This window comes from Trachinotus anak, unplaced genomic scaffold (assembly GCF_046630095.1).
Source record: "Trachinotus anak isolate AG129_WGS33_773 ecotype Australia unplaced genomic scaffold, CSIRO_AGI_Tana_v1 ptg000019l, whole genome shotgun sequence".
NCBI classification, from domain to species: domain Eukaryota; kingdom Metazoa; phylum Chordata; class Actinopteri; order Carangiformes; family Carangidae; genus Trachinotus; species Trachinotus anak.
In genome coordinates this window covers 8,429,563-8,500,967 of record NW_027273870.1, presented here as the reverse complement: position 1 = coordinate 8,500,967, position 71,405 = coordinate 8,429,563, and the positions used below count along the sequence as shown (strand labels likewise).

General features: G+C 41.0%; 4 protein-coding genes and 1 long non-coding RNA gene across 9 annotated transcripts in view; all 5 read right to left on the bottom strand.

The window, feature by feature from the left end:
* Positions 1 to 28,371: 28,371 nt before the first annotated feature.
* LOC139635842 (uncharacterized) lies at positions 28,372 to 33,601 on the bottom strand. The gene is made up of 3 exons (XR_011694297.1): positions 33,354 to 33,601; positions 29,404 to 29,454; positions 28,372 to 28,767 (listed from the first exon to the last, which is right to left on the bottom strand). It is a non-coding gene; the product is annotated as an uncharacterized lncRNA (long non-coding RNA).
* Positions 33,602 to 34,117: 516 nt separating this feature from the next.
* Positions 34,118 to 42,888, bottom strand: cpz (carboxypeptidase Z). Of its 3 annotated transcripts, none has more exons than XM_071503343.1 (13): positions 42,553 to 42,888; positions 42,085 to 42,117; positions 41,511 to 41,562; positions 41,034 to 41,356; positions 40,718 to 40,933; positions 38,484 to 38,680; positions 36,631 to 36,792; positions 36,352 to 36,510; positions 36,091 to 36,226; positions 35,841 to 35,980; positions 35,448 to 35,547; positions 35,084 to 35,229; positions 34,118 to 34,974 (listed from the first exon to the last, which is right to left on the bottom strand). In XM_071503343.1, exons 1-13 carry the CDS (start codon positions 42,752 to 42,754, stop codon positions 34,771 to 34,773), a joined length of 2,070 nt encoding a protein of 689 aa, XP_071359444.1. In that variant the 5' UTR covers positions 42,755 to 42,888; the 3' UTR covers positions 34,118 to 34,770. The 3 variants fall into 3 exon arrangements, with proteins under 3 accessions (XP_071359444.1, XP_071359443.1, XP_071359445.1); XM_071503342.1 differs by having other exon boundaries at positions 38,445 to 38,680; positions 42,553 to 42,887; XM_071503344.1 differs by lacking the exons at positions 42,085 to 42,117; positions 42,553 to 42,888 and adding an exon at positions 41,860 to 41,959 and having other exon boundaries at positions 38,445 to 38,680.
* Positions 42,889 to 43,258: 370 nt separating this feature from the next.
* Positions 43,259 to 46,037, bottom strand: gpr78a (G protein-coupled receptor 78a). Its single transcript, XM_071504789.1, has 3 exons — positions 45,290 to 46,037; positions 44,989 to 45,102; positions 43,259 to 44,234 (listed from the first exon to the last, which is right to left on the bottom strand). The coding sequence occupies exons 1-3, from the start codon at positions 45,961 to 45,963 to the stop codon at positions 43,991 to 43,993; spliced, it is 1,032 nt and encodes a 343-aa protein (XP_071360890.1). The 5' UTR covers positions 45,964 to 46,037; the 3' UTR covers positions 43,259 to 43,990.
* Positions 46,038 to 58,413: 12,376 nt separating this feature from the next.
* htra3a (HtrA serine peptidase 3a) lies at positions 58,414 to 63,703 on the bottom strand. 3 transcript variants are annotated; one of them, XM_071504242.1, is made up of 10 exons: positions 62,983 to 63,703; positions 62,008 to 62,113; positions 61,441 to 61,663; positions 60,728 to 60,922; positions 60,525 to 60,557; positions 59,672 to 59,786; positions 59,475 to 59,525; positions 59,337 to 59,385; positions 59,021 to 59,116; positions 58,414 to 58,783 (listed from the first exon to the last, which is right to left on the bottom strand). In XM_071504242.1, exons 1-10 carry the CDS (start codon positions 63,404 to 63,406, stop codon positions 58,615 to 58,617), a joined length of 1,461 nt encoding a protein of 486 aa, XP_071360343.1. In that variant the 5' UTR covers positions 63,407 to 63,703; the 3' UTR covers positions 58,414 to 58,614. The 3 variants fall into 3 exon arrangements, with proteins under 3 accessions (XP_071360343.1, XP_071360345.1, XP_071360344.1); XM_071504244.1 differs by having other exon boundaries at positions 63,588 to 63,702; XM_071504243.1 differs by having other exon boundaries at positions 62,008 to 62,118; positions 62,983 to 63,120.
* A 2,701-nt stretch (positions 63,704 to 66,404) lies between these two features.
* Positions 66,405 to 71,405, bottom strand: part of pi4k2b (phosphatidylinositol 4-kinase type 2 beta) — a 12,662-nt gene continuing 7,661 nt past the window's right edge. Inside the window, exons 7-11 of the mRNA XM_071504793.1 lie at positions 71,038 to 71,099; positions 70,461 to 70,563; positions 69,349 to 69,482; positions 69,151 to 69,210; positions 66,405 to 67,821 (exon numbers count right to left, since the gene is read on the bottom strand). Coding sequence (XP_071360894.1) covers positions 67,648 to 67,821; positions 69,151 to 69,210; positions 69,349 to 69,482; positions 70,461 to 70,563; positions 71,038 to 71,099 — 533 coding nt within the window. The 3' untranslated portion in view covers positions 66,405 to 67,647. The remainder of the gene's footprint in view (positions 67,822 to 69,150; positions 69,211 to 69,348; positions 69,483 to 70,460; positions 70,564 to 71,037; positions 71,100 to 71,405) is intronic.

The window sequence follows — 71,405 nt, the reverse complement described above, 5'->3', positions numbered from 1 at the left end:
GATACTTGAGAAAAAGATAAATAATAGATAGAATATAATAATATAATAATATATACAACTAGATTTACAAAAACACATTGGCATGTAAACTGAAGACGGTAAATAAGGTAAATATATACCTGCAAAACATTAGCATGTTGGCATATGTAGACTATCTTTTTATATTATCTATTTACGAAATCAATCCATTCATCATCAAGCAAAAGCATGAAAATTACTTTACATTTTAACAGTAAATTTTACATTAGCACAACTGCAGTTAGGTGAGAAATTTAGCCAACAGAAGGGAGCACAAATTTTACTTTTTTGATAATACTGGTGACTGTAAATCCTTAAAACACCAACTACTGTATATATTTTTTGAGAAAAGCTTCAGCAACAGCAGATTAATGAGATCAACTTTTGGCAGCAGATGAAATAATGGTAACCAAGCCCTGGTTTCTGTTTCTTGAATTCTCTCTCTGGCAGTGACATCTCTGACCATCTACTCTGATGCATGTCTTTGTTTTCACAACACAGGAACAGGTCTCTGAGACCCTTTCTCACACTTCCACTCTCCCACGCCCCTGACTTCTGTATTATACACGGCCTTAAGTCCCTCAGCTATTCACGATGTTTCCTTTAGAAAAGCCAGATTAATCATTTATCACTCCATACTTTAACAAAGAACACTAATCTATTTTCAATCCAGGCTCACATCTTTGAGGTGTAATATTCACTTGTTATTAGCACACATATAAAAAAGGAATACAACAAATCACAGAAAATTATAGCAACACTTCCAATTTCTTCCCAGAGAAGTAATCTAACAAGCAGAGCAGACCTGGCTGAATATTGGTCATAGAAAATGGGATACTATGCTGCAAAGCTATATGACAAAACCATACACACACCTGTCTGATAATAGCTGATAATAGTTGACCTCAGACCCATTAATCCTCAATAATCACGACCTAATCTATTTTCAAAGCTACTATGAACAATGAATATTGTACTTAACGCTACTTAAACACTACAACCTTAACTAATGTAGCATGCAGGCTTGCCGAGCACTGAGTGCAACAGAGTGACTGACTCTCACGTTTCCACACGAGAGAGCAGTGAACTGGACTGTATGACCAGAGAGAGAGAAAAAAGGACGAGGGGCGTGGGCCACAGATGCAACAGAGATCAAATGCAGAGAAACCAAGAGACAGGCACAGGAAAAGTAGATGCTGTATTAATAAAGTTTAACACAGTCATCAGTGTGTTACCAGGAAAATTCTCTTCACTCTCACAAGGCACATTAGGATGAAGTCGGTTAGCTTACTGCATTTTATAGAAATATTAATAGACATTATAGATGTTGCACTGGGTTTGTGAGAATATTTCACTGCAAACAAACAGTGCGTGTATTGTGAGCCCTGTGTGCTGTTGTGTGTATCTGTGTGTGTGAGCATGCATGGGCGTGTGTTTTTTTTTATTTATTTTTTTATACTTAATGCAAATTTAATGAGACTTGCCCTGCTAGCCTGAAGAAAAGTGCCGCCAAATCCTCTCTTCCCCTGTGATGGGGCGAGGAGTGACTGAGGAACTATTAAACAGTAATTGCCAAAATGATAGCCTTGTCAGACAAGAAGGCAATCTAGACTGAGGTTATAAGATCATATAGTAAAATAAAGTTAAACAAATACAGGAAAAAATATAGGAAAAATGATAAACACATAAGAGGTGGAGCGATGGAAAGGAGGACATAGTGCTTGACAAACAATAATAAACTCCTTGGAGGGTTAATTTTAGACAACTTAATGAAGATGTGGGTTGAGGTACAATATTTAGTTTTTTCATTTTGTCAGAAAATCCCACGACAAGACTAAAAGGACCAAATCCAACAACGAGTTGATCCTATTAACAAATATTGTCTGTGTAGCCAAAATTGATTCATCTGTCACCAAAACTATTAAACACATGGCTGCACTGGGTGACATGATCCTTCATCATCGTGAATACGCACAAAAAAATAAATAAAAACAAATAAATAAATAAATAAAAAGCCCAAAACAGCATTTTATTTATTTATCTAACACAAACATACAGTTAGAATTTGTGTACCTCACACAGAGTTGTATTTGATAAGTCTGTTGTTATAACGGTGTTATGAAATTAATCATTGATTATCCTTCTGAGTTAAATAATGATGATTGAGATATCACAGCTGATGATGATTTACAGGTACACGTGGCTGATGACTGATGCTTCCGATGAGACACTTGTGTTAAAACTGATGATGGAGCAGGCAGAAGTACTGATGTGCAAACCAGTGATTAAAGACGTATTTACATGGTTTACAGTTCTTTGTCAAGTAAATCTGAATCCATATGATTGAGATTTATAAACCATTAGTACGTACAGTTTATACTGTCTATATATGTCTTTGTGCATACACACAGTTTTAAGCATGAAACAACAGAAGCTGACCGTAGTCTCAAACAAATACACCATTTACTCCCAACCACACTGCCCAGCTGTTTGAAAAAAAAAAAAAAAAAAAAACTGCTCACAAAAATGTAGGCTGTCATTTTACCACATCTTCAGAAGAAGCCAATATGCTTGTGACTGACAGCCACAGACAAGTTAGGGCAGTTTGAAAGTATTGAGAGACAGAGTAAAATGTTGGCTTCGGTGTTTTCATTCAATTTTTTTTAATTGATCAAAGGAAATATACAATAATTCAGGTAAAACAACAGCACATAGAACCTGAACTTAAATGACATAAGTTTACATTAGATTTGTTGACATTAAGAGAAATATAAAATGACACCAACTTTATCCTCCCAGTTTGATTTTTAAATATCTGCCTGACAGCAAACAAGACAAGCAAAATCTCTGGTTGCTTTTCTGTTTCGTAGTCAACAAGTTTGACCACCTAAAAATATCTTGTGTAGGCAGCACTCTCCCCTCTATCCATCTTCACACTAAATTGACTGGCTGAACACAACTCAGTTCAGAGTCTAGGTAGAGTTATATTGATAAATATTAGATGGGATACTTTTATTGCACGGAGCTTGTTGTGTTTGTTGTTTAAGAAGTGCGCTGCCTGTACTTACACAGCAAACCAGAGGGCGAAAGAAAGAGAGAAAAGAAGGAAATTTAAGCTAAAAACACACACACAGACAAACAGAAATAGTACACATGCCACAGAAAGGAGAAAAGGGAACTTAAATAGACTCTGGATTTCACCTGAAGCGCTCAACGAGGTGTTTCCTCCACTTTGGATCTCTTAAAAGCTTTTAAAAAAGTTGCAGCATCTTCTTGATTTAATCAATATTGCAGGCGTGTTGTGGGGATACATAAATAAGTGAATACAACACATTTTGAGGCTGAAACGCTCTTATTGCTGTAGAGTTTTCATGTATGCCCTCTGGCCAAGCAGCATAGGAACATGTGTCCGATTACAGAGTGGAAATACATAGAGGAGACAGACCAGTGCTCTGTGCACAGAAGAAAAATGAAAACATACAGTAGATGTTAGACTGTCGTAGGAGATGGACTTTGTTTCAATTGCAGTGGAGTGTTTTTTGAGCATCTTTCTGTCACTCAGTTTTTTTCCCTTACATATTTCCACTTTGATTCTCTTTGTCTCTGCTCGTCTATCAGGTTACAGACGGGCTGAGAGTGACTTCATCTGCATCTCCCTGTCCTGTGAAACCAATCCACCAGATTTATTGTTATGATTTCATGAGCTCCGTGTGTGTATGTGTGTAATAGAGAGAGAGGGAGTAACAGTGAGAAAGAGCGTGTCTGCGTCTTGATCTATGATGGTGTATTGGTAATCAATATGGTTCTTTTAAGTCATTTAGATGCAGTGATTGATACTTGGAGTGGTCAGCATATGGGCTGGGAACTCGAGCTGTAAGTCTGACCGTTCCCATATGGGTAACACTATCTGCGCTGAAACTAGTGCATTTATTGTTTGTGCTCAAATGAATTAGCTGGAAATGAAAAGGAAAAATTAAAAACCGCTTGTCAAAATCTGTAGCCTTTGTATGCAGGAATTTAAGGACCCTTCTGAAATAAAAAAGCTAAATATTATTCAGCCATGGCGGATGCACATTTGAGGGCCCAAATTTAAAAGGTGGTGGTCATCTCTTTGGGATTGTTCTGTTCCTTGAGTCCCTGAAGCAGTGCGCAGTTTAGTTTAGGGGCTATTTCTTGTCTCTCTTTCATGTGCAGGTTGATTTGACAGGAGGGTTAGATGAAGATAAGAACATACAGAGGCCTCTCTTTGGTCGTCTGTCAGCAAACAGAGACAAGACTCCCTCCGACAGACATACTTTACCTCCGGCCAGGCACGGGAAGAAAGGTAGCTTTTTGATTGAGCTTTGATTAAATGTTGTTAACAAAGCAGAGAACTGGTTTGGCCTTTTCCTACCTTGGCTGGCACATGGGCTGAAGGGCCACGGACAAAGACTACAAAGAGGTACAGCTTGTGCTTTTAGCAACACAAGACAGATAAACTCTCAGAGATGCTGCTGGTGAATTAAACAGCTATAATAAAAGGCTAGTGAAATACTTTTTTTCCCCCAAGATTACCTATCAAATATTCCCTTTTTTATTTGTAAAAGTGCATTGTCTTTTTCCACATACAAATTTGCTATTGATTTGGCTCCGAGACAAGCAGACACAGTCAACACTGGTCTGAGTGTGTTCGTCTAACCTGTGTTAACAGCCTGTGACACTGATCCAAACTATCAGAAAGGAATGTTTCATCCAGGGCGATGAAAGACAACAACTACACTCATCTTATCTGCTGCTGGTGATCAGGATGGATACTCAAAACCCTGCATGGGGGAGCAGAGCCCCACAGACAAACAAAGCCATACATACCTGCAAAAGCTACATTCTCACACACACACACACACACACACACACACACACACACACACACACACACACACACACACACACACATATATATATATATATATATATATATATATATATATATATATATATGAATTACTCTAATTTAAATAATGAGTGAACAACTACTTACGGAGGTCAAAGACATTTGAAATAGCCCTGCTGAGGAATAATCCACCCAACAATGACCCTTTCATTTCAACTTTTAAACCTCTTGAGTTTTGGGTTTTTGAGTGACATTCCAAATAAGTCACTGTTTCTCCTTTTTTTCTGGTTATGTTTCTAAATCTCTATTTACAATTTTGGAAGACTAGTAAAGACATAAATTGTGAAGTTAAACAATTAAAAAAAAAAAAATTGCATAAATCACCCAAGTTTACCCTTATGCTGTATCTGAGTGATGATATTTCGAAAGGAGAAAACGTAGTTTGTGTTTGCCTGCTTAGTATGGATGTGGTATAGTCCATTATAAGAGATAAAACCATATTTAAAAAGTAATAACTTTAGGTCATTTGCACAGAAGCTGACACGCAGAGCCCACAGACTTGCAAATTATTACAATGGCTTGTTTAAACTGTGGCAGCTAAATTATTAGGAACCCCCAAGTAAAATGAATGCAGTCTAATACAAGAGTCCTGCAATAAATACTCCTTTCATGAAGTTTATGTTCAGTTGTTGTTAAAACTGTTAGATTTTTGATTCAATCCAATCAAGTCCACCCCGTATATATATATATATACACACACACGAGGGTAGGATTCATTGCAGGACCATTGTTGGAGCTACAGCGGTTCTAGCTATGTGTACCTAATAAATTGAGGGTACGCAGATAAGTGTTTTCTTTCTCCACAGACAAGTATGTGTTTCTCCTGGGCTACTTGAAAGTGTAAAAATGTTATAAGATTTTGGTAAAATAAAAAAATTTAAAAAAACCCAGTAAGACAACAAAATTAAATCTTCCAAAATAAAGGCAATTGTAGGTCCTGTTGCTGTGTTAGCTGCACTTTATTTCTTATAATAATTAACCCCTCTTGTAGCATAACACAAGAAAAGAGCGTCTTCAATAAACACAACAACTCAGAGCTCACAAACATGTTTCACAACTGCTCTACCAGGTGTCTCATTGATTATTTTGGACTGAAACTGTAACAAAAAGCCATCTGAGCACAACCAGGTACGCACACACACATATCCGATCTCACAGGCCTGTATTTCTTGTCCACCACTGCACTGATTGCAATAGATTTCAGATGAGGATCAACACTTTGAAACCGAGTCTTTGACCTGAGGGCTGAGAAGAAAGGAGGAAGAAAGAGGAAGAGAGTGAGATACAGAGGAAGAGAGGTGGAGAGTCAAAGAAATTGGTTGAGAAAATGGCCAAAAAAAGGGAGTGAAAGACAAAAAAAAAAAGACAAGTAATAAATGTAAATCATAAAAAAAAAAAAAAAAAGGCTTTCAGTAGATCTAAATCTGGGTGCTGGTGTGCATGTTATGTCTATGTTGTAATAGGAGTCATAATAAATAGCCTCAGCACATTCAGGAGTGCTTGTGTTTTCCTGTGTGTGCAATCTAAGAAAGATGTATTCATAACTCGCTGTTCATAATCCAATCTGTGACTGATTTAGCTGTCTGCTGCCCAGGAGCCAGGCTGGCGCTATGGGATACCCCATCCAACACTCCGCTTTCCCACATCAGGACAGCGGGACACTGGGATACCCCCGCGGGGCCGTAGCTGGGTCGGAGCGAGCCGATCACCTTAGTCTAAACTGACGTGTCTGTTTAACACACACACGCACACACACTCCAGGTGGTGTGCATGTCAAGGGTTTGGAAGTGATACTGCGTCAGTAAGGATATGCGCTTTGGCCTGTGGTGTAGAATATCGTCCCTAGAGGGGCTTGGGAGGTGTGTGTATGTGTGTGTGTTTGATCTGATGTATGTATTTCTAAGTTTCTGTGACTATGAGAGATTGAGCATTGCATGTTTTGGCATGTTCGTCTGCATGTAACAGAAACGAAAAGGCTCTTAGAGATATATTTCACTGCATAGTAATGGTATATTTGAAAGACGGTCACAGTCACACAAAGCACACTGAGGAAATACTCACTGGCATTAATCCTCAGGCAATGAACTGAAATTGCTTTTCCCTCAATGTCTGGATAATAATCATCATCATGATTTTCACCACCGTCTTTCAAATGTTGCTGGCTGTTGCCTTTGGCTCTTTTTTGTTTCTAAAACCAAACCTCACTCCGTTATTGGTTTATTGCAGGGATCACAATCTGAAAACTCACCACAGTGATGAATATTTTGAGTAATCTCTCTTCCTGAACCCTATTTGGCTTCTCTGTGAATGCAGGAGGAATACACCCAACCTAACCTAAAAACTGTAATCACTGAATCCTCTTTCAAGGCCTTAGGAGTTAACAACCAAAAACCAACAAAAAAACATCCTGGGTCCAGGGGTCATGGTAACTAGGGGGTATTGTCGTTCCCTGGATCTCTCGCCTCTCGCCCTCCATAATGAATATGAGAGGCCTAATAGACCCTCAGTCTGACCTCCAATAAGTGCTCCACGCTTGGAAACATGAATTGCTGTCTTCAAAGCGCTGCCACTTCCTGAATGTTGCCCTTTCACTGAATGTGTGAAGTGTGTGCACGAGTATGTGTGTGTGTGTGTGTGTGAACAGACGCACACTTGAAACCAATGCGCGGCAGAGGTGACTGCCCCCTCGAGCAGTGAGGAGAACCAGGGGATTCCAGGCTCACACAAATTTCAACAGTCACAATTATTCATAATTGCAGAGAAACATAGAGACTGTGTGTGTGTGTGTGTGTGTGTAGAAAGCTAGCAGAGAGACCCACAAAATGACAAACTCAATAAAAGGCTAAGAGTCTGGCAAACCAACAGGAAAAATAAAGAAAGAGGGAGAAACTGTTTTTTTGGGGCAAGATCTGGCACAGATAGAAGCAAAGTTTTGACACTGATTCCCTGTCAAAAAGCAGAGTGAGTAGGTGGCAACAGCTGTGTTTCCTGAAGAAACCAAAATGATGACATTATATATTAAACTGTCAGTAATTTTTGAAATAGTCCTGATTATAATATTTCCACTCTGACAGAAATCCTGGGAACAGAAACACAACTACTTAGATTTCAACTAATCTGTAAGTAGATAATGACCAAAGTCTCAAAAAGGAAAAAAAATCTTATGTTGTACTTTGTAAATTATTTCAGTTAAATGTGAACTTTCACACGCTTCCTCACACAGGACACAATCAACTGCAATTAATCTGATCAATGGAATGTTAAACGGCGTACAGGATATGCTGCGGCAAGACTAAGTGCCCTCGAGCCCCATCGAGGATATTCGATGTGATGGAGAAAAACCATGTCCCCATCTCCTCAGGGGGCTAAATCTCTCCCATGTTAGATAAATTAGTCTGGGTTAGTACCTGGACTTCCTATAGTCAACTCGCAACCTTTTGATCTCTAACTACGGCAAAATGGATCCAAGCTGATGAATTTGTACGGCCTGGTTATGATTGATTATGTGGGCGCTCAGGACGGAAAGGCCTGCCAAAGTTTATTTTGAGGTTTTTTTGCAGCTAGAAGGAGAGTTGGTTTCTTTCAAAACTGAAGGACTTCAAGAGAAACAGGAACAGCATTAGAGAGAAAAGGCAGAAGATAAAGAAATACAACATTAAAGCACAGAAACGCATACAGAAAAGTGACTGGTGTGTGTGTGTGTCTCTTGTGAGTGGCGTTGTGCTGGACAGAGGGCAGATCTGAAGTTAAATGATGACTCTAATGAATGACGCCGTAATGATCTCGTCTGCAGTGGCTGGTTCCCATACAGACCCAGAGAAAAGGAGAATCAAGCTGGAGTCTCTCTCTCTCTCTCTCTCTCTCTCTCTCACACACACACACACACACACACACACACACACACAAACACAGGATAAAACAGAAACACATGGTGATTGTGTTCATGTGTGTATTTGTGTGTGTTGCTGTATTTAGGACACACAGAGGAACATAAATTTACTTCACACCCAACTCTCACTGTTCTATTGGTTTCTCCTTTCAGGTCTTTACACACAAATTACAAATACCTCTCAAAATAATGCTATTCCATGTGCACCACTATAACCATTTCCTATAATTATCATAAAGGTATAAAGTGATAAAATACAATAATCACAATGGTAGGCTTTACTGCAGGGCTTTTGCACTAAATTGCATAATGTTTTTTTATTTAACACACAAACTGACCAGGATATCACATAGGCTGCTGCATGTTACATATTGCTCAACCCAAATAAATAATGCAAACTGCTGCAATACACGTTCATTCTGAATGCACCCCAGATATCAAGTGGGCTGAGACTTCAAGCTTTGGAAAACAGCAATTTCACCTGGGTGACCACAGTGCCTGACCTCTAACCTATGTGATTCTGATGAGCTCTGAGTTATTAACCTTCCGTCTCTTTTTGCCATTAAAATAGTAAAATTGTGAATGCATGAATTGTGCTGTTAAATCTTAAAACCTTCAAAAAAGTATGTAAATGCAGTCATAAATCAAAAAATGGGAGAAATCTATAATATATATAAATTTGAGACTGTCCTTAACAGAAAAAAGCAGCATTGGATGAACCGTTTAAAATAACCACTTGTTGAATTTTTATCACAAGCAACCTCTTGTGGTCATGCACGTGATGAGTGTTCTCTCCATAAAAATGAGAGCAGTCACTTATTGAAAAGACAAAGAATGTTCACGTTAAGTAGAAAAGGCGGAAGTAGTGACTGCATAAGACTGTAAATAAAGATGGACGTAGCCTCCGTGAGGTCATCCAGAGGTTTCTTATGAGCAGTTTTGAAGCTCAGAGTGGGCAAATAGCTAGTTAACAAGCTAAGCTAGCAAGCCAGGTATGGTGAACACAGAAACACAGAAAAAGGATACCAGATACAGATAACAGATACAACAGAGACAGCACCCTCCTGTCACCCAAAGCAGCCACCATGCCCTCCATTATGCATAACTTTTAGCCTTAATAAAATTGAAATTGCTGATTTACAGAAAAATTCAACCTCCATGTAGTTGTCATCCATCCATCGATTAGCTATACCGCGTATCCTTATAGGGTTGCTGGGGGCTGGAGCCAGTCCCAGCATGGATGGGGTACAGCATACAACCATTCACACTCACATTCAAACCTACAGGCACTTCAGAATCTCCAATTAACCAAACGTCCGTGTCTTTGGACTGTGGGAGGAAGCCAGACTACCTGGAGGGAACCCACACAGACACAGGGAGAACATGCAAACTCCACATCAAAAGGCCCCAGCCACGGGTTCAAACCCTCTTGCTGTGAGGCGACAATGCTCTAAGCCACAGTGCCACGCTATAGTTGTCATGAAGTAGGAAATTAACTGTAGAGACCAAAAGTGTTTTCTGTACCAGGCTGTAAACATGTTTATTTCTGTGCATGGCCATTTAAAGCTGGTGTTCATATCAACACTGGTTTAATTTTACCTGACCTACCTTTACCTGACCTTTCTGAGTTTAAACACAGATTAACCATATGGGTGTTTTTGGAACAGTCTTCTATAATTTACTGACAAGCTATTTTTGTCATTTATGCAAAGGTGCAGCCAAGTGTAGTTGCTCTAGTGCTGTAAAACCAGTGCAATCACAGCTCCTAAATTGTGTCAAGACAATGAAACCTTTGCAAAACTGACATCATTGTGGAGGGTAATGTGCCATCCACTGGAACATAATCTAATAAAAAATGGATTTTAATAAATATGTGATGCCTCACATCATTAACCAGTGTCCTTATACATGCCAGGCTGTGCCTGCTCAAGCATCAGAAAAGCCACATATGATGATTTGATGAGTGCAAAGTGTCACCGACATAAATATTGCATTCAAATCAATTTTCCATATGTGACACTGGCTGCACCCATGACTTTGAGTTTCTACAGAAATGACAGATCATAATTACAAAGTTTTACCAAATAAATAACCAAAAAGTCGGATCTTGTTACATTTGTTCGACATGTTTAAGTCTGCAAGGAGTGGTATGTTTTTGCCCATCAGACTGTCAGTCTGTGTCTACCAGACCGATATCTAAAAATACAAATACATTTCCATTAAATGTGGTTACTAGACACTTGTTTTAATGAAAGTTGGACTATTTACTGTGACATTTTGATATGTCACAACAGCAGAGGTGTAAATAAGACAATTAATGAAGGTTCAATTCCAGTTTGCCTGTTTGACACTCAGGGTCCTATTATTAGTGGCACCAGCGCATTCACTACTTTGACAAGTCAAAAATGTCTATGGTGAGACGGTCTATTAACAGGTCACATTACTGATAAATTGAATATTACACTGATCCATTAAAAAAACAGATTATTAGATGTACACATATGCTTCTGACACTGCCAGAAGATCCAATAAAAGGACATCACAGCTAAAACTCTAAGTCAAACTCTATCTCTCCATCTTTGTTACTGGCAACATAAATCAACAGAGCTTAAGAGCTTAACTGTGCATAACCAGCCCATAATACTTTAAGATGCTCACCACAGTAGCCTACTGATCATTGACCATATATCTGTAGGGTTCATTTTAATTCTGATGATACTGTACTTAGGGCTAAAATATGACTATTGTTTATGCTTCAGTACAGTAAAATCACATTTATAGTTGAAAGGATGTTCTTCCTGCTCTTTATGATTCACCACTGGAATTTAAACAGATTTTTCAATTCTCTCTTTTCTCGTACTGTGTCAAGACACTGAACACCAGTAGGGTTGACACCTTCTATGTGAAAAAATAAGGGCCACCTGCCTAGGTCTTGCAAAGATCTTCTGAGAATTCAAAATGCTGATATACACATGTACTTGTAACCCTAAATAATTAAAATATCAATGGTAACAAAAAACATAGCCTAATACTGACATACAATTAGTATTAAAGGAAAGTCAAAGAGAGAGAAAAAGTGGATAACATGCAGCAAAGAACTGCAGGTTTGGACTCAAACATAGCCTGCAGCAGTTAGGACTAAGCCTTAACAGTATGAGCTCAACCAGGGGAGTCACCAGGATGCTGAACTGCCTTTTTAATCTGTAGAAAGCAACCATACATGTATTCTGTCATGGCACACAGAGCTTGTCAGTCTACTGCTCATTGATAAACTTTGCCAGGCCCCTTGTCGCCGTAACTGGTTTGCTTTTACTTGACATTACATTATTCACAGCCCAGGAAATGGGACAAATTTTATTTTCACAAACAAAACAATCCTGTATTATACGAGATGTTCCCGTAATATACGGGACAGGTGGCGACCCTAAACACCAGTGTCTGCTATACTTGGTTTATTCGCACTGCCTGAGAAACAGCTTTCAGATTGGGCAGGGGAGCCTTAAGTGAAGTCATCAAGCTAAATTTAAAAGTATTTTCCACATATTAAATTGACTAAACTTCCCGAAAGCCTAAAATAAAAACATTTCTTTACCGAGGCCCACCTCTGTATTCTCCCTCTCTGCCATTTGTCTACATAAGAATCAGCTAATACAGGAAAATAAACACATTCTCACAGCAAAGCACATCCTTTCATTCTATTTTATAAATACAAACTTCTGTGAAGAAAGTAGCTCTATTGCTAATGTATATTTTTTATATATGCATCATTTGCACGTCTTGTCTCTGGTATTTTTTGGATCAGCTGCCTGAATAAAATCAAACCATCCATCAAATCTTAACAGAAAAACATTCATCTAGCCATCATGGTTAGGTATTACAGAGTGCATTCTGTGCACAAAACTTCCAGCTTCTCAAACATGAGGATTTGTTGTTTTCTCTGTTTTTACTGTTGTTTGTACATTTTTTTGACATGTTGTTAATTAACTGATAAGTCTATTAATGAAAGTAATCATTAATTGCAGCAGGCCATCCTTGTTTTTTATCCCTTAATACAAATGTTACTGTATGACACAGTGTATTACAGATAAAAGAGTGATGTGACCCATGTGCACTAAATGTACATATAGCTGGAAGGAGGTCGGTGTGCTTGTGTGTGCACAACTGCTGGAGTAGGTGTTGTAGAATCAGAGGTGGTACCAAAGACCAGTTGTCTCCACAGATGCTGTTTGCCTTTTCATTTTATACCCTTTTGACTCAGAATTGTGAGGTCAAAAGTTAATGGATTATTTTGTGTGTGTATGTGTGTCTGTGGGTGTGTGCCACCACTTGTGTTGCCTCTATTCAAAACTACACATGCATCTTAACAGATAAAAATTCAGCAAAGTGGAGGGACCCTGTTCCAAAATATCTCTCCCTGAGGAACTTTTAATATTTTTAATACAGAATAACAATAAAACATTTACACAGAAGAGTCTAGGTAGATGTGAGTCTGAATGTAGGTAGTGCAGAGTGGAGAGGTGGGTGTTCCCATGATGTTTGTGTGTCTCCTAGTCCTTGGCTCTTCACATCAACAAAGTGCTGGTATGACTTACCCCCTGAATAAACTCACTAAATAAAAAATAAATACAATCTGATCTACTTTCAATGATCACACCTTTTCATCCTTCTATCTTCGAGCCCCTCCCTTCCCCCACCAGTGTTACCATGGAGATGACCAAATGCATATCATATGCATGCATGAGTCTGTGTGGCTTATGCGCTCAGGGCTGGGCGGCAGGCAGAGGGGGAGAGCGGGGCGCGACACAGAAATGTGTTCTACTTAAAATGCTAATTTTACATATTTAATGCCATGGAGCAATTTCTATTGGGAGACGAGCAGAGAGGCAGTGAAGCGAAAGGAGAAGGGGGAGAGCACTTATAGCACACATTCGACTGTCCAACAGGAGGGAGGGGGCTGGGGGACAGTGAAAGCACAAATTCCCTTCTCTCCACTTAACTCATTTATTCATCTGTTTGTACCCTCCCCCCCCCTCCCTTTCTCTCTCTCTCTCAGTGTCCCGTGCTTCCTTATATAATTGTTCTGAGTGTGTTGAGACAGAAATTCACTGACAGTGGTCCAAACTGTTTCACTTCAGACAGACAATATCAACCAGAACGGTTCCTTGACATGCTGCCGAAGACACCAGCACATTTGTAATTTGTAATGTGACACAGGACACCGTAGGGAATAGAATAGCACAACATAGAACGGCCATTTGTAGTTAGAAAATATCCATCATGTATTTACTAAACAAGTTGTGTGAAAAGTAAAGTGCTTCAGAGAGGAACAGGAAGATCATAAAAACCAAGCAAGACAAATTGAACTCATCACAATCTAAGATAAATTAAAGCCTCTGTGGTTTGCTCTGTTGTATGCACCAACATGACAGAGCATATATATCAACGCCACAGCCACATAATGTTTGACTATTAGTTCAATGTCCTAGAGTTCTCTCGAGGTCTCTTCCTGTTGTGCTCCCTGACCCCAGCTAGCATGCAGCCATCAGTGGTTTCATGCTTGATTACAGCTGTTCCTGGATTACTCCCATGTTGTTTTTGGGGCTAAAGGTAAAACCAGATTAACTCGACTTTGGATCTGTGAACTCAGCTGGAAGGCCAGAGGGCTGGTTCTCATGGAGAGAGGATGGACACACACATCCAGAGGGCACACACACGCACAAACACACACACATGCACAAACACACACCAAGATATAGGGAGTTGACATGGCACAGCCTGAAGGTGAGGGTGTCTGTGTCCAACAGCACCCCATCTGTGAATCTTTTAGAGCACAGAGATAGTAATTCATCACTTAAGCATACAGTGTGTGCGTAAAGTTCATTACATAAATCATAACTCTTGAGGGGTAATAATAACTGCTATGAGGTCTATATGAGGATAATAGATGAGAAATGTGTGTCCAAACAATGAAAAGTCTCAGCATCTACATTATAACCACAATGCACAAAATGCTAGTTAAGGTTCACCATGACACACTAAGCAACAGTTTTACTGCCGAAAGAAAATGTGTGCAATAACTAATTTTTAGCTTTCAAATGTCATCTTAAAAATAATAACATTGATTACCCTGACTAAATCAAATCTTAATGTGATGGTTTAACTCATGCTCTCAGCCTTTGAAGTGATTGTCAGATCACAGTAATTCTCAGGCCGGCCTCCTTTGTTTACCATGCAATGAAAAAGCGTCCTGTGTGGATTTTTGCATCTAACTTCCAAAAAAGGCACAAAATGAGTTAAGTAAAGGAAACAGTCAAAACTTTTGCAAAATAAGTTAAGTTTTTATAGAAAACACTGTTTCTAGCTCTATTATGTACCTAATTTCATAATAGCGGTATGTTTTAAACACAAATCTAAAACTGGACTGCTGAAGATTTCTGGTTTATTCTGGTGCTATGCTTTCAATTCTAACAATAAACCTAACTGGTTATTAAGATTTAAAGTTGCCTGGTGGGATCCTCTCTATGCTGGCTGATGTCAGTTGCTGTTTAAATATTTGTTGAATCATCAGTAAATGTACCACATTTAACTTTTATGGATGTCTACAGGTCATTTTGAGATCAAACTAAAAATGGCTATGATTCTACAGGCCCGTCTCAGTCGTAGCAGCTTAGTGGCTATCTTTACATCACATCTTGGCTTCACCCTCTCTGCATACCAGTCCAGAGGCCATCAGCAAAGGTCTGTCAGTACAGTACAATGTTTCATAAAGACTTGTTACTCCTGAACCCCTCTGCATCACGCTGACAGGTTGCCTCTGCTGTGGAGCTCAGTGGAGCCAGTGAGTCCTGGGTCTCTCTGATGCCCATGGCTGGCTGGAGATATTGACAGTCCCCTTCACTGACAGCAAAGCAATCTGCCTCCAGAGTCCCTAGCCTCACCGTCTGTGTGTGTGTGTGTGTGTGTGTGTGTGTGTGTGTGTGTGTGTGTGTGTGTGTGTTCATGTGCGTGTGCATTTAACTCAGTCAACTGACTTCCAATTTCCAAAAGCTTTCTGTGTGAAGATGTGGAGTTATTTTAACCCCAAAGCCCTACTCTCTTGGATCTAGGTTCTCATAAAAGGGGTGGTCTGCCTAGACTATAGGCCTGCTTGGAATATCATCCTAGGAACCCATGATGATGGGTCAACGGAAAATGCAGGCAACATAAGTCCCGACTGATTCATTTTCTTCACATACAGTTAAAGTGCAATTCTAAACACAATAAATTGATATAATTTTAATATAATATAATTTTTCCTCTCTTGCTGCTGGAGATTGGCGTAACCTTGCTCCCGATAACAACCTATCTGGCTTTGTAGCAGCGCTGTCATAAGTACAAGATGGCCTTTTGGTCATAGTAGACTCAAGTGAGCGTGCCATCTTGCCAGTCACAGATGTCCTTAACCATTATTTTAATCTGAGCAAAGACAAATAACATAAGATAAAACTGACAGGTTAACCTTTTCAATTATCTTGTAGCCATGAGGAAAAACAAGGCACACTGTTAATGCAATGTGGCACGGAGACAATTGAAATATCATTGCTCTCATATCCTGGGGCCTACACACACTGCAGCTCCATGAGATACTGCACAGAAATGCCCAAACAAAACAGCTGGATTTCTATTCTGGTGCATGTTTGTAAAGTTCAACTCGCTGGTGTCAGTAGAGTCTCCGTGTCGTATGCCTCAATAAAACAATCAGTCAGAAAGAACGCACACACACACACACAAATCTCAGTGAGTGGCCTATGAGACACACACAGTTTCCCCAATCCTCCCACAGGCACCAGTCCAGCCCATGAGGTCATCGCCTGCCGAGACCCAGGATTATAACTCCAAAGGGACCCTTGGAAGCATGTGGTTATACGTTCTGACAGCCCAACGGCCTGATTAAGCCCCCTGTTTGCTAACGCTAATGCTAAGCTAATATTAGCTTTGTTGTCAGTCTAAAGGTGCTTTATTAGAATAGCCCGCCAGGCTAAGCTATGGTAGGTTAAGCTAAAGCTATGCTAATTTCCCCCAGTACACCTCTGTAGTTCCTCTCCAAATGAGTTAACTCAGTGTGAGACTCATCATCATTTAATAAGCTCAATGCACTGAGCTAACAGAGGATCACTTTTGTCTAATACAAGATTAAGGAGGGTCATATGCAGAGGATTTGGCTTTAACTAGTTTGGAGACAGAGGGGAACAACGCTGAAAAGGCTGAAGCGGAGAGACACGATCTTAATGCTGCTGCCTAGCCTTAGGAAAAAACATACTTAACCAATTGAATGAGTGGAATTGTACTGCAGTTGCACATAAATATGTAGTCTTAATCTTCAATAAAATTCAGCATAACCCTTTTACCAGTCTGTATGTTTTGCAATAGTCCCATACAAAGCCCACAGATCAAAATATGAAATATGAACTTATTACCTCAAAAATGTCAGTCTCATTCGTTTGTTAAATTGCAAGATATCTCAAAAACTTTAGAGCTTAAGAGGTGTGACCCTTTTTTTCCATTTTATCTCTTAACTAAAAATCAGGCACATGTATCCTATGATAGTGTTTTTTAATATTTTGTAGTATTGGAATAATTTGGCACCAGTTTTCATACCTTGCTTTTATTCCTGGTGACCCTGTTGTACTTTTTTTTATTATAAAGTAATATGTGATCACAGGTGGCTCATTTTAATGGTTAAAAGTGAATTATGTTTTTCTTTGCAAAAAATGTCCCTTCTGCAGCTGTTTAGCATATTTCTAATCCACTAAAAGTGGCATAACACCTCCCCGAGATGAGTTTACCACAGACTACCGCTGGTAGTGTCACCACATGTGAACAAATGTCATGAAAACACATTTGACTTTCACAACTGATGTAAATGTAGCATACGATTTTCATGTTTACAAAAATATCAATCTTCAACTTTGCTTTGCTTCAGAATGATACTGTAGTGCAGATACAATCACTCTTACTTTTTCCCTCTCTCAATACACGGTGCCCATCAGCGCTTTGCTTGGTGGTTTTAACATCAATTAAAATCCCAGTGCCACTTGCTGAGCTGCACTGTGCACTGTCACATTGTGTTGTGTGATCTTGTGGTGTGATGAGCTGTGACAGAAAGCTCCATACTGTTTCTCTGCAGTGCACACATTCACAGACAGAAAAACACACAGTATCTCCCTCTATCGCTGTATGTAAACATGCAAACATGTGTCTCTAGCATAGGGCCATTATAACAACTGTGCATGTGTACACACATCGAAACCAAAGATTCATGCATGCCTGCACAGGCAAACACAATTACTAGATAATAAGATTTGGCTGAGAAATTAAATAGAAAGTGTCATTAAATACAATGAGAGAATAGAGAGACAAAGAGACTTGTGTAAGAGAAATCAACCATCATCATCTCCATCTGTACAAGCTCTCCACTTAATTTTCCCTGCCCCAACACATCGTCCAGTAAACAGGCTGAGGCCAACGGCTCAACTCAACGTCACCACGTGTTATCCCAGAGTGTCTGCTTACGCCTCTCTGGGTCTAATCAGCTTTGACAAACCAAACATCTCTGGAGAGTTTAAGCCACTTGGGTTGACTTGTTGGTCGACTTCTAACTACGCAGCAGATTGCACGGCTTTGAGGTCAGTTGCTTTTCCAACAGTCACATGATATTGCAGTGAATCATACACTTGTGTTGTTTTTCTCCTTATAGTTACTTAGGGAAAAAACCCATTTAAATAAAAAATAAATAAAAAATGGTTTAACCTGTACCATGACAAATAAACCTGACATCTTATTGGTTTTATGGGTACATTTATAAGAACTCGGCTAAATGGTGCTGTTATTTTGATAAATAGTTGAAATGTTATTTACAGCAGCTCATTTCACCATGATAAGTATCTTGGGCTAAGTCATCATCGTCATCACCATGGCTGTCTCTGTATGTGTGCTCAGTGATGCTGACTGTGTGCGTTCACTGGTGCGTTCACGTACTCTTGCATGACAGCTAAAGTAGCTCCGTCTAACGGCACTGCTGTTCCCTGCCATTTGCCTTCAGGGTTTTTCCTCATTCTCTCTCTTCCTCACTGACTTTTAAAGTGTTCTCCTGTTTTTTTTCTCCCTAAGGAAATATTACCAAAAAGCCTGGCTTTAGAGAGAGCAAGGCCACTGAACTTAGTGTCTGTTTAGTGAGTTATCATGGCCCTGCCAAAGTCCTCTGCCAGTTTACACGTCATTCAGTAAAATACAGGTTGAAGTGAGGGTGGGTAAGATGGGGGTTAAGATGTTGTTCCTTTGATAAAATAATGCAATGTGAGACTACAGATCAGATTTTACTCAATAAAAGGAGAGGTAACTAAACTAGAATTACTGCATGACAGTTGCATGCCTCTGCCAACCAGCCAAGTTGGAGGAAATGTTGTCACAATCTCTACTTCTTGAGTTACAGTAGTGAATAATGGCCAGAGGAGTTTTTATGGAACATAATGATGTCACAGTGAAGTTGATCTTTGACCATTTGGATATTCTTTATAGATATTTGATTGAATTGTGTCATAATTAGGTATGAATTTGTGAGTTACAGAGGTCAGAGTGACCTTTTCCTTTGACCTTTGTCCATCAAAATCTAATCAATTAATCCTTGAGTCCAAGTAAATGTTTGTGCCAAATTGAAAAAAAAAAAATCCCCCAAGGTGTCACTGAGATATCGCGTTCACAAGTCCAAAACTGTGTTTAATGAGGACACTGTGACACCTTGACCACCACAATGTAATCAGTTCATCCTTGAGTGCTAATGTTGTGCCAAATTTGAAGAAGTTCCATCAAGGCGTTACTGAGATAACGTGTTCACAAGAATGGGATGGATGGACAGACAACCCAAAAACATAACACCTCTCTTGCTGTCACTGGCATGTCGGCATAACAAAAAATTGTACTCATGACACACAAACTGAGAAAGCCCCACTTCTATGTAAGAACTAGTTATGGGTTAAACTATGTTCATACTAGACACAAGAGGTTACAGGCAGTCCCTCTGTGAATGCCTAAGGTGTAGGTTTTGGCTTATAATTCAAGGTCTTTCACCTGATCATAGAGCCACAGCAGCACTAGACTCATGTATCGTACAGGGTCCAGCTATATGTCCTTGTTGGATGCGTAATCATGAATTGTAATGCTACGTTCAGAGGTAACATATTTTTTAATGAAGTAAGCTCACAACAATTATAATCAGCAGCAGAGTCGTTGGGAGGTGGTTGAGGTGGACAGCAGGCATATAAAGCTCATAGCTATCACACCGGAGACCTAGGTTTGCATCCAGAGTACCATCTGTGGTTAGGTTTAGGTAACAAAAGCATTTTGGTTAAGGTTAGAGAAAGGTTACGGTTTTGTTAAATTTAAGTAAACTCCTTACATCTGAAGTCAGCATCAATGATTTCTGTATTAAACCAGAGCACAATCTCTCCCTCACCTCAGCCAGGTGCTGTGAGTATCTAAATATTACCATAAAAATGTGTCATACTGCTGTAGTGACCACAAGTGGACGTGACATCGTACTCTTACAAATAGAGCTGTAACTAATAAGTATTTTTTAAATTGATTAATCTATTGATTAGTTTCTCAATTATTCAATTGACCTATCGATTATTCTTATAAAATTAACTTTCGATTGTTTTATGATTTATTGACTAATCCTTTGGTTAACTTATCAATATAAAAGAACCCTAACCTTTACCATCAATCTTTTAACATTGTATTCAAGTATTTTCTCTCATGCTTACTTTACAAATACAAATTTCCCATCATAAATGGCACTATTCATCAAAGGTTTACTTACAGTATATGCGTGTACACCTAATTAGGAAATGCGTTGTTTACTATATCATGCCAACCAACTACTATAGATGGTGTTAAGTATGATTTATTTCAATGACTTGTGCTGATTGTATTTAGAAATGCATTTTAATTATTATTTATCTGTAAGAGATTGCATACACCAACTTACAGCATAATGTTAATAGAAATCTAAGTTGTTTAGTTTTATAGATCTATATGTGCCTAAGCAAACTGCTTGCAACTTGCTAATGACTGAAAGGTGGCGTCATTGTTGACTTCTCATCTAAAACACATGATAAGGACACAAGGACAACTCCCAGGCACTGATAACAACCAATTTTCAGACAATACTCAGTGTAATAAATACTTATGCTGTCATCTTGTCGTTTTGAGATTGGACACCACCAGGATGTTTTCTTTTGAGATGCTCTTTTACAGCAGATGTGCTGCTGTGGTAGGCAACCTCAGGTTAACAAAGCATGCAGAGCAACATTTTATGAGGTATATGTTAATTCATTAAAAAGGTGAAAAGTGTAAAAAAAAAAAATTTGCTCATTAATGATCAGTTCTCTAATGATTTAATTAAAGTTTTCTTTAATTTACAACATGAGCGCATAGGGTGCTTTTTCCTACATTTTTCTTCTTCCCCACTGAGCCCACTTGAGCCTACTATTTGGTAGCCATGTGTAATAATAATATTGCATGGTCTACTTCTCAACATTGCATAAGGAATAGATGGAAGACAGACGTGAGCTGCAGCAGGAAGAGAAAGAACATCAGAGGCCTCGGGACAACAACTACCTAATTGAATTGCATTTTACTTCACTACTTTCCACGGAAACTAAAAGGGCTGGAGGTGGAAGAAACTACGGGAGTGATGAAAATGAACAAAAATGTACCTGAATGGTGCAAAGGCCATGTCAGAGCACTGTCTGTAAGGACAGATATCTCTGGGTTATGCACAGTCAATAGTCTATTATGGTTAAACAAACAAAAAGAAGAAAAATGTTTACTTCAAGTCAGGACATTCATGTTGAATGACATTTCGACTTCGCCATTTGACATCGCCACCCTACTTCAGTAAAGACAGTGAATCTTCTGACTGTCCATCCATGACGACATTTCTGGAAGGATTCTAAAATAAAATAATCCCATTAGCCGAGTAAACAGCTGAACAATTTTACCTCCTTATGCCTTTTTCCCAAATGCCTCTAAAATTTCACCCCGATTTGGTTTTCACTGGAGCACATAATAACGACATTGTCCTTTCACCTTTTATCTTCTCTTCATTAACTTTGCTCACTTCTCCCCTGAATCATAAGGACTAATACTAAAAATACAGCTTTCCATAAGTTTGCATTCTTCGCTTTTATACTTGTTTCACTGGGCATGTAGCTTTAGGGCATTTTACTGCTGGAGAAAACAGCTAGGGCCAGAACAATTTAAAAAAACTAATTGTGTATGTATGTTCATACACTGTTTGTTTGTGGCAGTGTAAGTCCGCACACATATGTTGTGTGTCTGTGTGTCTTAGCCCACTATTCTAGGGCAGTTAAGGTAATGGTACTTATATTTGTCCTGAACCATTCAGATGAGGACACTGGATTCGGTGCAAGACTTGGTTTAGTGCAGCCTATTAAAGAGGCTATTTGTAAGTTTTCTCTGCTGCTGAATGTGGTTTCTTGCCGGGAGCAGGTGGTGGTGATTGTCGCTTGACAAGTGCTTCGGCTATCACTGGTGTTTGACATGATAGAGACAAGAGATAACATTGGCATTGCTTTCCACTGCTGGAGACAGTAAAGGAAAAGAATTAAGTTTGATGTTGAACTCTTCTTGGCTGTTAAGTAAATCATTGTTAATGCTATCAATGGCTATGTAGCAATAGCAAAACTTACAAATAACTCCTTAAAATCAACATTAAATCAACATTTTCATATTATCAATGGATGAGATGACTTCTTGTTCAAAGATACAGAAATTTGTCACAAGCTTAGAAACATGACTCCAATGGAGTGATAATGTTTCAATCTGTTTGCTGGAAATATTCACTTAAAACTGAACATACTACATATTTAGTTTTGGGAACATATCAGTTTGTCTCATTATCCCAACTCATACAGTTAAAATTATCGGTGTGACAAACACAAAAAGAACGATGTAACTCCTGTATCATTTAGATGTCCCATTTTAGGAGTAAATTATACCAACACTGGACAAATATTATTGTGATGATGATGTTGTTGGCTGGACCTGAACAGAAGGGCCAGCCCGATAATGGCGAATGTCACTGACTGATTGACTGATATTTCCACCACTGGTCAGCCGAATGTCATGCGACTGAATCAGGGTTTCCCCATTGGCCATTTCTCTTTCAAAAGAGATAGTATGCTTATTGCAGCACAGCAATTTACGAAATATGAAATATATTTTTAATCTGAAACGATAACAGGAAGTGTTGAGATACTATTAACAAATAATGCAGTAACTTTAACACAACAGACAGGAGTAACTCACAACACTTTTACCCTTCATACCAACATGACCATTTATACATATCAAACAGAGGGAATTAGAAATAAAGATTTGCCTCAAATAAAAGTCTGCCTCCAATAAAGAGCCGTGATTAAATAAAGGCCCCAGTCGCTTTTTGTGGAAAAACAGTAGTTTAAAACTGTTGTGGATCCCAGACAGAGGCTGTGCTCTGTGTGAGAGACAAAATAAGAAAGATATTCCGCAGCTTCTAACTTTCTCTCTGACCCATCATTTTTCAAGTAAATATAGCCTAAAACACAGCAGTCTTTCTCTTTAACTTATGTATTTGGTGATTTTCTCAGACAATGTCGCATTAATACATTTTTTTTTTAAAAATCAGAATTTTAGCAACAGAGCAGCAGCTTGGAAATAGTTTGGTAGTTAACAGTAACTATTTCATATTTGTTCTGTTGTCTGACAAATATGTAAATACAGCTTTTTGGGAATCCAACTGAATTAAAATACTATATATGTGAGCACAAAGGAGAGAACTGGACAGAATAATGTAATCAGTTGTTGATGGCAGTTCCACAACAGTTTTGAACTACATCTTCAATTTTGTCCAGTGTATTCTCGGTTTTGATCTAGTCTTGTTGAGCTCAAGTCAGGTTACATTTTGTCAGGAAATGGCAGCATAAAACACTCAAACTGATTCCACTAGAGTGTGTCTGCCACTGAGTGTGCTTACCAGTGGTAGGCAGACTGAGGTAAAGTCATTCTTCCCACAGTGTTCAAGCACTTATTAAAAGTATGACTAACATCACAGACATCATAGTGTACTCACTCAGACTCAAGAGAATTTGGCATTTAAGCATAATATGTGGCTGAGCCTCACTGTGTTCATTCATGTGTCACTTTGGGCCAATACAGACATACATGCCTTTTTAGTTTAGAATACTTACTCATCATAACCAAAGTTTTATTACCTTTATTTTTGCAGCATGAAAAAGCTCAGCAGAAAAATAATTGTAAATTCTGTGTTAAAATTACAGTCCCACTAATATCTTCTAATCTCTGCAAGCCTTATGTAGTGTCTTTTTAAACGTATCGAGTCACAAACCAGCACATCAGCCTTTCCTCATGTCAGAGATTCACACATTGTGCTGCTATCTGTGAGAAGGTGTCGACAAAAGGTGCCCCAGGAAATCAACACATTTATACACAAATGGTACAGAGCTGCGTCCAATTTCACACACATTGTTGCTGCTTACAGCTACTCTGCCCTGACCTCTGACCCTGCAAGCAACCAGACACTACCTGTTGTGGTACAATTCTATGGCAACAACAGTCCAACTAAATCAAAAGCAGATTATGTCTTCAAGCAAATCATAAGGAATGAAATTCAAGTTTGTGAGAAACACAAATGAGCTATTTACAAGCGAACCAAGGCTCTAAATTTAAGAATTGATCACACAATACTGGTGTTATGACAGTCATGCATTGAAATTGTAGTATCTTGTAAATGCTTCAAATTATTTGACTTGGGGGAAAAAAAACACTAATAAAGCTAAAGACTCAATCATGAACTTACCAAAAGCAAGCCTGAGGGAACATGAGAAGTATGTGTGAAAATAAGCAAAGGGAAAAGTCCCTTTTTTAAAATTATCTGAGCTGCCTGCACAAAAAAGAAAAAGAAAATCAAAACAAATAAAGGGAGAGCAGAACGGGGTGTAAACAAACTGAGCACTGGTGAAACTGCCACTTGTTAAAAGAGCTTAAGCTGGCAAATTAGTTTTGGGGTCAGACCCTGACTATGTTCTATTGTCTGCCATGACACCAGTTCGTCATGCCTCTGTAGAGAAAATCAAATAAAACAATAGCAGCGTAACAGGAAAGATCAGTCGATGTTTTATTAAATCCTCGTGATGGCCATTGTAGGAGTCATGGATGGGTAGCCATGAGAGTGTTTAGTAAAGGAAGTAACTCAGAGAGATGTCCAACTGTGCTCCTCACACAAGGTCTTAGTTATCACACTTAGTTGAACAGTTAAAAAAAAAAAAAAAAACAACACACTTCATAAAAACAGAGGCTTTAACTTGAAGAAAATAGATAGATTAATAGTTTTTTTTTTTTTTAAAGTCTTTAGATGTTTTTGTTTTGCTTTCTTGTTTATAATGTCATCTCAAGTAATCAAGAAACTGAACTGGAAAAAGAAAAACAAAAAAAACAGGAATATGGAACACCAAAAATCATGGAATATTGAGACATTTAACAGAAGATAAGTTATCATGTTCTGATCATTTACTCCAGTCATTTACTGAGTGCGCTAGTTGCAGATGAAAGCCCTTACTGTATCAAAGTTTGGGATAATTCTTGTTCAGTGTTGTGGCTGATTGCCCAAGTGAGAATGTCTGTTCTGTTCTTAAAAATCAAGCTTAGCCACAAGTCTGCATTTACTCTTTCCAGTATTTATTCATTCTCTCTCTCTCTCACACTCTCTCTCTCTCACTCACTCACTCACATTCACCTCTTTCAGTTACAAACACACCCCTTAACCTACCGCCCACACACACACGTACACAAAGTCTACTGTTCCCCTGCCCTTACTGTGCGAATGCCCAGCAGTGGCAGGCCAGAGTCTGTAATTGCTGCCTCTGTGGCATGGACAGACAGGCGGACTGGGGATTGGAGATGACACGCACCCATTATTAGTGGACCAAGTGCTGTTTTTGCAATTACCAAGGGTTTGGCTGAGCACACTGAATCAGACTCTGGGATTCTCTATTCAGGAGCCATTACAAATCCATCTGGCTGCACAGCTTCTGTTGGCCCCGGCCTAAACAGCACCAGGCCTGGCCTCTTTGTGAGCCTGAAAATCGGTTCTGCTGGGGTTTGGAAAGGATAGGTGAATCAGGACTTTTTGAAATGTCTTTAACAAAAGTCCTGCAAACTAAATTTTTTTTTTCTTTTGCACAGACAGCACCCAGGTGGCTGAGGCAGGCAGGAGGAACAAAGTAGTAAAAAAAGACTGCCTGGCTGTTGTACGTATGAGTTTAGAGAGCCTGGAGGAGGCAAAGCAAAAAAAAAAAGGAGAAGGTTAAACTGAGTTGCACCTTTAAAGAGACATGATGGATGGTGGAAGTTCAGAGTGCTCCAGTATCATTGCTACAGAGATTTAACAGCCATCACAGTACTCAAATAAAACTGCGGTTTTATCTGGGTGTAAAACTATGAAGTTTATCAATACACTACATGGTAACAGTTTGGGACTTAGACTCGCACACTCGCTGATTCCTGATCCAGTATTTTAAGCAGTATCAGAGACATTTCCAATACTAGCTAATGCTACTTGAAGGCTAATTTGAAGATGTCACACCCGGAAGTTTACATACTGGCTTATATTTTTGCGGAAGTGCTTCATAACGTTCCGTGCATATAGCGAATTACAAGCATCATCTCTAAATACACTTAAAATGACAAAAATTCTCTCAAGGCATCATAAAAATTGTTCAAGCCATGGAGCAGCACATTACAGAAGAACAGCCTATCAGTATAAAACAATCAGCACACATACTGTCCAGCTGTGTATTCTCAGGTAGAGGAGTTCCCAGGAAGTCTAGACATACATATTAGTTCTGCCCAGCAGCTCAGTAAGAGAGGGGGGCTCAATCGGAGCCAGCCAGCCGTTCAGGCATGAGGAGGGTTTGAACTTAGCTGAGTCTATACGGCCAGTGCTGGGCCTGAGGTTGTGGTTGTTGTGCCGGCAGCCAGTGGCTGCTGCATACCTGCAATCTCCCTGATGATAATGCAACATGGCAGCCCCGAGGGCAGAACCCATACAACTTTCTCAGCCCTCTCTGAGTAATTGGTGACCCCTGAACCTGCCCTTCACATAAATGGAGGGAGGGGAGTGGAGAGAAGAGGAGGAGGGGGAGACAGGACAAGGGATAGTCAACAGAGACACTGGAAAAGGGGAGACAGGGTCATAAAGAGGAACGAAGACAGAAGTCAGGAGAAAAATAAAGGCGACATGAGCTGGGAGGAAAAGGTTAATCTCTTTTACTCTGGATAGTTTGAAAGTTCAACAGAGACAGTAAAAGTCTGTAGCCCTGTTGTGTCCATCACACACTGGGGGCAAATGGGGAGACCCTTCACCTCCAGTCAATCCTCTAACTACATATTCTGCTGGCTCAATTTGAAAATATAAACTATTACAGAAATTGCATTAGTGTATCAGTACAATATGAAGAATTATTATTTTATAGTAAGACTAGAAAACATGATAAAACCAACCCTGTCTCCTGAAGTTTACATGTTTTTACATGCTTTTGCCAAATACATGTTAGAGACCATATCATTGCTGCCTGAATTATGTTCACTGCCAACAGTTTTTCCAGTTTTTACCATGTAACCACAAAAAAGCTGTATGGTGGCGGTTTGGATGGATGCTGTGCACAGAAAAAAAATACTTGGATACCAGAGACCAGGATTTGTGTCGTGCATCTCACATGTCCTTAAGTATGGGAAACTGAAAAACTTGGTTGGTAGTTTTGGATAAATAACAGTAAAAAGTAAGCACTATTGTGCCTCAACTCAGCATTTAATTTTATTAAAGTATTTGTATTTAACTAAGACTTAACTTTCCCTAACCTTAAGTAAGGGATTTGAAATGCCTAATGCTGCCTTCAAGTCATATTTGAGTTACCACAATAACCAGTTTCCTTGTAAAATACTTCTTTCATTACAAGTTATTAGACCAAAGTGTAATGAATGCAGCGCATTGTCAATGCGCAGTATTTTAACCCTCAAGTGACAAACTGTAATTATACAACCATCATGAGTTGTTCTACTAATGAGAACACTCACATGTCTTAAACAATGGAATCTGACCCATCTCTACCATATGACATGAACAGAGCGGAAAACACAACCATGAATAAAACATGTTTTAGTTTCCACAAGTGGATACTGTTTGGAAAACGAACAAAACTATTGTCAGTAAAGCAGGTATTGACACTCTGGCGATATTGCCCAACCCCAAGGGAAAATATCCACGAACCAAAAAAGAACATAATAAAATAAATAATCATGATTTTAATAGATTTTTAATTTTTAAGCAAAATGCAGCTAGATTGAAACATGGTGGAAACATATTTTTCAGCATAGGAAGAGCAGCACAGCCTTTAATGTTACCTGTACCACATTGCATTGTGGTACAGGTAACATTAATTAGATCAACAGAATGTCAAAGTGGCCCACATTATGTAGGGAATTAAGCATCAATACAGACTGTCACTTAAAAACATTAACTTGCTCTTTAAAACTCCAGTTATAACACCATTGTATTTCAAAATGCAGCACAGTGCTGAGGTTTTTATAAGGCTATTTATTATTACGCGGGGTGCTCCATGTTCCCCATCTCTATCTTTATCTTTGGGCAGTACATATTAGTCTGTTCCACTGCATTCATCGCTCCGGCCCTGTCTGTGTGGGTTTTTCTATGCAGTATGAATCCATTTGTCTCCACTGACGGAAAATAATTGCAAAGCAAACAAATCATCTCTGCCACATTGAGCAGGCCTCTACTCCTGGGGCATGGCAGCTAGGAATGAAAGACAGACCGACAGAGAGTAAAAGAGAGAGAGAGGAGAGAGAGGAAAAGAGAAAGAGGAAATTTAGAGCAAAGTGGTTTGGCATTTGCATTATATATGCAGAGTGTTAAAAAGTGTTATGTTAGAAACTGATGCAGTCATATTGAAAGTGACTACATGGTGCATTGGGGGGGGGGGGGGACAGAGAGAGAGAGAGAGAGCGAGAGAGAGAGAGAGACAGAGAGAGAGAGAGAGCTCAGTGGAAGTCTGCCAGATGGAAACTCACTCCAGGAACATAAGGAGGAGACATCTGGGAACACACTGCCTTGGAAAGAAGATAATTATAGCATGATTCAAAAATTGCCTTTTCTAAAAGAAAATCTACGAATACATCATAACTTGTTCCCACTAAAATATTAGCCGGAGATGGGGTTCACTGATGAGGCAAGAATAATTCTTTCGAAACTAGAAAATATATGAAAGTCTCTTTAACTTTAAGCTACATTTTATTTATTTGGGTAGCCTCATCAAGATCAGTCATGAGTATACAGGAAGTAGCCGCCCCATTCAGGGATTTGGGTTGGGTGAAGGCTACAAACAAGAGCATGCCAAACAATGGATGCTCCTGAGAAATAAGTGATACTTGCCTTGTTACAGAATGAGGAAGGCAGGTTCTTCCTTTTTCTCTTGTGTTAGAACTGTGATTGTAAAAAAAAAAAGTTAGAATCCACTGTTGTACTTGCAAAACATTTAGTAGCTGCTTCTGTCTGTTATGGGAATGTTTTCTAAAACACAGGTATCAGCTCAGAAACATAATGCTGCACTGACAAACAGAACAAAATGTTTTCAGTGAGATGACTGATCAATCTCTTTAGATAACTTTACATTACAACAACCACTGCAGGTTTATCCAAACTATTCTGTTCTATTCTATACTATTTTGTCTGAATGGAAGGAAACATTTCACTTCCCTGGCAAAAGGCTTTGCCTGAAGCTGAATATTCTGAGGGACAGCTGGAGGAGAATAGAGGGAAGACTGGAGTAGAAATACAACCAAAGATACACAGAAAATAAAGAGATGTAGAGAAGTAGCTGGAAAGGTGAGGGAGTGATACAGGCAGTGAGGAATCAATTACAATCTTGGAAAGTTCAACTTATAGGTACTGTTCCTTCACATAACAGTCAGCTTGCAGATAGAACTACCTCGAATGGACATCATTTGAATGTTGTACAGGTACTATTAGCTAGTGCTAGCATTTAAAGCCCCTAAAAACTTGAGTCCCTCACTTTATTTGTCATCTGAACACAGGCTACTGTGCAACACAAAAACAAGAAACATAACTGGAATAGTGAGTATGATCTGCACACCAACATCTGACTTCAACTCCTCTAGACTATCGCCCACTCCCAAACTAGCAAGTACATCAACCCTCATCCTCCTCACTCTCTGCCAATCAGTTATGCTATCTAACACAAATCACTGTCATAGGTATCTGCGAACACTGATAGACTTCACTTAGCACACCACACATTCACTGAGAACCTGGCAAACTCAATAAGCAGTCATTTTTACTTTAGGTGAACATATCAGTCTTCACACAGTAACACTAAAACTTAACAGTTAATGCCAACAGGTCACCCAGTTTTTTACAACATGTATGATTAAATTAACAACTTAATTATTATCTATTACTTATTAAATTTTACCATTTAAAATCTGCTATTCTGCTTCAACAGAAATCTGTGGCTATATCCAAAGTCACTCCTTCAGTCACTGATTCACTACTATATAATAAATTCAATAGTTCACTCAAGAGTGAGCAGTAAATTGAGATTTATAACACTAATCATTGTTATTTCCCAACAGAGTTGTTGTGTAAAATGTGGAGCACTGAATTGTGGCATTGTTAACAGAAAGTATGCCATGAACAACACCTTTTTCAAGGCACTATGTGGTGGATAAATAAATGTACACACTCAGGTGGACAGTAAATCTCTATATAGGCATATAGCTATACAGAAAACAGGGAGCAATTTAAGACACAGTCTGTGAGTGTGATGCAATCAGATTTGATTGACAGTTGCTTGGCAATATCAGCATACAGCGACCAATCATCAGATTCTGATTCAAATGTTGCTCAGTCATGAGTAGCACATGGAGGTAAGTGACATCATATTTTCCTTAGCTTCACAAAGCAGGCACCTCTCAAGTTAAATACCCCAAACTGTTTGAACTTCAGCAGAAACTTTGTTTGTTTGTTCATGTGGGACCCCATCACTCATAGTAAGATGTTTCAGCCATTAAACCATTGTCACCTAATGTACTTCAGATGAAAAAAAGACCAAAGCCATTTCACAGAGCATCGCACTGCCAAAATAAAATCCTCCATTAATTCAGTAACCACCGTGTTTTCACACCTTATCATTAAAAACAATATGTTAAGAGATGAACAGAAAATATGTATACTGAATTGTGTGTGTATGTGATACTTTGTTCTGGAGTTTATCAGGTGAACAGGTAACACACATATCCATAACTGCATGTTCTGTTTGTGCCTCCAGACTCCCACCCATACAAAAAGGGAGAAGGCTTTCAAAGGGACTTTACCATGTATGAATTCTGAGGTTTCATTTTAAAACATCTATGATTTACATCCAGTTTTGTGGGACATATGAGGAACATTATGATCTCCAACATAATACTTTTAACACTAATGAAATGTCTAACAGTTATTGCTGTTGTATTATTCTTGCAGGATTCAATTTAGTTCACTGATGGTTTTACAACAAGGATGTTTCTCAACCTACTGCAGACATGCCTTAAGATCATCATAGTAAAACCTGCTATGAGCTTAAATGACCAGTCTAAGAGGTCAATATCTACTTTAGCTTCCTTGTTAACTGCATAAATATAATGCAGACTATATGCAGTCTATATACCATGCAGGGTTCCATCTGATGTAGCTAATTACAGGATAGATTATGGATGTGCTCTGGCTTAATACACTCACATACATTAGTTCAAGTACAGGTCAGTGTGCTTTAGAAACAGATAGTAAATGGCCTGTGAGGTTAGGAGAGGTTGCACGCGATCCGGTCCCCAGCAGATATTATTGATAGACTGCTGTGCATCTCTGCTCCAGCTGTGACAATTGGGTAAGCTGCAGGATGCAGGTGGCGCAGATGGATTACGTTTAGTAGACCTAGATAAACAGACACTGCAGACTATAGTGCAAGCATGGATTAAGATTATGCCTGTCGTCATTATTATTATGCAAGCATGGACATTTATTTTATTCATTCTGTAAGTGTTGGTTCACAGTGTACCTAAGGCCATACATGCATGGATTCACTCAGGTAGCACTAATTAGCTGGTTAGTCCAGGTACTGTCGGCCTGGAGGATTCTGGGAAACAATGTGGCAAAAGAATTCTGACTTGATCTCTTGAATTACCACAAGCACAGGGGATTAAGCAGGTTAAATTCATTCAAATTACAAAAAGGCTTTTTTTTTTTCCATTTACCTCCAGTGGTATCCAATCATGCAAACAATTTAGATTTTATTTGCCCAGGTCTCTGAGATTTCCATCACTACTTAAACACAATGGAGGTGAATAAAGCTCTATCCATGGTGTTCACAGCATAAAAAAAAGGCACTGAAAAAATGTATCAACATCTCTTCTCAAAAAAAGTTTCCCCTTTTTATTTCTCAGGAAAAAGTCCCAATGAAAGTATTTACAACCATTTTCGATTTTTCTGTGTGTAATTTGGGAGAATTTCATGATAGATTTCAGCATTCTCTCATCTTCTCAGTTTGGGTCATCAGTACCATTCTGATGGCCAGAGGGATCTTGAGTTTCTAAACATTAAATAATCTTTGTAACTTAGTACAACTTTTCAGCTAGCGTTGACTGAAATATTATGTATTGCAGTGGCACTCCACAAACTCAAAGTTGCCACAAAAATGTGCACAAATGTAAGGTATTGAAACTGTGCCTGAAGGTGTTGTCTGTTTAGCATGATCTCATGCAAAACTAGTAGGCTACTCATTTAAAGGAAATGTCAGTCTCAAAGAAAAATCCCTCGCATTTCCCCCCTGGACACAACCAAAGCAGCTTATGCTAAAGTAAGTAAAACCATCTCAATAACTTTTACCAAAATAAGACACCCTAAACTTGACAAAACTAAATTCAAAGCTCAAAAAATGTGTGGTGGCATCTTAAGTCAGGGTCATTCCTTTATAGTGCAGGATTTTCGTGAGAACAAGTTGGCCTGTTACAAGGAGCACTGCCATCAAACTGACCCTAACATATCCTCAATAGGTCCTTTTCCATCAGCACACACAGGTATAACTAATACCATTAACAGGGATTGCATAATATTCAGCTGTGCAAGTTGCACAGCGCAGATATTTTGACTTATTGTCATGGCTGACTGGTAAACTATACCTAAATGGAACTCAGCCATGGTTAATGTCACCTTGCTTTTCCCGCTTTCAAGTCAAAATAGTTGCTAATTACATTAACCAGTAAAACAGAGAATTAAAAGAAGCTGCTCTTAATAAAACAGGCACACTAAATTTTAACTGACTGTCCTACCTTAGAGTTGACTGCTGAAGGGAAGACATGCTAGTTGTACCTGTCTCAGAGAAGCCTAACATGGTTCGTTTGGCCCCTCTCACTCAAAAACTATACAAATAGCTACTGTCGGTCCATTTTCTCCCGCTCTAATGCGTCAGCCAGATACCGACATTCATTTTATAATAACTTTTTCCTTCGGAGTCTGTGAACAAAACAGCTCGACTTGTTAAAAAAAACAAAACCCGGTGACAATCAAAACAAGGCAAACACACCTGTTACCCCGTGGAGGCGCACGGATACAGCAGGCGCCCGGGCACTAGCACAATATAATTAAAGGAAAAGTATTCCTCCGCAAGATAAATTCGTAAGTGTAAAAAATAAAAACGAGGCTAGCAAAAGCAGCAGCAACTTGACTCTGATGACTTTTGAGAACTACTTATAGCTTTGACTTGAGATTTAAATTCTGCATAAAATATAAAATCAACATTTGTAACCAAAACCCAATTTTCAATGGTGGTGTGTGTTTTTTTTTTTTTTTTAAAGACAACATAAGTTCGTTAATAAAGGAAGAGCACAAATACCTATGACCAACTCTTATTAGTCTTCTCACCTTTGACTTTAATGAAGTTGGCATACAAACTGTCATTACATTGTCTCTGGCGCCCCCTGGTGATCAAAGGCTACAAGGCCAGAGCTGAAAGGTGTAGCAGCTACATGGCCTATTTTAAACTCTAATAACATATTACTTCATCACTTTTGCATTTAAAAAATGGAAGAAAATATGCCAGAAATATTCAGTATTTATTATTGGTGCTTGTGGCAAACAAACAAAGCAAGAACTTATACTGTTCACAATTGGCACAGTATTACTGCTAACCCAAGCATAAATGTGCTGCTCAATGTCAGATGCTGTTAGTGGTCCAGAACATTTTCTCTGCATCACCTAGGCCTGGTATAATGCACAAAAACATAGAGGAATTTGGAATGTGATCTCAACATTGTCAAATCTGAATGAATTTTTTTACTCAACTCATTTTATACAGCTGCCATACCATGCGAAATTGTAATCTATAATCACAATATTCAAATAAGTGCATACAAATATTCATTCATAATATACCAATATTTCTTTAATAGGCGGACCATTGAGCAAAACTCATTCAATTTTTACTTTAAACAATTCAATTGCAGCTGCAAAGCAATATTGGCCAAAATTCCACATACAGACCAGAATTAAATGTGTTGCCTGGTGGAAAAAGCCTATTCACATCCTTCCAGGAAGCACTGAAATCTATTTAGGTAATGCTGATTTCAGTGTCACAGCTCCTGCTACATAGATGGCTCTGAGAGCACCAGTGGGACTGAATGTGGGACCGTCTATCACCAGTCTCTGTCTGCAGTCACACAGTGGGATCTTCATTGTCCCAAAATGTGTCTAGACAGTTCGCAGCAGCCAGTTGGGAGGTGAGATGCCAGACTGGGAGAAATAGTTCCACCACCAGGGCTTCTCCTGCCGCTCTATCCCTCCTTCACCTACGTCTGGCTCGCTGTAGCGCTCAAACTGGTTGTAGGGGTCAAATCGATCCCACGTGTCTATTGTAGGGAAGAGGTGGTCGTCGATATCAGGCTCAACAGGAACCTGAATGCAGGATGGGGGAAGATGGAGAAAAGAGGTGATGAATGAATCACAATGTATGTACATCAGAATAGCATTCCCTGAACACGAAAATGAGGTCAAAGATCAAAACCTTCTCCAAGACAAAGTCAACACGTCCAGCCTTGTTCATGTTGTAAGGCAGATAAACCCTCTTGGTGACCCTGGAATAACCCTTGGCTTTTGCTGTCAGGATGTGAGTGCCAGGGTTCAGCAGTCGCCAGTAGTCTCCATCTTCAGCTGGAGGGAAGGGTAGAGATAGAACAAGACGGCAAAGAAAACAAGCCGGGCGGGCAGTGTAACAGATCAGAGGAAGGATAGTAATGAACACGGCAAGAGGAGAAAATACACAAAACATCAATTATCCAAAATAAATTTTGCAAACCATGCTTAAAAGCTATGTTACACTTTTCTAAACATTAAGAAAAATATATGTATCCATATGTCATAACATTTACCTGTGGTGACATCTTTCCTTATCCCCCTGACAGAGATAGTAGCACCTTTTATCCCATTGCCGTCAACATCCTTAACCACTCCCTTGATCCCTCGATGGACCTGTTCAGGGACAGGTAGCAAAGTGGACACCCATATATTAAAGTTCTGTAGTTTTGTCATGGACAGAGTAATTATCCATAATACAGTGGCTACAGTTGCTACAATAGGTGCCTAGTTGATATTAATATCATTTTTATCATTTTAGACCTTTCTCTTCTTGGAAACCTTCTTGGACCTAACAAATGGCTACTACTTCACACCTTCATTGTCAATCAGTTGTCAACAGTTCAAACAAATAATATATTGTAATAAAAATAGTCTCCGGTTATGCAGCTTTTCTAACAGTCACTTACAGACTCAAGAAAACTGAGCAGAGCTTCCTTATTTCTCTTCCACTCTGGGTAAAGCTCAGCCTCTGAGGGGAATTTGTCACAGCCAAGCTCCACAGTGATCTCCAGACAATTAGTGTGCAAGTAGTTGAAGTCTGACATGCCTGCATGACATGTACAATGTACATAATGAGTTTCTCACAGGCAATATGAGGGGTAGAAAAAGCAATTTATAAATGATTCTCTCTGTAGTTTGAAATATGTTGTATCTCACCACCAGCAAAACTGTACCACAGTGCCCCATTGATGATGCCCCTTGTTCGGTAAAAGGAGGCTCCACATCTCTCTGTGTCATTATTTGACATAGTGGCATGGGCGTCCGCATAGGTACGAGCCAGCTGCTTGAAGACCTGAGCATGGGGACATCATTAAGATGGGTGGATGGTGATACAGCAAATATTACAATCCAGCTGCAATGTCTTTTTCAGCAATATGTCTGTCAATCAATTTACTAAAATCTATCTTATCTCCCTACCTGCTCATCTGGAGTGGGTGAGAACATCCTCTCCTCATGAGGGTGTCTAGAGAAGTCGAAGGGATAGGAGACCACCAGCTCCCCTCCATGGAGGCTGGCAGACTGAACGAAGGGTAGTGACCTGATCCACTTCATCACTGCATAGGTCTCTGGTGCCACCTATAGTCCAAAGGTAGAATGGGATCGTTTTGGTATCCAGCCTGAAATATCCAATGCAGATACTTCCATACTTCCACAGAATCCATAAATTCTGATGAATGAAAACTAATGCTATCTTACCTTTCCAGACCAGTAGGCATCAGGGATTGGAATGTGGTCAATACGGTAGAATCTACTGCGGCGATTCCGGTAGAAGACAGAGGTGAGGTCTGGAAAATTGCGGTTCAGGTCGATGTTCTGGGCATTTGTCCGACCATTTGTCCAACCATTCAACAAGTGACCCTGAAACATTTAGGTTCAAACAGCTAGGAGCATTAGAAAGTGTCAGAAAGTGTTAAACTGAAACTGATGATGATCAAGATGATGATGATATGTAGACATTAGTAGGAGTGTTGATTATATGAAGATAATATTGAGTAAATGATATGAAAATTAGTCAGGAATACAAAGAGAAACATGTTAGACTATCTTTGTTAATTCTATTGTTAACATGTAGACAAGACCATATATCCGTCATGGGAATAAGCAGAAAATGGAGGGATAAAAGGAAACCATTATTTAAAATATGACTTATCTATGTAAACTGTTACATATCATGAACATATATGTCCATGTTGCCATGTACAGTACAAATATACAGTTTGAGGCATTAATTTGCTCTTTGATCTGATCGTGAATCACTCATGCAGGTGAAATCAGACTATAACCCATGCATATGAAATATCTCTCTTGAGTGTAGCTGCATGTCCCCATTAAGAAATTCAGACACAAACTACTGTTTAGATTGCATATTACATACACAGACTGTGATGATCTTCATTGTGGACCACACAATGTGACCTGCACGTCCCCATAGATTTAACAATCCTTTCTGAAATGACTGATGCTCACATTTGAACAAACACATGATCAGTCTACAGCATATATGCATGCAGAGCCTGTTAGAGTCTCAGTGACAAGGCCTGAGGCATCTCTGAATTAATGCATAACATTTTGACCAAAAGCTGTATTGCATTAAAGGCTGAAGAGATGACTCTATCAAAGTCCAGCTTTCTCAGGCTTGTCTCATGTAATATACAGCAAGATAAACAGAGCTGAGAAACTTCTACAGTTGCTACGCAAGCTAGTGAAGTTATGATTAGTGCTGTGTTTTCTGTTTAGTAAAAATAGGATGCATTCAGCATGCAGTTCTCCCACTGCCAGCTTTGGTATAAAAACTTTTTTCTGAATTTTACCAGATTCAAATTAGAAATGTTTACCTGTGTTCCATTATTTAAATTTTATTTCTGCTTATGATGAGATCACTGACTGGCTGATAACTTTGTCTGGTAGCGGGAGGACTTGTTCTAGATGAGTAAGACTATGCAGGTAGACAGACAGATTGACAGACGAGAAGGAGGTAGAGGGCTTGAGTACTGAATTGTCATCCAATCTGAGAATTGAGGCAGGACTGATACATAGCAATAGATAATGATTCAGCAGCTTTTTTTATCTTCTGATTACTATTCTTGGGTTAATTGTTATCTTAATACCAAAATCATTAGATTACCAATTTATCATTTACACCATGTTAAAAGAGTACCACCAGTCTTGATCAGTCATTAAGAACATGGAGTACAGCCTTAGAGCAGAGCAAAGGCTGGCCCTTATCCTTCAGCGTAGTATAGTGTTCTTTTACTAGATATTTGAGAATCAGCGGCCTCTTTGTTCAGAAAACTCACAACTGACAACACTGACATAAGGTTGCCCCCTGGTGTCCCATTTCACAACCCACAACCAACATTGTAAAAACCCTCTGCATTAAGAACCCCCAAATTCCCTCAGCACAGTACCTCAGTCCTCCACCTCCATATAGCAAGCTCAACAGAGTGAACAGACAGTGAATTGACAACGGATAATGGGGGTTTGCCTTTTTGACTGTTAACAATATTTACTTCCTGGTGGCTGAGCTCCGGGTCATTGTTATCCTCTACCTCTGAGGCGGCCAGTTCATAGCCATCGGGGTTCATGGAGGCCAGAATATGGATGCGGGTTGTGTTGATGATGGTCTGAATTCGTTCGTTCCCCAGAATATATTCTGAACACAGGTACTGGGCCAGGTAGATCAGCAGCTGGCGGCCCAGCACCTCGTTGCCATGCATGTTGCCCACCACTTTGACCTCTGGCTCCACTACAGTTCACAGACAAAACCAAATATGATTTAAGCTGCTCATTGATTTTGGCCATTTTGAGGCAAAGGAACAAGCTATAAACACAATATTGACAATTATCCCTTTAGAAAGTTGTTGTGGCTGATGTGCTAGCAAATAGTTGCCTATTTACAAATCTAGCAGACATATAACAAGACATTTGCTTTCATTTGGAGGCATGTTACTTGCACCCTTTGGAGACTGCATTTGAAGACCGTTTGCATCATAGCAGCTATCCCATTTTGAAGGCTCCTTCAAATGCAGCTGAGAATTGCGGCCATCTTTTCCTGGGTAACAAAGGCTGGGTGGAAGGATCCTTCGTGGCCCAACCTATCTGCAGATTCTTTGCTCGACGATAATGAAAATTATATGGCAGCAAACAACATCGATAGAGGGCCCCAGGATTACTCTTTTAAATGTAAGTATTGGGTTTCAGCCCAGGTGAACAGCTAATGGTACAACTATAAAACAAAAAAACAAACAAACAAAAAAAACAAAGGCCTTAAAACTTCAAGTCTTTGTACAAAAGTGAGGCAATGGGAGCACCACTTTGTGACACAATGGAAAAGGAGGGCTAGGTTACGCAAAGTGGAAATCCTCCTTAGGCCAAACCATCTCATTTTGCCCCTGAATTGGGACACAGCTACAGTGTACACTGAGTTTAAATCAAACCAAATCAATACAATGAGCTGGTTCAGTCTTATTGCTATCATTAATGATATTTTCAGCACAGACTAAATTCATCAGACAAATTGACTGTACTTGTTTAGCATCAAAGGTAGCAACCAGCCAAGTCACCAGAAGCACAACTCCAAATAAATACTTATGTTGCTCTGTATTTGCTGGATGTGTACAATGCAATCAATGACAGAGTGGCCATAGGGAGAACCAAGACTTTTCCTGATGGGCTGCCACACAAGTTGGCTCAATGTGAAAAAAATAAAACATCAGAGGGATAGAGAAAGATGTGGCTGTGTTGTGGTGACCAGTCCTGTGGTGCAGGCTACGTACCCACTCTGATGCTATGTGGCTATCACCTCCCTCATGTCTGTCTCCCTCCCTAGTTAACTATGTTCTGTTAAACTGAACAGCTCTGCCCACACACTTGCTGTCTATGTGTTGGCACCTCTGACTGAAAGGCTCAGAAAAAGAAGTTAAAATCCATAAAATTCATCACAAAATCCAAAGGAGGAGCAGAGCAGCATAGTGAGGTCATGACCACAGCTCCCAGTAAGCCCAGTATAAACACCTGTCAAGTTTTACAGCATAAATGATAGAAGACAAGAGGAAGCTTGTCTGAGTTTATTTAGCAGGATGATGTTGTATAAATTTGTTTTCTGTCCTGGTTTCATGAGAAATTCTAATAATAGCGCTAAAATAAGTGCTGAAAATCTGTGTGATCAGCGCAGATTTACAGATGTATAAAATATGTCTACTGCCATATTTACTGCTGTACTGGCCAATTTGAATTCTTTCATTCTCTGTTCTAACCTGTAGTTTTAGTTTCATGGTCATTTTGAGACTGTCGCTACTTTGGTCTTGGAGTTGTGGACTTATGATATGAAACGGTTATTCTCATGAAGTTTTTCTTCAGAAAGTACAATAATTAAATCCTCACTGAATCTGTAATTGAATCATGTAAATAACAAAGACTGTAATTTTTCAAATTGAATAAATATAATTTATGTGCAGGTGTCACTATTTTATGTATTGCTCTACAAATCATCATCAGTTAATTTAACCACTGTTTACGACATGGTTCTTGGAAAGTGTAACATGGGCTGTATGTGATGGTGTGACTCCACATGGTCTGAGTCTGAGTCAAAAGTCAAAAGTCAAACTCCTACTTTGAATGCATTAATATGTCAATGTTGTGTTCACATCTCATTTCCAAAGAAGCAGATGTAAAAATGGGGCAACACATTTTGCATAGGATATGAATTAAACAACAGGGGGAGGTGAATGGAGAGTTATAAGAATACCGTCATCAGAAGGCTACACTGCAGTTTCTTACTCACATAGCTCATGTTGTCCAGGGTTGTTGGAGAACTCAATAACCAGCAGATCCCTGCCCTCATTGCTGCGTCCGATGCTGTAGACATGAGAGATATGGGAACACTTGGCTGCTGTTCTCTTCAGTAAGCTGTACATCTGGGCATTGGAGGTGTAGGTAAACTGGATGATGGTGCTGGGTTCTTCAGGAGAGAGGCTAGACATTGCTAGCTCTTGCCTGGCTGCAAAAGGGATACCAGGATTTAGGGAAGGAGAGAAGAGATGAGAAGTGCAGTAGATGTGCATTGGTCCAAACTGTACAAAAAACAGTGAAACATTTACCTTTCATCCCTGCCAGTGGGTCAAAGCAGCCCTCTTGGTCGCTGGCAAAAAAGCGGTCACAGTCGAGAAAGTAGGGCCAGGCCATTTCAATGGCCTCAAAGGCATGGATACAGTCCTTCCTCAGTGCCTCACATGTGCTGCGACATGGTTTAATCATCTTGTCATTCTGGCAGGGCGAGGCGAGTACCGAGCAGCCTACAAGACGTATCTCAGGGGAGCACTCCCCATTGAGTAGGCCGTGGATGACACTCAGAAGGAGGTACTCTGCCCCTGATTCAGCCTCAAAACGACTCCGGTGGCCAAGGATGTTTGGGAATATGGTTCTAGAGCAGCAAGCTCACAGTCAGATGTCAAGTCACTCATAAAGAAAACTGACATCAAAGGAATAACAGGAATGCTTTAAAATGTATGTATGTTTACTGTTTTTAGCTGGTGCTGATCTTGTCACGCACATTAGTACCAAGCTCTAAGACCTACCTAGAGTATTCCATATCATTACAGTAGCCCAGGTTCAGCTCTGTACAGGTAGCTGTGGGGAGAGAGAAGGAGTGGGTGTTTACTTAGTTTGTGGTTTACTCAGTAAAACGGAGGGTGCTGCTGGATCTAGGACAGTTTTTAAAAATAGCTGAATGTCTTTAGGGCTTGTGCTTAAAATGTGTATCTGTCACATCTGTAGGAGTAGTGGTAGAATCACTGTCGTCTATTACAAACCTACTAGACCTGAGTGATGTAGCACCTGGTGTTTCAAAATTGAAAAAAACCCAACATGAGATGTTTGAAGATCTATAAACTCTGCTGCTCTGCAGATTGAGCTCAAGGGCTGCACCTGTGTTTCCCCTCAGACTGGCTATCTGGAGAGGAGACCTGTTTCATCTTGCAGCAGCACTTGGTATTCCAAACACTTTCCAGCCCTGAAGGTCAGGTTGTGGCCTGCAAATTCAACTAAGGATCAATTTTAAGTGGACAGCAAAGCCCTGATGTAACATTTCAGACAGCTACTGGTTTATCACAGGCAATCAAAACTGCGTAAGGGTCAAATTAATCCACCTACGTTTTTCTTCATGTACGGTGTTGCTGCATTTTCCTGTGAAAGGGAACAAGACAAACAGAAAACTTGATGAAATCATGAAAACATCAGTGGGGTACAAATAAAACGCTAGGAGGCGACAACTTCAAAAAGCAACACACATCCCAGAGCCACCGGGACTCTGCTGACTGTAATCACCGTTTATGACAAAGGCTGATGTGGTTCGGAAAAACAGCAGGTGACGGCGTGTCCGCAACATGAAGTAGACGAGCCTTCTAGACGCTAGGCCCCAGTCACGGGTCTGCATAGCTGCTCTGTCAACTGTTTATAGTTAATAGTAACCGGAAGTGTCCCCCTTTTATAGTCTAATATTTCCACATTACCCTTTTAGATACCTCCGTACAAGTTTTGTTTGCGCTTCAGCCAGCGTGCTTTGGCTTTGCACAGTGCCATGTTTGTATGACTCGGTGGGTAAAGCTGAGGTGATCTTACCTAACAACTCGTCCCCCGGCGCACAGCTCTGCTGCGGGGCGCACCAACAACTTTTCGTCAAGGAAAGAAACAACACCAAAAGTCCTAAATGCATGTTGCACTGCAGTGAGCCGCTGGACAACGGCGGCGTGTGATGTGGCAGTGTGTGTTTGAAGCTGCGACTTTTCCGCTCTCTCGGCTGGATGATAATTACCACCCGCATCACGAAAACCTCCTTCCTTTGTCTGCGCGGAGCATCCCTGACCCGAGAGGAGTGCGGCGCGCCAGGATTTTAGCTCACCGCTGTGCGTTACGAGCGAGCGCCGATCATATTTCACTGCGCAGTGTGTGTGTGAGTGTGTGTGTGTGTGTGTGTGTGTGTGTGTGTGTGTGGGAACACGAGGAAGAAACGTGGCTTGTGGGGGTGGGAGTGAGAGTGGTTCATGCCTGTACTGTTTGACACAATAAGGCTGCAGAGCCTTTTCACCAGTTATATGCAAGAATAGATTCCTGCACCATTAGCGTGTCTCTGAAACCTCACCAACCTTGATTGCCTCACTTCTGTATTCCTATAATATTCCTCTATTATTAGGCTTTTACAGAGATTATGTCTATAGCAGTGTTGCCCAACGTAGGGGTTAGAACCTCACAGAAAGTCCGAAGGTAAATTTGAGGGGTCAACGGATGATTTAAGGAATAGTAAAGAAAATAAATCTACTTCAGAAAATTGTTATTTTCTTTTTTTTTTAATTTCACCTCTTACAGCCTCTACAATATAAGTCCTACTTCAAATGATTTGTTTGACCTGCTCACAGCTTATACACATTAAGATCATAACATGTGATCAGGTGTCACAAAGCAAACCATTTGGGAACCACTGCTATAACACACAAACATCCAATGGTATCACAACATTCCCCAACATCTGATGATGTTTTACTCATATAGTGGACTCACCATGTGTCTGTGGCAGTGGAGTTTATTATTTAATCAGTGTTTTTGCTATGATATAACATCTTCACACACAGTACGTGTTAAAAATGGCACTCTTTAACAAAAACATTAACATTTTTCCAGTTTAGCACTGAAACATGAAGACCACTTCCTGATAAACTCAAGACTGCTTCAAACATACAATTACATCTATGATAATAATAGTGTTGTGGTTTTCATGTGATGTATCCTCGGCAATGCCTCAGCAGGCAGAGTGATGGGCCCTGTGGAAACAGCAGTCTGCAGAGTCTGAAAGGGCCTTTGGCACACATCATAGGCCAGTGAGATCTTACTTAGTGTATAATTCTCCCAACCCACAGTGGCTTAAACAGTCACTTGGTCCAGCCCTCTGTTAAAGTGTCCTTGAGCAAGGCACTGACTCCTTTCCATCTGCCGGCCCTTGACCTCTGACCTTCTTGCAGAAGGGACGCAGGTGTTGAATCATTTAAAAAGCAGCACATCAAGCTCAGGTAATCCTGGCAATGCCGTTGTCATCCGTGGTATCCAGTGTGCTGCTTATGCTGTGGGCAGACAGCGAGTACTGATCCTTTCCCAGAACCCGGTTGATAACACTGACCAGCACCTTCCTGTACTGCTGCCGTAGCAGACAGTAGACAAATGGGTCACTGGAAGCCTTGGCATAGGACAGACATTTGGTAGCAATGCCCAAATACCGAGGAATGTGCACGGAGGGCAACAACTCCACCAATCTGCAGGAGGAATGCAAGCAGAAGACATTAATCCTGTTGGCTCTGATGTGCTGTACTATAGAAATCCACTTCTCTCAAGCCATCAACAAAAAGCACCACATACGTATCCCACAGTTATGATTCATCACTTCACAATTTTAACATTGCACATCATAATTTTTCATGATTATGGAAATACACTTGGGGAGAGACTGAATGTGGACATTTTTTCAAGAGGTGCAATGGGCCTCCCTAGTGGAACGGATCTCTCATGAAGAACCCCAACATCAATCATTTCAGCAAGGGCCCAAAAATGATCTGTGACATAGCCCTCTGGACTTTAACACAGGAGAATGCAATCAATTTTGTATTTAAAACTGACAGTAAATATCATTATTATATTGAAATTTTGTGTTGAAGAAGAGTTGATTCAACTTTAGTTATAGTTATTAGGAATAATTTACACCATTACAAACTCTCACCTGCTTGAGACACGAATTCCACTGAAACAAGATGGTATTAAGCATTACAGAGCTCTTGTACTGAATGACATGCTGGTCTTCATGATGATTGTGTCTTTGCCAGGCGTTATCCCACAAAAAACACGGTCATTATAAAGCTATTATCATATTATAAACCCATCAGATGCACAGGAAGTGTTTATAACTTGATTTTCCTTAGGGCCATTATTGTAAAAGCATCCGATGACAGACAAGTCTCACAGGAAGTTAACCAACATATAAAACTAACAGTGAGCCACAGGGCAGGGTGTTACCTTGTTATAACATAGGGTGAAAAGCAGAGGATGAAGGAGCCGATGAAGATGCAAATCTTTTTAGTGGCGCGTTGCCTCCTCTTCTTCTGTTCTGCTAGACATCTCTCCTTCACACTGACAGACACAGAGAAAGATCAGCTCATGTCTGCTGAACCCACAGTGGAGATATTAATAATGTAGTTCATTAGTGTTACAAAATCTTAAGTTATCTTAAAAACAAGCTAAAATGTTGTCCACCGAAACGAGTCAAACTTGACTGGAAACAGAAACATGACACCTCTTCGCCTCCAGTTTGCCTTACCTAGGGTGGATATCAACCAGCAGAAGCAGGGTCTGCACTGTGATGACATCTATCCTCTTGCAGTGCGACCTGGCCACTCTCAGAACTTTCATGTAGGCGAAGCACAGGACGAGGAGGCAGAGCGCAAAGGTGCTGAGGTGGAACAACACCGTGAAGGTCGCGTAGACGGGCAGCTGCGACCTCTCCTTCCTGTCCAGGTGAACGGTGCAGGAGGCGTAAGTGTGGCTGTACCCCCCCCAGTCCATCAGCAGCTGGGTCAGAGAAAAGCTTAGAGAGTGCAGCCACGAGTACGCCACGATCAGAGACGCGTCTCTGTGGCGCATCTTGCTGGAGTAACTCAGGGGAAACACCACCGCTATCCACCTGTCCATGCTCAGCGCGGCCATGCTCAACATGGCATTAGTGGTGAGGAAAGTCTCAGCGAAACTGACGCCTTGACAGATGGAGTCCGCGAAGGGCTTTGCGCTTTTGGCCACCCCTAGAAAAGTGGAGGGCATGTTGATGACAGCGAGGAGGATGTTGGAGAAGGAGAGGTTTAGGATGAAGAGTCCGGGCACATGGGATCTTAACTCGGCGCTCTGGGTGAAACATAGCAGCACTGACACATTTGTCAACAACGACACAACGGCTATCACCACAATGGACATTTCCAGTAGGAACTCCGGTATGCTCATCTCTCGAGGTTAGGAGCAGCTGTGGGGAGGATGCTGTGGAGAGTCCGCCATGCTCTCTGCCTCCTGCCCCCCCCGACCCCCCCGCACCCCCTCCACACCCCCCCACCAGCTGTGGAAGACGCTTATTCTCCGGGCGCACACGCCAGAAGCGCACTTGTGAGCAGCAGACAGGCGGAGAGAGCTGTCCGGTGCTGAAATGCCCAAACACACCTTCCCGTCAGTGGCAGGGGCCAGCCTTTAAACCCAGCTGATGCTGCCTGATCTACCCTGCACCTCAACCACTGCGCTCCTTTTCTTTGTCCCCTTCCATAGGTAATTACTGTTGTTTAGCCCAAAGTGATGGGTGCGCTCCCTCCCTCTCTTTACTCTCGATCATGCGCACTAGCCAGCGCCTCCTCTCTCGCGCCGGCAGTGCCGTGCGCCCCGCACGTGCAGGTCGGTATCTGGATCATGTGACTCTTGAGCAACATTCACGCGAGCGGTTCATATCAAACATGGGCACGTCACAGCGCTGGCACACCAATTCCACTGTCCCCTTTTAGAATAGGAGGTGTGCTGCCGCGCAGGTGACCAGTGTCACGGCCGGGAAAATGAGACATTCCGTGGCAAAGAGGGGCAAATGTGATGGATCTGTGGTGTGCATGTGCATTTGTGTTACAGCTTGTGTCCTATATCTGTGTCCTGTGCAACATGGGTAATGCAGTATATTTCCTTAAAGTAGATTTCTTTTAAACACCTTCCAGAGGACCACCCTTTAAGCACATAGCCAGAGTTAAGCTTTGATCACAGGGACAGACCCCCCCCCCCCCCCAAACATCAGGTGAAGCACGCGCACGCACGCGGAACCACTTGTCTCCATAGCAACACCAAATCTCTCGTGGCTTCATCACGCTTTGATTCGAACTTGTCTTCTTTGGTACTGATTTGTGTTGATCTCCCCTCAAATGCCTGTAAAAAAAAAAAAAAAAAAAAAAAAAACATCATTCCAATGCATGTGAAAATATCAGCGTTAGGCACAAGCTGCTGTTATCACAAATGCAGGAGTGAAGAGAGGGAGGGACGGAAAGTATGAGAGGAGAGATGGAACCCTGGAAGAAAAAGATGGATTACGGGGGAGGAAGGACATGTGCAGGAGGGACAGATGGGGGAAAAGAATGATGGTGTTAACCTACACCTTACTTTTCCAGAATGTCTTACATGCAGCTACAGTCAGGAGTCAAATTATTTCTTTGCATCTATCAGGTTTTAATCATAACATTAGAAACAAAACTCTTAACTAGTTCACACGTTGGTGAAAACAATCTTGCAGTAATTTTTTCTGCATCTGTGGATGTGTTTTCTACGGAACATTTAAAACACCTGAATAAAGACAAATCCAACAAAGAAATAACATGAATAATTCAATGAAAAACATATGTCAAAAGGTCAGTTTTTTAGCTTTTTGCCTTCAGCTGTTTGCCTTCGTGAACTGAATTTTTCATTGTGACAAGCATCTGTGATTGGGCGGTTGACTGTTTTGTTATTTTGGCATTGGCAAAGTGTTGTCATTTCAAAAGGGAAAAAGCTTGCTCACACCTCCTCATGAAGACGAATGACAGTAACATTGCATTTAATAGAGACTGTACTGTAAAAAAAAATAAACGAGCCAAGAGGTCATTTGTGCAGCAGGTTATTATGACTAATAGTTATATTTTCTTGTTAGGCAACATCTAGTGGCCACAGTATATGACAGGAGCAAAGGGAAAAGTGTGGTGACGTAGTATACAGAGGGACAAAGTTCACCTCAGGAGGAGGTTGGGGTGGATAAAAAGGAAATACATTTAACGAAAAAGTCCTCCAAATTAAAGGACAAAATACAGTATGTTGCTTGTTCCTGCCCTCTGGAAAGACAAATAGAGAATTTTTTGATCTGACACCCTTATTGGCAGAATGTCCAATGTTATTTGTCTGTGGCATCCAAAACCATCATGTCGCCGCTGAAAAATAAATCAGTTTTATGATGTGGCAGCGCTGTGGTTGAGGTTTTGCTGAGTTTAGTTATGAAAACAACTTGGTTAGATTTGGGGAAACATCAGGGTTTGGGTTAGAATTACGACTAGTTTCTAGGTCACTAGATGATATTGTCACTTGAATGTAAACAAACAAACATACTCATGCTGTTGTTTAATTTTTTTTTTTTTTTTTTAAATATTTCACCATTTTAAATCTTCCACAGTTTCCACCTCTTCAAACATGTAAGCATGAATGTTTGGGCAGCTTTTCCCCCAGTGTGTACATGTTATACATGTTTGTCTATGGGCATGAAAGTGGGCTTGTCTTCCTGAGCTCCGCAGATGTTGTTTATCTCTGCCATCTTCAAAGACTCTGCTTATATTCAATCATCAGCGGGGTTCTTAGAAGATATATATGCAGTGATACACCCAATATTCTGTGACATTTTTTTTGTAATCCTGCTATCCTCAGTGGAACTGCTGTGCTTGAGCATCTTAACTCAATGGCTCTATTGCTGTGAAGGAAAAAAGAGAGAGAAAGAGAAAAGGAGAGAGAAAAAGAGGAGGAGAGGGAATGAGAAATCACCCCTCAGCCAGAAGGAACCCTCTTAGTGGTCACGTGTTTCTTCTGGGTTCCCTGGCTAGAGAGGCTATTATGCAAGCAACAGAATGCTGATGGCAGAAGCACTTAAGAAGTCCTGTTAGCAGGCAAAGGGTCCATCCGACTTCCCCCTAAGTCACTGCCTCTGGCTCTATGACTCTGTGTATATGCTTTGGGTGTATGTGCCATTACATAACATTGCAGTTCCCACAGTCGGCAACACAATATGGAGCTCTCTCGTCACCTTAAGTTCGCCTTTATTCCTCTCCCTTTGAGCTAGAAAATGATGTTACTCTGCCCAGCAGTCCGTGCAACCATCTGTCCTTCCATCTCTTCATCCCCACTGCTGCACGCAAGTCAGCCTCAGCCCTCAGTTCCCTGCAGGTGAATTTTGTCTATTTTAAACATAAAGCCACATTTAAGCACATGATTATTCCAACAGTCTACACCCCTGGGATGCAGCTCTCGAGTAAAACTAAAGGCTCTTGGTGACTGAGGGAGGAGAATTACACCTTTTTGGCATCAGTGACCCTGATCTGTCTGCTCTTTTCAGTTCAGTCCTACACTTGAAAGACCTAAGGGGCAAGGCATTTTGTTGAGGTGACGGTAGCACGGCTCTGCAGCGTGAAACATGTTCGGTGATGACGGTGATATGATGAGAAGAGGATAAAAGATGTGATGAAAGACATGAGAAGATGATGTGAGGAAGAGAAAGAATGGAAACAAATGTCGTGGGTGAGAGTTTCTGGAGCGTGGGAGTGCAAGTGTATAAATAGGTCTCCGCACAGAAACACTAACTCACACAGACACTCACATGTCCGGACACACACATAGACTCACTTTCATCCATGCTCGCTTTCCCTGCCTGCCTCTCTCTCCAGCTTTATCTCACTCTCAGTCACGTGCTAATAATATGGGAACCTGACTGGGGAATGAGTGTGTGCAAGTGTACGATGCTTATAAAAGTGGCAGGCACACTTTTGATTGAGCTATAAACAATATCTCTCTAACTACTTCAAAAAGCATTAAGAAGGGAACATGGCTGATGATGGGCTCACAGGCTGTCACACGGATCAGACCAAATCTATGGCCAGTTTTTCACTCTTAGCATGCACACCTCAATAGAAGAACCTCATTCATCTTTGCTATTTAGATCAGTCTTTAATATGAGTTTCATTTGTTGTGGCTCTGAATGAATAAATTATTATTAACCGCTTACATTATAGACTGTATGCAGAACATCTGCAGTTGGTTTTAATAGTGAGGTTTGAAGTTATTTATCTTGTGCTACTGGTAATCTGAGTGGTGTAAGATAAGTGGTGTTCAGTCTGGCTTGTTTTCAAGAGACTTTTTTACTTTATAATCAGATGTTTAAGAATGGGCTTTCCAAGGATTTTTCTATTGTACTCACGATGCTGCTTTATGAGAGATGAGCTCCTTGTCAACAAGCTTCGGTGATAGGAAAATATGAATATGAATCCTAATGGAGTACTCGTAAGTTTGGTGTTTATGTAGGAGTCATTGTAACCTGAGTGAGTGAACAAAAGACTGAGTGACCCAATGTTCCAACAGTCATTCATACTCAATCTTCCAGACCTATAAATATTTGGGAACTGTGTATGACAGATTGAAATTTATTGAAAATACAGATGTCTCAACTGCGTCTCTACTGCCTAAGCATACAAAACCCCTTTAGACAACATTTTATTCTTCTTCTAATGAAAGTATTTTAACTTTGATTTGGTTTAAATGCCTTTGTGAACAGGACAAGAATCGACTGCAAGGTGTTGTTAAAGTCCATCCATCCATCTGTTTTCTTGGCTGCTTATCCAAAACCGGGTCACAGGGGGCTGGAGCCAATCCCAGCTGACATTGGGCGAGGTTGTCTTAGTCGCTCCTAAAATTATTTTGCAATTATTTAAAGTTATAAAATGTAACTTTTTCATATCAAAATGTCAAAAAATTATATTCCAAATTATTCCAAATGTTTCCAGTGATTCTTAAACCAAGAGTATTTCTCTTTGATTTCTCTTTGATGTGATTTTTAAAAGTCTGTTTTATTTGCTCCCAGGCTAGCCCCTCTGAGGTGTCTGCTGGACAACATAGGCGAATCACGGCTTTCTTCTGTGTTTCCACCAGTTATAATCACCAGGTCTGTTTGTTTATGGAGAGGAGGAGACCTGCAGATAATTAGGCTCCTGGTAAGAACCTCCTGAGCGACTGACACTGAAGGAATTCAAACCGGGAGAAGCAGACAGCAGTGGTAATGAAGACAACAACTCCCATGATCCCATGCTACTTCACGATTTATTTGGTTATTTGCATTAAAACAAACAGATTACAAGTCTGAAGCTGCCAGACTTGTGAACACCCACAGTGTGAGAAGTGGCCTGTTCACCTCGTGTAGCTGTAGCTTGATAAACAGACTTGCAAAGTGACACTTCTTCACATAATGCTCCTTTGTGGTGTTTATTCAGCTATGGCCTGGCCACTGCAATCAATTTGAAATTAATTTAATGGAACTGATCTTGTTTCACTCCACTACTGCAATCTGATCAGTATTTGTACTGGTATCTTATTCTGCACCAAACTGTTAACATGAAATCCCCAGACAGGAACACAGACTGATGGACCAACCGACAAGAGACAAAAAGAACTTCATTGGCATTAAGTCAAAAAAAACAGTTGATCTTGTTTTTGCAAAATTCTAATAGTCACATCGAAGCCAAATGTCTATTCCAGATGTCTGCTTTTAAAATGTGAAAAGGAGATTTCAGATACTGTATCTGAAATGTTTTTTATTACATGCAGAACAGAATTATGACCAACTGCCGCTGCGAGACATGATCCATGATGCACAAAGTGTCGGGGTAACCAATCAAATAAGGACCTAACTGACAAAAAGCTGAACAATCGAAACAAAAGGAACCTTTTCCAACTGTAGTAAAACTCTGGTTTTAATGTGTGTGCCAGCATTACCCACAGAAAGCCTGCCAGCGTGGGCACAGCAGGCATTATTCTCATTAAGAGACTAAGCCAGCTATACAGCTACAGTGCGAGGCAATTACTGTTTCTTCAAACACTAAATAAACTGCAGAGGCAGGAGGGATGATTAAGACTGGTTACACACCCACACACAATCCACAAACTTAACCAACACATATACACACACACAATAATATCGCCTGTGCAAGCACACACATACGCACACACACACACACAGAGGTCACAAGATGAGGAAATGCAACTGAATTATTCAAAATCCCAAGAAATGCCTGTGCAAGACAAGGAAGAGGCTGCAGACTCGATTTGTAAAGAAAGAGAGACATAGAGGCAGAGGGAGGGGGGGGGGTAGAGAGAGAGAGAGAGAGAGAGAGAGAGAAAGAGAGAGAGAGAGGAGTAGAAAGCATGAGTCAGCCTGCCAGAAAGAGGGAGTTGAGACAGAGGAAAGACTCACAGGATTTCGCTATCACTGGAGCCCTGACAGAAGAATTTCTGGGCTCGGTTCACTGTGTGACTGTGTGTGTATCTGTGTGTGTGTCTGTCTCATTTCCTCGGCAGTGTGTGTCTGTGAGGCCATCCAGTTCAGCTCGGAATTTGTATAAAACCATAAAACCACAGCAAAGCCCTGGCTTCTATCTGGCTTGAAAGAGTTTTGCTCAACAGATTTGCTCAGGGCATGACGGAAAAATCTCAAAGGAGCAGTTTAACATTTTGGGAAACACACTGACTCACTCCCTTGCAAAGAGTTAGATAAGAAGATTAATAGGCTGCCACTCTCATGGCTATGCGTCTGCTGGCTTGCAGATTGTTAGCCTAGCCTAGCATTAAAAACTGGCAACAAGGTGGACAGCTATGCTACCTCTGCCCAAGGTTTTAAAATAAATCTACCTACAAACACCTTTTAAATTTAATCTGTTCACAAACAGAAATCTAAAAATGATTAGTTGTGGTTTTACAGGAAGTTAAATTCTGCTACTGTTTCTTCACATCCAGTGACATCCGTGTGTCTCCGCTCTTGGACAAGAACCTCGCATCATGACGAGACCGTAGCTGAAATTGTCACAGCATGTGGCGCTTGATTAAAACGGCTGTAAACAATAAAATGTGTCAAACGACAACGTGAGTGTGACAATGTGAGAGGGGTTGCTGGTCGTAATGAAGCGACAGAAAATTGTTGCCTGAATCTTGTTTCACGGAGAAAAAAAAAGTTACCAGTATCTCAGGTTTAAACGACGGAGACACCAGATACATCACGTTAAGACTGAGCTTCATGTGCTGGTAGATGAATTTTTGAACTTCAGACAAAGCTGGGCCAGCTGCTTCGAGTTGTGCTGAGTTAAGCTAAGTCTCTTACCTATGCAGGAGGTAAATATACAGATGTGAGAGTGGTATCTATCTTTTTATCTTGCTAATGGGAAGAAAGTAGATAAGCGTATTTCCCAAAACTGTTCATTTAAACCTGTAATAACAGATTTCTTCTGGTCTCTGGTTAGACAACAGCTGCTGTCTTACAGATCCAGCAGTGACAGAGCAGCATCATCATGCATCTGGATTCATGTTTGTTTCCTCCTGATGAATGTAACATGTAATGTAGCATGTACTGTATTCACCTTTCACCTTTGGTTTGCTCCACTGTGTCTGTCTGTTGTTTGCTGCTGGGCAGGTTGCATTTTGTGAGTCTTTTAGAGCTTTTTAGCTGAAAACACCTGGAAGTGATACTTGAGTGAACCAAAACACTGACGCTGAGAGCTGGAAACCAAAACAATGAGCTGACGCTCTCTGTAGACATTAAGAGAACTGCAGAGTCAGGTGATAATTATCTGTGAGTCATCACTAGGAGTGACTCCTTTCGCAGAGTTATAACCCGTCTAGGGGTGACCAAGGCTTAACCTGAGAGTATGACATGATGCCGCCCCAAGCAGCCACCAATACGTTGTGCTGGTTTTTAGTCACTTCCGTATTTATTTACATGTGCCTTTCAAAGAACAGTGTGTGAGATTCTGTCTTCAGGGTGGACACAGGCCAAACAAACAAACATATATCTGTAAATGAAACAGAAGGGTAACCTATCCAAATATAAACTAAACCAGATTACAATAACTAACCCCCTTACCTGACATTAAAAGGCGAAAAATGGAATCAAAGGAAAAAGGACACATGGCATCAGTCAGAATGAAGCATAGCATTGTGTGGCTGTTTGGGACAGGAGGGAGAGGAGCATTTCCCTTTTAATCACAGCTGCACCATACCAGATGTTCATCCAAAAGGAGCCAATCAGGTGCAGGATCGAATGTCCACCAATCACTTCCTACATCTGTTTGCGTGGACACACACACTCCAATGCACTTCATGTCAACTTTCAGACCAAAAAAAGAGGAAGAAACAGTGAACCGTAAAAAAAACAATAGGACCACAGTGTAACAGCAGTCATGTGATGCACTGGATGTATAGAAATGTTGATTATAGATGTTTAAAATACAGCTACAATAATAAAAGGCCACTATCACACCAGCCTAAAAGCTCAGATGTCTAATGCTACAACTCCTCTTCTCTCAGGACAGCTCAGAGAGTATTTAGGAAAACTGCAATATTAAAATAGTCCCTTATCCAGGGATATCAAACATATTGACACCTGGAAATAATAAATACATAACAAGAAGAAGAATCTAAGCACTTGAGAGACAGAGACCACAAAAAGAGACACTGGAGACTCATTTTACTTTTGAGGAAAAAGGCAGAATGTGCAGGTGTGAACGAGAGACAGACAAGGAGCGGAAGAAAAACAGACAAAGAAAGATGAGATAGATGGAAAGAGGGGCTGAAAAAGTGAGGAAGAAAAACCTTCAGCTCCTGTGTTGGCATGTAGTGTATCCTGGAAAAACACTGTTTTAAAATCTTTTGTACAATAACCTCTTTCTCTCTTTTGTTGGCAGGAATGTGTTAGGATGGACTACAAGGATAAAGAGAAAGACAAAACAGGAGAGGAGTCACCTACTGTCTCACTTCAGTCCGATAAAATCTTTGAAATGACTTTGGAGTGACAAAGTATTTCCAGAGAAAAACTCAGATCATGATTCACCTTGAATGCCTGGAATTTCAGCACCTAGAAGAGGCCTTCAAATCAGAAATATTTATACAGAAATAAACAGTGTCCTAAAATAGCGGGAATAAGTTGACGCATAAACAACTCACAGCTTTGCACCTGAGTGTAACATAAACTAATTTATTACAGTTGCAGAGGCAGAGCACAGATTCCAGGCAACAACACATGGAACTACTTAGAATTTTTCAGGTTTAATTATCCAGTTGTGGAGACGTTGCCTTTATTATACTGTAAGGCTCTGTGTGTGTGTGTGTGTGTGTGTGTGTTTGTGTGTGTGTGTGTGTGTGTGTAGTAGTAGTAGGTTAAAAGACATCTAATTTGCTCTTTCTCCTCTCCTCATACATTCAGTTGCTCACAGTAGTTCTGGTCAGTAAGGCGGTGAGTCACACAGTGAGAGTTGGATGCCAGACAGATGGAAGTAGTTTTTTTTTGTTTGTTTGTTTTTTTTTATTGAGTCCAATCTGTCTACAGTTCTGCTGCCATGCCAGATGCCCCAGTCTGCAGTCAGTGATTACAAACTCTCTCCAGCTCACAACTTTACTCTGAACTTTGTCTCTCTGATTTGCCTGAGATTTGATTGTAACCTCTTTTTGTTTTCCTGGTTCTTATTGGACCCGCTCTTAGTGACTCACTGCTTTGACCATATGAGAACACACACACACACACGCACACACACACGCGCGCACACACACAGCCACTGAAATTAACCTAGAGTGGAAGCATCTGCTATTAGAGGATTGAATTATTGAGATGGTGATGTGTAAAATAAAGACGGCCTTCCTAATGTTGTACACATGTGTTCCTGTGTGTGCGTGTGTGTGTGTGTACTTGTACTTGCTACATAGTAAGGACCAAAAAAAGTATTTTACTAACAGAGTGAGGACATTTTGGGAAAGTGAGGACATTTTGGCCGGTCCTCACTTTTTGAGACACCTTAAAATCACATTTTGAGGGTTAGGACTTGGTTTTAGAGTTATGGTTAGAATTAGGTTTAGGTTAAGGTTTGGGTCAGGGTTAGGGTTAGACACTCAGTTGTGATGGTTAAGGTTAGGGTAAGGGACTAGGGAATGCATTATGTCAATGAGTGTCCTCACAAAGATGGAAGTACAAGTATGTGTGTGTGTGTGTGTGTGTGTGCGTGTGTGTGTGTGTTTGTTTTCAAGCATCAGAAAGATGATGCAGATTAGCATCCATGAAGCGCTGCGGATGGCACTCAGAATGTCATCGGTCGCTGAGGTCAGTGCTGACTCACAGTTTGACATTATACAATGCACGATGATTGTGCCTTCCCATAAATGTCTGTCATTCTTCATCTCTCACTCTCTGAATGATAAACAAAACAGCAAGAGCATCATCACTGTTTACTCTGGGAGCTGTGACTCAACCAAAGGTCCATTATTCCCTAAAGTTGTCTCTCCCTGAGCTCTAAGGTCCCTGGACCCTAACCTGGGTGCCACTCGGCCTCAGAGGGCTGGCAGGTGGGGGCCAGAGCGTGGGTTGATACTTTCAGTGTTATCAGAATTAAAGATATGAATGAAAGACAAGTACTGGGGAAATTAGAGGAGGTTAGGAGAGGATGAGGTGAGAAATTGATTTGAAAGACTCATAAAGGCCAAATGAAAAACAAAGGAAAAGACGAGGTTGTCAACCCACCGAAATCTCATGTGACACATGTGCCCTGCAGCTTCTGCACTCTTTCCTTTAGCACTGTTTTTTCTGCACATGGTAAACCCTTTGGGGTCAGGGGGTGTTATCTTTTATCATGAGTGGTGATTTTTTTGTTGTCCACATAGATGTGTGTCAAACAAAGTCGTAGAAATACTGCAAAATAAAATTTTTGAAGTTGACAAATCTCTGTGCGGAAAACCTCTTCTTTTCCTTTGCATGCTCTCTTTTGTCCTGCACTTTTACCCAGTTGGAGTTAGACATGCACAAGAAAGAAAACAATGAAGAACATCTGACTGAGGACACATTTGACAGGAGATGACCCCAAAAAAATGATCTAATTATAACCAAAGCACTTCAAGGAGAATTTCAACAAACAAAACCACAAACCCTAGTGGTAAAACGTGCGCACAACATATTACAACAATATTTTATTTAGCAGCAGTACAGCTTTGGGTAGAGACACACTACATATTCGTGACTGCAGTCTCCATGATAATCTTGGATGCAGGTCCAGATGTTTAACTATGCCCTCTACTTTAACTTCAAAATGATCCCGTCAGAAACCACAGCTCTATTTTTAGACTGCGTCACGTACACAGTCTTGCTTATAATGTGAACCTGAGCAGTTGCCATGTCAGGAGGAAATTCTTATTCCCAACACACCATCTACTGGCCTGTTCGGGAATCTTAACTCATGTTTAATTTAAACCAGACTTGACACCGTTCTGCCTCTAGATGGTGATACAGTCACTGGCCCATTGACTTGAACAGAGGCTCAACTCATCCACAGTGTAAACATGAAGGCCTTCTGGGAGGTGAACTGTATATGCTGCACTTCAGATGTGTCTTTAATTTCTGCATAAATCTGAATGTAGATTAATATTTTTAGCCAAAGTGAAGGTTGTTTTGATCCAGTGTGAGTTCAGTGACACAGTTATGTCTGTATAAGGACAAACAGCTGTGTCCTCTGCCTGCTCTGCTCAAGTCGTCTGGTGCTCTGCCATGACAATATGTCTTGGCAAGACTAGAAAACACCACATGCACTCAAAAAAACTGGGTCAGCAACACATGCACACACACGCACACACACACACACACACACACACACATTCATTGCAGCTGAGACCCAGAAGAGCATGTTAAAGGAAGCCTGTGAGATGACTGCAATTTGTTCACTGTGGTGGTCGCTCATTATTCTATCGGCACATTTTTCCTTTCTGATTCATGTCCCGTCAGCTTCACTTCCCTTTTTTCTTCCTTTCCTTTGTGTCTGTCTCCAAGTGTCACAGCCAGCATGCAACATGGCACAGTGGTTTTGTTCACATAAGCAGAAAGGATCGTCTGTCTGTGTCCAGTTTATGAGCCGTGCCCAGGCGAGGATACAGGTTTTTCTCAAGGTAATGTCATCATGGGTGGGGATAACTTTCTGTACAAATCAAGGCGGCATCATGTCAGGCCGCAAAGAACAAGACAACAACAAGACAACAAGAGTTTGTTCTACCGTATGTACTATGCATAATAGAATTTTATTTTACTTCAAACGCTGGCAAACTGAGTTTTGTCATTCATCTCAGACTGAGTCTGGATTATTTAAAAACACCAGCACAGCAGCCCCATGAGGATTTTCTGTCCTCAACTTCAAGGTTCAGAAAATGTTATGCATGAGGATTTCCATTACCAAAAGAGGAGAGGATAAAAGTGTCTTTTCCAGTAACAGGACTGCTTGGTGTGTGTGTGTGTGTGTGTACTCTGTGTAGGTACTCTGTGTGTGTACTAGGTGTCGACTTGGGTTTGTTTAAATGAAGAGAATGTCTTTCCAAGGCGGAGAGGTGGGAGGTGAGATGAGAAGACATAAACAAAGGAGCCGAAACGGCCTTCTGTACAGAGCAGCTGCTGAACGCCCTGGACAGACATATACACACAGGTCCTTCTTTGGAGGCTCTTATTCTGAAACTCTATAAACCTCCGTCAGTATACAGTGCAATACACTTTCTTATGCAGTATTTTGAGTACTGCTGAGTACTACTACCTACACCACACAAAGTCTGTAATTAGTCAGCCAAACAAAATATGCATCAGACAGGTAGGAGTTGGCAGGAAATGCTCTATTTTCTTGTTTATTTAGAAATCAGAACTGAAAATATTTCACATCAGGTCATATTCAGTATATAGCTTATTTGTTATTCCTTGCAGCACATTGCCCGCGGCCAGATGAAATCTTGATGCTGCTGTACTGTGTTGCCCAACATTTGTTCAAATTTAGAACAAATGAACTTTGTCATTGTTCAGTGTGCTATAACCTGTGGGTGGATGTTGAACAGTAAGTCGTCATTGCCTCTGCGAATCTCCAGCAGGAGAGGCAGGTCCACCTGCAGCGCTTCATGAATGTCGTCAGTGGTCTCGACTGGCCGTCCGTTAAGCTTCACGATAACATCATTTTCTTTAATACCTCCTCTAAAACACAGAGAAAAGAAAACAGGTTCGGGGGCGTCTGAAGTGCGATATCCACAAATCATAAATGAGATTATGCACATGGACGTTATAGCAGCTGCACCAAAGTTTGGCTGATGAATGCTACTTTCAGGAACTTTGATCTGGGTCCAAGGTTTCTTCATTGCTGCACGTGTGTGTGTGTGTGTGTGTGTGTGTGTGTGTGTGTACTTGGGTTTTTGCATGTGTTTGTGAACATACTTCTCTGCTGTAGTGTTGGGTAGAACCTGTTGCACCAACACTCCACTGCTGACATCGGGGAAGTCTGGGTTATGACGTTTTAACTCTGCTATAAGGCTGAAAAACACAAAAATACAACAATACTAATGCTGATGTCAATGTTAATACAGATAATACCAATACAAATAGCATTTTCTTCTCTTCAGATGTTACCAAAACTACATGCACTAAAGGAAAATGGGCAGCGAGACCATCAACATTGAACAAATAGCTGAATTGTATCTGTGCTGAAAATGCGTTGTGAGCTAATGTGTGAAAGTTTGTTGTTTTAACTCACTGGTCGGTGATTGTGAGCATCCTGATGCCTAAAAAACGTCTCTTCACTTCTGAAAATGGCACAGAAGAAAAACCTTACTCTTGGAATGAAGCAGCAGAAGTCCATTATGACCAACACTTGAGCACCTGCAGCTCTTACCTGCATCAGACTGCGGCTCCTCTGTAAGTCTTCTCTGCAGTCTGGTCTTTTCTGTCACAACAACAACAACTATATTGGGATTTACTCAGAAATTCACGGGAAGTACTTTTACAGATGGGAGGGTCTCACACAGTAAAATCTGGATTCTACTTGCTATCTGTCTTCAACTTTGTACTGTTAAAGCTTTGACCCCTGACCTTTGCTGTGTTTGGTCTGTGACTCTGAGAGGAAGCGGCTGATCCTGTCCGAGGGTATGGCGAAGGCGATCCCTGCCGTCACTTTCAGAGTGTTGATGCCGATCACCTCCCCATCCTGAAAAAAAAAAATATTAAGAATTTGAGGAATTCTGTTAAATCCACTCAGTATTTAGAGATTGAAACCTAATTTTAATTAGTACAAATATTATTTAAAGGAAAATAAATTGAGCGTAATTTAACACAATGCATACAATATTGCTTTCTACATTGTAAAGCCACAGCAACAAGAGTTACCCCAAACATCAGCCTGAATGGCCACTTTGCTTTTACTGAATTCATTCATTTGAACAGCTGAGCACATGAGGGACCAGGCTGCTGTGAGCTGTGACTCAGCTGCAGGTATCGGGACACAGATCAGTATCAGATCCGCTTGTAGAGCTTTTCTTCTTTTTTTTTGGTTTTTTGATTCATGATATTTTGATGCAAATTACTAAAAATAAACAGCATGCGTTTGTTGTAGCAACATTGAACATGTCATAAAACCACAATACACTACAGATAGCACAGTAATAATATGATGTATTATTCAGTGGGGTGTGGATATTTCTAAGACTGGTTAGAAATAAGACTTCTTTAGATTTGTTTGTATTATTACTATGACTATGTTTGAACTACAGTATATCACCATAATATATAGAACATTTGTAGTTTCCTCTGTGCTACTGAAAATAGATTTAAATGAAGCTCCATATTCGCTGGGTCAAGAGCAGGTGGAGGCTTTTTTAGATGCTACAACAACGACGACCTTTGACAGTTTTATTGACAGTCACCTCACAGTCACAACACTACTCACCAAGTTAACTAGAGGTCCTCCAGAATTGCCGTACTTCACACCGATGAGAGACAGAAACAGATCAGTAACATCAATGATTCTGACACATAAACAAAAGCAATGTGACAACATCTGCATGTACATCTGTCCTGAACAAAAGAAATAATGAGGCCATACACAGTGTGTCTATGCATGAAGGTGTGTGTGTGTGTGTGTGAGCTCACATTTATAATAGCATCAGTCTGGATATAGTCTATGTCTGAGTCTTTGATGCCCAGCTCCTTGCCGTCTCTCTGTGCCGTGCTGACGATGCCGGTGGTGACGGTGTTCTGCAGAGCGAAGGGGCTGCCGATGGCAACCACAAACTCTCCTGGCCTCAGATCAGCTGAACGACCCAGAGACAGCACAGGAAGCCTCTTCTGCTCACACACACCAGCATGCATGAGGAAACATGTCAGTAGATTGATGTGTCAGGTGGAGAGACACATGAGGTAAGTTGTACAGAGAGAAAAATACATGTTAGGAATTACTCTGGAAAAGAGAGAGAGAGAGACAGACAGAAAGACAGACAGACAGAAAGGAGAAAGAATTTAAAGCTTACAAAACTGTCCAAGTATTTGAGATATGGGTGTGAGAATACACACATCAGCGCTGTGTCTGTGAGTCATAGAGCTGGTGTTTATGAAAGTATTCCCACTGGCTTATGAATGTCTAGCAGAAAACTGTCAGTGCTTGGCACAGAAACGTGTGCGGATGTGGGCTCTTGTGCAACAGCATAGAAAGCTTTTTGTACATTAGAGCATGTAAGGGTAAGGGACGAAGAAAAACTGCATTTGCTCACATCACTTTAATCTGGAAAAAAGATGAAAGGGGTGAAAAATGATTGAATGACAGATAAAAAAAACAAACATAAAGGAACCTGTGTGTGCCCTCTCACCTGAGGATTGACCTTGATTGTGGCGATGTCTGCCTTCCTGTCTACATCTCTGACCATGGCCTCGTACGCGTCGCCATCGTGCAGCTGGACGCGCAGCTGCGGCCTCTCTGTCACTGTGGCGGCTGTGGTTACCACATGAGCGTTGGTCACAATCACACCTGAGTGGGTCACAATAAACCCAGAGCCACTGGAGAGACGCATATGGCGACCAAACAGAGGATGTCTGGAGAGGAAAGGAAGACAGACACTGTTGCTCTCAGTCATTTCACTGTCTGGTGGCAGCAAGCGCTTTAAATGTGAAGTCAGTCATGTAACCAGGCAGCTTTGAATGCTTCAGCCTCATTTTATGCTGGGATAGCAAGTTTGCATCCATAACTTAGTGAGCACCTGATTTTCCACGACAGAATAAACCATAAGAATAAAGAATTCATTCTTTCTTCTTCTTTTCTTTGTCTTTTTTCCATTCTTCCGACTGGAGTCTTTCACACAACACTCACTCCAAGTGGAACATCAGTAGTAGATAAGGATAAAAGAAATAGCTCTGTCTACACACACACACACACACACCTTACAAACAGCTCAATGTGGACCACAGCAGGGGCTATTTTCTCCACAACGTCAGCAATGAAGTTGAACTTGTAGCGAGGGCTGCCAGGGTGCACCATGGAAACACCTATACTGACATGAAGAACCCACTGCGTTAATACAGACACACACACACACACACACACACACACACACACATACTTGTACTTCCATCTTTGTGAGGACACTCATTGACACAATGCATTCCCTAGCCCCTTACCCTAACCTTAACCATCACACCTGAGTGTCTAACCCTAACCCTGACCCAAACCTTAACCTAAACCTAATTGTAACCATAACTCTAAAACCAAGTCTTAACCCTCAAAATGTGATTTGAAGTTGTCTCAAAAAGTGAGGACCGGCCAAAATGTCCTCACTTTCCCAAAATGTCCTCACTCTGTTAGTAAAATACTTTTTTTGGTCCTTACTATGTAGCAAGTACAAGTACACACACACACACACACACACATACACACACCTGTTGATGACATGAAATGCTATTTTGAGGTTTGTATAGAAATGTAAAACAATTTCGAAAAAAAAATTTAACATCTATCTATCTATCTATCTATCTATCTATCTATCTATCTACATATTTACAGTTATATATATATATAGACCCATATTCAGAATACAAAGTAAGCCGGTGTTAAATAAGCAATTCCAGATATGAAATACAATAAAACTGAGGCGTGGATTTAGATTGATATGATACAATCATTACAGTAAAGCTACAGATGCAGCTATTTAGCTTTGGTCCTGCTGTGAATAGATGGTTGCAACTTTTATGCGCAAAATTAAACCAACTACTGCGCCGTAAACATATTTAATGATGCTTGTTGGATTCACATGGTCATAAACGCCGACCCAGACTTCACCCTTCTCTACAGAGATCGAGGACAGGCTCTTGTCTTCCACGCACCACTGTGGTCCGCCGCCCAGCCAAAGCAGCCCTACCTGCGTCTGAGGGTGAACAGGCTCCTTTGTGCGCTTGGCTAACTTCTGGTCTTCCCTTCAGCTGAGCTTTACGGCTGGCTGCCCTCATCTCGCACACATTACTGTACGTTTTCCCGTCGCTTCCACACACTTCGTGCTCCATCTTACACCGGCAGACCCCCCTGGAGCCTCGCCGCTTCCCCGCAGCGTGCGGCTTGCACTCCAGGCCATCCCCGCAGGGCAGGTCGTTCTTGCGGCCGCAGGGGTCTCCCTGGCGCGGTGAACACACCAGGCAGCAGTTACACGGGTCCGGGACGTACCCGCCGGGACAGCTGGGGCTCGGACACGAACTCACGTCGCACCGGGAGGCGCACTTGTCGGGGCGCACGGCTGCGGTGAAGTCGTGCGTAAAGAGAAACGCAGCTGCAAGTAAAAGTAGCCGCATGGTGGTGGAAATGGACAAAGGCGGAGAGCTCAGATAAAGCGGATTTATTCCTTATATCGTCATGTTAAATGTTTTCTCTCCAAACATCCAGCAGCCGGGTTGTTTCTTTGTGTTTGTGACCTGAAACTAAAAAAAAAACAAAACAACCCAAACACAGTAAACAGCCTGCACCACTTCACACCTCAGAGCTGTGATGCTGTTTGGAAAGTAATTACATCTACATGAAACTCCTTTTCTGAGCTCTGTGCAGATTGAACTTGCCGAGTCATCAGTGCCTGCGGACTTTCACAGCCCTGTGACTGCACATCACTTAGTTTTCGCTTTGGGAAGCGACTCATGAAGCCGCTGTGATGATGCGCGCCACCCAGTGGAGGGAGCAGCCTGTCAGTGCAGAGGAAAGGCCGGCCTTAAATTGGGACTTAAAGGAAGCAACAGATGTGCACTGGCACAGACCCAAGGGGAAAGCATTCCAGAGGTTAGGGCCAGCTACACTAAAGGCTCTGTCACCCATGGTGTGCAGTCTGGAGGGGGGGGGGGGGGGGGGGGGGGGGGAGTAGCTGGGCATCAGAGGAACATAGTGGAGCACAGATGGAGAAGATTGGAAAGGTGGGCAGGCACCAAGCCATGGAGAGATTTGTAGACGAGGTGTAGTATTTGAAAATGAAGGCTGTATTTAACTGCCTTCATTTTAAAATAGTAATGAAGTCACAATAAAAAAACCCACTCAGTCACATGTAGCAGGCCGCAGGTCATCGACAGGCAGTGTGAGTGTCACATGCTCCAGTTGTATAAAGGTACATTTTTTAACAGCTGGTGTTTTTTTTGTGTGTGTTTGTTCTCACTGTATATTCCACAGTATAAAGCAAGTAGAAAAAGCTCAGGTGTAAATAATCACATAAGGATGGCTGAGTTCCATTTAGCTGCCTCAGTTCCAGGGTCCTGCCAGCTCACTGTCACACTGTCGCGACTTGCAGGGACCCTTGACTACAGCAGAGATATTGTTCATGTTATTAGTTCTATCTGTGCTTTCTGACTAAGCCGAGTCACAGTGGCAGCTGTGGAGAAGGCCTATTGTTCACCTCCTGCTTGTGGAGAGGAGAGGGTGTGAGCTGAATGAGCAGCGCTCAGAGGAGGAAGACAGGTCACAGATCTCAGTCCACGGGTGGTTGAGTCCAGGTGAAACCCGGAGAGAAAGGCTGTTTCTTTAATCCCTTTTCCTGGACACAAGTAATTCTCCTGTCTTCCTCTTACTCTGTACCCTTCCTTTCTCCGAAGCACCTATAAACCAGCAATCACTGCTGTGTGATCATAAATGTTTGAGTCATTATTAGAGACTGAGATACGGGTGAAAAATCGACATTTGAAGTGTTTCTAAATCAGTTCTAATTTAACCTACAGGTGTGTTTCACTTGGGTTTTTACAATGACTGATGTAAAAGCATCAGACACATTAACCTCTGTCGGGTTGTTGTACACTGGTCGTCACTGACTTTAAAGACCTGGTGGCCAGTTTGTGAAGCCTGCAGGGTCCAGACTTCGTGTGGTGAATTACAGCAGCACTGTGACACACTGACACAGTTCACCATAGGGGGGCAATGTTAAGAAAGGCTGTGTGCCACCCTGCTTCTCACTGCTGACACACGCACTGGCAACATGTGTTTACATTTTATTTCCTCTCCAGATGTGTGCTGCGTCTCAGTGAGTGGGTGTGGGCGCCGCTTTTACCCAAACGGATGAGTTTGTGAGGTGACGCTGTTCAACTGTATCTCACTTCTGCCACTGACACGGCAGGGAAGGGGCAGGCTGCAGAGGAAGAATGTGGGTGTGTGTTAGTGCATGTGTTTCACTTGCACGTGCGTGTGCAGGTAATACACACACGTTTGTGTCCACATTCCAACATCTGCTTGTTAGTGCCTCCATGAAAAGCATCATCAGCGGAACCTGCAGGACGAGCTCAGTACGTGGAAGACACACAGCTGTGATGTCATCGAGCCCCTGGTGGTTTTAGTGCTGGGGACCCTGCTTTTTTAAAGGTCACTGTTTACCATGGTGTTTCTGTGATATAAAGTAACCTTCGACTAAAGTACATCTGCACCTTCAAGAGGTGACTAGTGCTGGAACAATTCATCAGAAAATCTGCAACACTTTTGATTTTCAATTAACCATTTACATCGTTTATTAAGCAGAAGTGGCAAACATTCACTCGTCCCAATGTCTCAAATTATTGAAAGATTGAACTGATGATCTGTAGGTTTTTGGAGGGAAAAAAACAAGCATATCAGCTCTGGGAAACTGTGAGGGGCATTTCTCAGTATTTTCTAACATTTTATAGATTAATTGCTGATTCAAAAATGTATCAGACAGATCAAGCTGTTTTAAAAACGCTGAACCAGAGGGTACAATAATGAGAAAATGTGCTACAGTATTTGTAGTAATCTAGTTTTCATCAGGTTGGAGGACTGAGTTTAAGATACAACAGGAAAACAAAATGCTCGTCGCTTTCTTTCTCATAAACACGTGAAGTGAGTTTTCTCTTCTCTCAGTCTGATGGCTGATATACTGTATATTCAGATGTCAAACTTAGTTTAGAATTGGCTTAGTACATGATGCAACTGTTTTTGTTGTTTTTTTTAGACAAACACATTTTCATTTTTAAATTCTTGTGGAATACAGAGGACACAGGCTGGTTCATCTGCATTTGACTTCCATAGTTCTGAATAGCTGAGTTTGGCCTGAGGCATCACTGTTACTGTCATTGGTTAATCGTTAAGTCTAATGGCTCTTTCACAGATGCATGGAAACTCTTGCCTCATCCAGGTCATCTTAGTTCTGCTGAACGCACCTTTGTCAACTGTTCATGTGCACTGTTGTGATACTCTTAAGTATCGTGTTGTTTCCCTCAGCACCTCTTTAAAAGTCTAATTCAGTGATACTATTTCATGTGCTTTCATCACTCAAACCACCAGCTGATATTTCTGTAACATCGACCAAAACAAAGATTTAAATTTCCAAAATTTTATTTTTCATCTGTTAAATATACAACTTTTCTCATACAATCATTGAGTTGGAATAAAAATTTCAAGATGCATACATAAGAAAACACAACGGCGTCAAGCAAGTGTGAAATATTGTCCTCGGTTTTATTTTTCCTCTTCACATATTGTATAATAAAGGGGAAGGACAAGGCCTCATCCCCCAAGCCACGAGGTTCAAGAGAAATCTGCTTGCCAGCAATTAAATACATGTCAACAACAAATACATTCATTGTGATGAGAAAAGTCTAGTTTTTGACAGCATTCCCTCGTACTGAAATGTTTAGGAGCAGGAATCTTGTGTAGAAACCGTAAACGGATTACATTCAAGCAATGTGTTCATTCCTAATCCTTCTACTCAAAACTTCATTTTAAAGTTTCAACAATATTCTCTCATTGAGGCTTTTCAAATGTTCCTTCCACAAACAGATTTTGGCAGTAGTCAGAGTTAAAGACACTGGGATTTTATGTTTGTTCGGCAGATGTGGATTTGAAAACTAACACTGTGTAACTAACAGAGTGGTCTGACCCAGATGTGTGGAACTAGTCAAACACTTCCAGCAGCGCCAGCGCACATCTGTACTTCAATAAGTAATCCTACAAGGCAAAAGCAAATGTTTTTGGACTTGATATCCCAGACCAGGAGCAACATCATCCTTGAGAAAAATTCACTTTCTGGAGAGATCTGCGGACCAGATTCCCAAAACACTACTGGACCACAGATCTGTGAGTTTGTGGTTTGTAAGTGCTTCTTCTTTGGCCGTTAGCCCCACTAAGAGACCTTGCAAGAGACTTCAGGAGGTACTTTGGGTGGGTAAAAAGCGCCTTCCTCTCTGTCTCCTAACAATAAACAAAGCCTACCTCTGTTAAAAAGCCGATTATCCAATCTAGTCACCATGGTAACCACAAAGATCTCCAAGGTCTCTCGGAGACACTGGTATGCCAATCTCTCCAGCTCCCATGGTTTCCTGTGCTCTCTTCACAAAACTGAGGACTGGGCCCAAGCCCAAGTTCTTCACTAAACATTCTTCATCCCACTTCCTACCATCTTGTCTTCCTCTTCACTTCATTCTGTGCAAGGACAAATATGAGGAGTTTCCAGTGTGATATTCTCATCCTCTCTCATTTCATCTTTCCTCCACTTCAGGACAAAAACAGCTGATGCAGATTCCCTCCTCAGCCTCTCTCCGTCCTCCTCCTCCCTTTCTGATTACCAAGAGGAGAAAAAGGGGCGCTTGCAGTGGAAGGTCTGTGTGAAGGCGTTACCCAGTGTGACCACACGTCCTTGGCCGCCTGAACGGCTGCGCTCTACCACCACCCGGGGCATCTGCACCAGCTGGATGGGACTCTTTCCATCCTTTAACGCCTGCGTCAGGTTCAAAACCTGGGGACAAACAGGATTCATGTGTGAAATACAGAAACTGTGCAGGGTCAAGTAGGACAGGTAAGATAAAGCATGGTCTGGACACTGGTGCATTGATTACATTTAAGAGTACTGGTGAGGGGAAGCACCATATGAAATCTGAGACAACATGGACCATTCAAATGTACTGTAATCTAATCTGTTGCTTTTTGGTTATATTTTCACCTGTGTATCAATTTCAAACATGAGAATTTCAAATATATATATATATATATATATATATATAATTTTTTTTTTTCAAATAATACGGTGGTTATTTTCTAAGATAAATAATTATTTGTTTTGTCGCAACATAAAAAAAAAGATATTCAATTTATTATCACATGTAACCAGAGACTGACCTGTCCCTTTTTGTTTGAAAAATAAATTCTCAAACTATTTGCTAACCTTGGATCCAGGCTCCAAGCTGTTTGCCTATGTGGTTCATACCAATCCGTGTCCTAAGAGGGAGGAGCTACTGGCAGCTATAGGCGTGTCTTAACGTGTGACTACAGTGAGAAGCCAGTTTGTCAAGAACAATGGCAGCTCCTAAAGAGGTGCTGCTCTAGCATCAGTTATATCAGAGCTGGAGAGTAGTAGCACAGAAAAGCACTGAAGGCTTTTCTTGATGGAAAAGATGTATTGGCAAGACTTTGCTTTAGCAACTGGCTCTGCTGGTAGTGATAAAAATGGGAGGGATGGAGCATCTGATTGGTTGGAGTTTGCCGGTGATAAACAGTGATAAACAGATGGTTCATCCAATCACCTGCCAAGTATTTTTTGAAAGCGCCTGCTGGTTTCCAGACAGTTTCCAACGAAGCCGTCCCAGATGGTTCTGCGTAACAAACCATCTGGCACGTCAACTTAAATAATTTCTAATTGATTCACTGACTAATTGTTTCAGCTTTAACTGCAATAGAAGAAAGCATCACCCAGCCTAAACAACACAAAAAGGTGGACAACACTTTAATCCCAGTATAATCTTGCATATGCGATAACATCCATTACAGCAAGGACCACAGAGGTAAAAGAAAAGCAGGGGCAGAGGTGAGGGACAGAACAGAAAGACAGGAAAGGTGAGGCAAGGCAGTAGACAGGGGGTGAGGAAATTAGGTTAAGATGGGTGGTGATGAGGTGACAGAGAAAACAATGGAAGTGACTGGAAGTGGGGCACAGGAAAGAAAGGAGAGCATGGTAGGATATTAAAGGAAAGAACGGCAAAGAATGAAAAAAGAGGACACAAAGGAGGAGAGACACAAACTGACAGGAACAGGACATTCAAAAATAATCAGCTTAAAAAAGAAACCTCACCTGTCCCCTCATAACAGACATCTGTCTCTCAAACATGGTTTTGTCAAAGCCTTTATCCGTCTGAAAGGAGAGAAAATAACACGTTTGGCGTCCTGCACGCTGCACACTGCTGCTGACAGCTGCTTGTTTAATCAATCTCAATTATAATCTCTATAAACAGAGAAAAAGGGTGCAGAGAAGAGGAAAAGTGGCCTGTACCTTGAACATCTCATAGAGGTCCTCACAGAGGTCCTGGACAAAGTTCATGTCAGAGAGGCGGGACAGCACCAGGTCTCTGGTCTCCTGGGAGAAGGCCACCTTCGCCTGGGGGAGCCACGCCCAGTGGAATGGGTCTGATGGATGGAGGCAACGTAAAAGTTCAGTTTGTCAATACACCGTGTGACATGAGACAACCTCTGCCTGCCATTATAGCAATACCCCTGTGATGTCACCCATTGGTTTGTGAACTGCTGCTCTGAAGCCTTGAGTTTGCCATTTGGCTGTCACCATCTTGATTTTTAGAAACCAGAAGAAACCATATTTGGATGAGAAGGTGGAGCTGAGGTGGAGTGAGGGGTGGATCTGACCTGCTCTGTACTCTATCATGATTGTCAAGTAGATTGTTTTTGCAACCAGTGGAGTCGCCCCCTGATGGTCTTTAGATAGAATGCAGGTTTAAGGCATTTACGCAATAGCTTCACTTTGCAGATCTGGAGTCTATGTCCATTTTGATATCAGAATCAGAATCAGAATCAGAATCAGGTTTATTGCCAAGTATGTTTTCACGTACAAGGAATTTGTTCTGGTGAATGGTGCAGAGCGCACCAAAACACCGAGGCAGCCATCTGCGGCGCCATTTAAAAAGGAGGAATGGGGAAAAACAAGTGGAGAGGAGAGGAGAAAAAATAACAGAACCCAAACTATACTCCTGGGGGGGGGGGGGGAGGGGGGGGGAGGGGGGGGGGGGGGGTACAGTGTGGGATTCGGGAAAAAAACCTCAGCAACATAGGCATATATAAACAAACACATCTTACAACACAGTGACTCAAGACAAGCCTATGGCTTCGTGTAATGACAAAATATTACTATGATTGATATTATCATTGTAATTTACAGTAATCACTTCATTATATTGTTCTCTGGTGATCTCAATTTGCCAGTTTTTTGGAGATTTTTTTGACTAAATGACAAAAAATGAATCAATCCAGGATGAAAATCAATAAATACTGTTCACACCACTATTAATAGGGACTGGGTGTTGACAGAGACAACAAGCAGTGAAGACAGGACATAAATGAAAAAGAAGTGAGTGATAAAAGAGACCAACGTACAGGCTCTCCATTCGTCCGGGTGTTTGAAGGGGAAGGCCAAACCGTTGTCAATTGCTGCAATCTTGATACAGGAGTCTGGACAGTTCTCTGGCCACTCTGAGTCCTGCAGCGAGGGGAGGGGGGTGGGGCAGAAGATCACAGGACACGTCATCATTAAATGACTGAATGATTATTAGCCAATGACAAACTATTGATCATGTTCCAAAGGGATGATTAATTGGACAGAGTGACGACAACCTTTGCTCAATCAATACATGGCAACTAATGACGACAATGAAATAATGATGACAGTAGACAGACAGTGTTCTGGCTGCTCTAAGCAGTAAGGTCAGTGGGGCACTGGTTTGTTCCAGACCTGCAGTACTCAACCTATTGTCTGTTCATCCTGGCCCCGTGTGTCCTGTGTGTGAGTGAGTGACAGAGTGTGTGTGTTTGTTTATGCTGTTGTGCATGAGTGTGTGTCCAGGATACGAACAGGAATAAAATATAATCATTCACCTTGCAGATCTAAAATACTCTGAGCTCTGTCTTATGAAGAGAATTCCAGCAGTTCAAGCATGTGTGGATTTAACCTCACCTTTTGTCCGTCTCCTTCTCCTGGCTTCTCATACTTGATCAACCAGTTGTCATTCCCTCGATCTGAGCAGGAAGATAAAGAGAAAATGTAAGTAACAAAAACTGTAGCGTAAGTTTCATACACAGATATGGAGCTGAGGAGAGAGAGCACAATCTACAGCTATCACAATTATTGGTCAGAATGACAAGTACAAATACGATTTAACACACACACACAAACAAACTTGCTAACACACTAATAAACTTGCTAATAGGCCGACAATATCAACGAGGGACGATGACGTGCCAAAGAAACTGTCAATAAACTAAGTCAACAGGAGTAAAACTGTCAACAGTGTATGGGAGCAAAGTTTGACGGACAGGCTGTTA

Bases quoted from the DNA above. Each gene is read 5' to 3' on its own strand.
- cpz (XM_071503342.1), bottom strand. From the start codon at position 42,754: ATGCGGGTGGTAATTATCATCCAGCCGAGAGAGCGGAAAAGTCGCAGC. The intron at 41,563-42,084 runs GTAGGTGGATTA...CTCTCCCCACAG, and splicing joins CACCGTACATGAAGAAAAAC to CTACCTGTACAGAGCTGAAC. The intron at 34,975-35,083 runs GTTTTGATCTTT...TCCTGCATTCAG, and splicing joins TTGACTTTGTCTTGGAGAAG to GTTCCTGTTGAGCCTGATAT.
- gpr78a (XM_071504789.1), bottom strand. From the start codon at position 45,963: ATGAGCATACCGGAGTTCCTACTGGAAATGTCCATTGTGGTGATAGCC. The intron at 45,103-45,289 runs GTAAGGCAAACT...TGTGTCTGTCAG, and splicing joins CTGGTTGATATCCACCCTAG to TGTGAAGGAGAGATGTCTAG. The intron at 44,235-44,988 runs GTAACACCCTGC...TTCCTCCTGCAG, and splicing joins TCACCCTATGTTATAACAAG to ATTGGTGGAGTTGTTGCCCT.
- htra3a (XM_071504242.1), bottom strand. From the start codon at position 63,406: ATGCGGCTACTTTTACTTGCAGCTGCGTTTCTCTTTACGCACGACTTC. The intron at 60,923-61,440 runs GTGAGAGGGCAC...GTGTGTGAGCAG, and splicing joins CAATCAAGGTCAATCCTCAG to AAGAGGCTTCCTGTGCTGTC. The intron at 59,526-59,671 runs GTCAGGGGTCAA...TTGTTGTGACAG, and splicing joins ACAGACCAAACACAGCAAAG to AAAAGACCAGACTGCAGAGA.